Source organism: Dendrobium catenatum, unplaced genomic scaffold (genome assembly GCF_001605985.2).
Source record: "Dendrobium catenatum unplaced genomic scaffold, ASM160598v2 fragScaff_scaffold_1400, whole genome shotgun sequence".
In the NCBI taxonomy this organism is placed as follows: Eukaryota; Viridiplantae; Streptophyta; class Magnoliopsida; order Asparagales; family Orchidaceae; genus Dendrobium; species Dendrobium catenatum.
In genome coordinates this window covers 1,361,018-1,426,671 of record NW_021319862.1, presented here as the reverse complement: position 1 = coordinate 1,426,671, position 65,654 = coordinate 1,361,018, and the positions used below count along the sequence as shown (strand labels likewise).

Sequence of the window (65,654 nt, the reverse complement as noted above, 5' to 3'; positions counted from 1 at the left end):
ACTGGATCTGGCCGAAATAACACGTGAAATGGAGGGAGTTACCTTCACAGCAAGCAAAGCTCCTGTGTTGCTTCCAATTAAAAATGTCGTAACTCCCGATCCTTACAAGAAGGGGGTCGGTCGGAGGAGCTAAGCCGAAGCGGCGACAAGGAGAGCGGAGAAGGGCTCGGGTTCGGTCGGAGCAGAGGAGGAGATCGGCGTGGTCTCGGCTTTGGCTGGAAATCGGGTAAGAGGGAGGTTGGGCTACAGGTAAGAGCTCTCGGTCCCTCTCTCTCTCTCTCTCTGTGGATCAAGTGGCTCGACGGGTTGAGGGAAGCAGCTGGATTCGTGGATACGATGGTTTTACCGGTATTATTTACGGGATTTTTCCTTTGTTTCTTCTGGATTTTATACAAAGGTCAACAGAGAGGACACGAGCAGCGCCGATCTACAGGATTTCAGCGGGATTTTCGAACTGAGACGCGCGGGATTTGCTGGATTCGACGGCTTCTCGATGGATACGAGGTTAGAGTTTTTTTTTTGTTTGTTTCTTTTGTGCTTTACACAGAGGTCAACAAGAACCTATCTCTCTGTATCTTGAGATATTTCAAGTGGTGAAGCCCATGTGAAGGAAGCGGACCTCCGACGAGGTTGTTATGGGCACCGAACTTCCAGTTGCACAGCTCCAAGTGTGGGAGCGGCGTCATTTGGTATCAGAGAAGTCAAGATGCCACCAAGAAGTAACCACCAACGTCCCGTCCGTGACATGGTGATTGAAGATCTGCAGCGAGAAATTCAACGATTACAATAAGAACTAACAAGAAGAGATCAAAGAGATATGGAAAGCTGTCAAGAAGAAGAAGAGGTAAATTTGTTTTACCATAAAACCTCCATCGGAGAAGAAGATACTCGTAGGAGACCTATGGAAGACCGTCCCCCTATTCGAGCTGATTGTGGAATCATGATCGATTTTCCAAAATTTGAGGGAAGAATGGTTCCTGATGAGTTCTTGAATTGGTTGCATACAGTCGACCGAATTCTTGACTTCAAAGAAATTATGGTGGAGAGAATTGTTAAGTTGATAGCCATTAAATTCAAGAAGAGTGCTTCCCTCTAGTGGGAAAATTTGAAGCATAACCGGGAAAGAGAAGAAGTAAGATCATTAGTTGGGAGAAAATGAAAAAAGAATTGCAATGCAAATATCTGACCGATTAGTATCATCAAGATCTATTCTTGAGACTACATCGCCTCCAATAACATCAACTCTCTGTAGAAGAATATGTGGAGGAATTTAAATAACTTGCACCAGAATGTGATCTTAATGAGCCAATTGAAAATACAATCTTAAGATTTTTAGATGATCTTCAATCTTCTATCGCGCATCTGGTCCAGCTTTAGTCTTATTGGACACTTCAAGATGTTATCAATTTGGCCATTAAGGTTGAGAGACAACAACAAGCCCGTAAGCATATACAATCCAAAACCAGAGAAATCTGGAAGGAAAAAAAAAAAATCTGTTTAGCCAAATTGGAGTGTGGCCTCCACATCTCAAGAAAGAACCTCTGGTCTACCAGAAAATCCTACAGGATAAACTTGGATGAATCCTTCAACTCCGACTGGTGTAAACATGGCTTGCAAATGCTTCAAATGCCAAGGGTTCAGGTATATTGCATCAAGTTATCCCACACGAAGAGTGATCATTATAATCGAAGAAGAGGAGATAGTTGTTGATGACTCTCTGCCAGATGAATTCAAACAAAAAGAAGCCAGGTCTCTGATAGAACCAACAATTATTGGTGCAGATGAGGGAACTCTCTTAGTTCTTAGAAGAGTGCTTGATAGTCAAAAGGAAGAACTTGATCAGCGACACAATCTGTTCCGAACAAGGTGTACCATAAGAGATCATGTGTGGCAAATGATTGTGGACGGTGGCAGTTGTGAGAACATTACTTCTTGTACCTTGGTGGAGGAATTACAGCTCCCTACTGAAGTTCATCCTCGACCATATAAACTATCATGGATTCGAGGCAATGAGGTGGAAGTTTCTGAACGTTGCCTCGTCCAGTTTTCTATAGAAAAGTTCAAAGACCAAGTGTGGTGTCACGTATTGCCCATAGACGCTTGTCATCTCTTATTGGGACGATAGTGACAATATGACAGAAATACTCTTCATAATGGAGCTATTAATACATACACTTTAACTCAAGGCAGAGAACCATTGTGTTAAAACCATTAGCCACTAATTCAAAAGAATCAACTAGAGACCAACTCATGATTACTAAAGCTGATTGTCAACTAGCCATTCAAAAAGCTGCTGGAGGGTACTTATTAGTGTTGAAAGAAACTATTATGCCAAAACACCAACTTCCACCTGAGATTCAATAGATCCCCAGAGAATTTAGTGACGTTTGTGCTAAGGAGCTTCCTGCCGGCTAAACACCATTATGAGACGTACAACATGAAATAAACCTAATGCTAGGGGGCTACCTTACCCAATCGGCAACCATATTGGGTCCGACCTGACGAGCACCTTGAATTGAGATGCTAGGTAGAAGAATTGCTAGCAAAAGGGTTCATTAGACCTAGTGTCAGCCTATGTGGGGTTCCCGCCCTGTTAATACCCAAGAAAAACGGTAACTACAGAATGTGCATTGATAGTCGAACAATCAAAATATTATTATACTTTATCACTTTCCTATCCCGCATATAGATGATTTGTTCGATCAAATGCAAGGAGCTTCCATCTTTTCCAAAATAGATTTGAGAAGCGGGTACCATCAGATTCGTGTGCGAGAAGGCGATGAATGGAAGACTGCTTTCAAAATGCGAGATGAGTTGTATGAATAGTTGTTAATGCCCTTCGGATTATCTAACACACCAAGTGCATTCATGCGCCTTATGAATCAAATCTTCCAACCATTCTTGAGTAAGTTTGTGATTGTTTATTTTGATGAGGATCTCGCATCTGCTCTATGCAGATGATGTTATTAGTTTTTTTGAAGCCAATAAGAAGATTGTGAAAGAAATTAAGGGTATTTTGCTGGACTTTTGCAGTTGGTCGGGGCAGAGGATCAATTTCAAGAAATCTGCTATTCTTTTTGGTAAATATGTGAAGAGAAGTAAAAAAAAATCCATTACCTAAATTATGGGGTTTAATCCGATTAAGGAGTTCAATTATCATGGTGTCAAAATTGCTTTGAGGAGGTTAGTGAGAGCTGATTTTCAGTTTATTATTGATAAATATATGACAAAGATGAATGTTTGAGGAAGTAAATTCATATCCTTAGCTGGGAAGTTTATTCTTATTAAAGTTGTAATACTCTCTTTTCCAATTTTTCATTGTACACATTCCCTTGTTCCTAAAGGTGTTATGGATGAAATTGATAAGTTGTGTAGGAGCTTTATATGGAATAAGCAGAAGGGTAGATTTGGTCTTCATTACATAAACTAGAATGTTTTGTGCATGCCGGTTATGTAGGGAGGGCGTGGGCTTCATTCATGTGCAATCAAAGTTGGTCCATTGAGACTGAAGTTAGCTTGGAAATTTTTACAGGAGAAAGATTCGTTGCTGCATAAAATTCTTGAAGCGAAGTATGGGTCTCAGATCGGTGATGATGGTTCAAAGAAGGGAGGTTCGACTACAAGGAAGATCATTTCTGTTGGGTCCAAATTTCATAATCCTATTGTAAGATGGAAGATTTCAGTAGGTAATTCTATTAATATTTATAATGATGTTTGGGTATTGGTCAAATGTATTAATAAGTGGCCAACTTTTATTGCGAATCAAATAATCGATGATCTTACGGTTCATAAGTTGGATAAGTTCATTGTTGATGGAAGTTGGGATTTTGCTGAACTATGGATTTTTTTTGGAGAAGAATTGGTTCTTTTGATAAGTCGAATTCAGATATATTCGGATTGTTCGAAAGATCAGTTGGAACTCATTCATCAAAATTCTGGAAAGTCTATTACTGCTTTTGCTTTTGAAGCTTCGATGTAGCAGTAGATCGAGTGTTTCTATTGGAAATGGATTAAGAAGGCAAAACTAAACCCAAGGGTGGAGGTATTTTTGTGGCGGATGTTCCACAAGGCTATTCTGACCTTTCAGTTTTTGACGTATAGAAGGATGCAAGATGTTACTTCATGTCCAAGAGGATGCAATGAGATAGATGATCAAGAACATGTGGCTATCAAGTGTGTGAAGTTGCTTGAGGTATTTAATTGCTTGAATAAATGGGGCTTTGGTATTCCTTCTTTTGGTGCATTTGAAGATTATTGTTCTTGGCTGAATTGTTCTATTCTTAATAATGGTTTTTTTGGTTAATTTGTATTGTTCTTCGAATTACTTATCTTGGAAGGAGAGGAATAAGTGTGTACATGGCAGTAATGAACATAGTTCGGTGGTGATTGTTGTTAATACAGTAAGTTATGCTTCGATTTCCTTTTCTGATGGAAGATTGAGCTTGGGCCACTAGGGTGTTAATCAGCCTTGTAGGCTGTTGGTGAATCATTGGCACCCTCCTCGCGATTGGATTAAAGTGAATGTTGATGCTTCTTTATTATCATCATACAAGTCTGAAGTTGGTGGTGTATTTCATGATTGCAAAGGGAGATTTTTGCTAGCATTTGGACAAACCTGTGTTCATTGCTATTCAAGCTATTAGGAATGTTATGCAAGATTGGATGTTTAAATGTAAGTGGATCATCATTGAAGGTGATAATAACAATATTATCATAATTTTTCAAGTTTTTTTGAGGAAAACGGATGCTTTAAAGGATGGACATTGGAAGGATGATCTCTCATTTCATAAAGATTTTCATAATGTTATTTTCAATTGTATTGATAGGAGTTGTAATAGATTAGCGAATTTTTGTGCTAGTTTTGCTCTTTTTAGTAGTTTTCTTTGGGATGATATTAGTTGAAAAATATTCCTCCTTCCTTTCTCTATTTGTTAAAGGAGGAATATGATTTTATTGTTTAATAGGTTATAATAAGGTTTTGGGTTAATGCAATAGTTTTGCATCTTTCAAAAAAAAAAAAAAAAAAAGATATACAATCTCACCTACATCATATACAACAAGTTTTGTTGGTATTAAAAGAACAAAAATTATATTGTCATCCACATAAATGCCAATTCATGGATTCGAAAATCTAGTTTTTGAGATTTCTACTTTTTTCCCTTTGAATTGAGGTGGATCCTGATAAAGTTGAGGCCATTGTGGGCTGGCCAACACCTAGTTCTTTCATATATATATGCCGGTTTAACGGTTTGGCTTCTTTTTATCGCCGGTTCATTGCCAACTTTAGCACTATAGCTTCCCCACTTACTGAACTACTTAAAGATGATAAGTTCCATTGGACAGAGGAAGCACAGTCCAGTTTTGATGAACATAAAAAAGAAAATGTCATATGTTCCGGTCTTACGGCTTCCTGACTTCACCAAGGTGTTTCAGGTAGATTGTGATGCCTCCAATGTGGGAATATGTGCTGTTCTGAGTCAAGAAGGAAAACCTATAGCCTACTTCAATAAAAAACTAAATGAGACTAGGCGGAAATACTCCACCTACAATAAGGAGTTCTATGCCATCATTCACGCCTTACATCATTGGAGCCATTATTTGTTATGTAAAGAATTTATTTTGTTTACTAACAATACTGCTCTAAAGTTTTTAGATAGCTAGAAGAAGTTAAGAGGGCGCCATGCCTACCTAGTTTAAGTATATTGCAGCATTTCAATTCCTACTCAAGCATAAGTCCGAAAAACTTAATCAAGTCGTCGACGCCCTGAGTAGGAGAACTACTCTTCTGCTAACGTTACACTCAAATGTGGTTAGATTTGACAGTATAAAGGAGCTTTATTCTACTGATCGTGATTTCCAAATGGATTGGAAATTATGTCAAAATAGTGGCCATCAGTTGTTCCATATTCAAAATGGATTCCTATTCCGCCGTTCTTGCATTTGTATTCCAAATTGCTATATACAGCTGGCTCTTATTTTTGAATGCCATGATGGAAGACTATCTGGTCACTTTGGACGCGATAAAACATTAGCACTTCTCGAAGATAAATTTTACTGGCTAGCCATGCATAAGGACGTACATCGCTATGTAAGGAGCTACAGAATCTGTAAGATGGCCAAAACCGGTCATTAATGCAGGATTCTACTTACCGCTACCTGTTCCGCTTGGTGACGTTAACATGGATTTCATTTTGGGATTGCCACGAACTCAACAAAATAAAGATTCTATCATGGTTATCATTGATCAATTCTCGAAGATGGCCCATTTTGTAGCATGTAGTAAAACACTAGATGCTACTCATATTGACGACCTCTATTTTAGAGAAATTGTAAGACTCCATGGCATCCCAAAGATGATCGTGTCCGATAGGGATGCCAAGTTCCTTAGTCACTTATGGAAAACCTTATGGGGAAAGCAAGGAACTCACCTCCAATTTAGTTCCGTAGCTCACCTGCAAACAGATGGACAAACAAAAACAATCAATCGGAGTCTGGGCAACTTGCTTCCATGTTTTGTTGGGAAGCATATTAAGCAATGCATCTGATCCTACCATAAATTGAATTTGCTTTCAACAGATCCACAAACCAATCTACCGGGTATAGCCCCTTCGAAATTGCTTATGGTAACAATCCCCTAACACCTTGTGATTTGGTTCCAGTATCATCAGCTCCGACCTACAATAAAGAAGAAGAGCAATTCTATAAGGAAAGAAGGAAACTACACAAACAAGTGCAAACCAAGGTCGCAAAGCAGAATGCCAAATATCAAACCTAAGTTAATAAGCGCCGAAGACCTGTTCACTTCCAAGTGGGCGATCTCGTATGGATAAATCTAAGGAAGGAGTGATTTCCCCCAGGAGCTTGTGGGAAGTTTAAACCAAAGGCGGATGGCCCTTTTAAGGTTGTCAAAAAAATCAACGACAATGCTTACCAAATAGATCTCCCCGTCGACTATAATGTTTCGGCTGTATTCAATGCGTCTGATTTAACTCCCCACTATGATGTAGTTCGTCCTTATCTCGGTAGAATGACGCATGAGCTCTTAGATATGTTATATGTTAAACATTTCTTGTTTTGCCAAATAAGTGTCGGGCCTGTGGCCTATTGCTTCTGTATATATATCTTGTCTTGAACTTGAATAAAGGAAACTAGAAGCGGACCTCTAGGGATCGAGGCTGTTCTGGGCATCGAACTTTCAGTCGCGCAACTACAAGTGTGGGAGTGGGGTCACTACATTGGCCACCTACAGTCTCTCCTCATCCCCCTCTGGGAGCACACTAACATTCTTCTCATCGTCTACGCCAACTAGCCATACATCGGAGGAATATAGATAATAAATGTTGCAAGCGATGACTCAAATGCCATTTTGTAGGAATAAATAGTGAGTATTTAACAAAACAGTTTAGACTATGTGGCATAATTTCAATAATAAATTTTGATAAAACTATGACTTAGGTTATCTCAGATTTAATCTTGGTGCTTCTAAATTTTAGGGGTTGTTTGATAGCAGGATTTATGCCGGATTTGAGGCAGATTTGAGCGAAATCCAGCCAAACGTCCTAAAATGCAAAACCAAATCTACGATAAATGAAAGCAGCAGTAGAAGGAAAATTACCCCTTTTTTGGTAAATATATCCTGGTTTTCTGAAATCCTCTTATTCGGTAGATTTACACGATTTGGCCAAAGAAGAACGTGAAAGGGAGAAAGTTACCTTCACAGCGAACAAGCTCCCGTTGTTGCTTCCGATAAAAATTTCGTAACTTTCGAACCAACAGGAAGGGAACGTCTTCGAGGAGCAAAGTCAAATAGCAACAAAGGAGCCGAAGAAGAACAACAACGAAAAAAGCAAACAGTAAGGCGTAGGCTATGTAACAAGAAAGGACCAAATCGTAGAAATTTTTTTTAAAAAGATTAAACTAATCTTAATAATTAATATTCATCAATTAATTAGACATTAATTCATGTAAATAATTATTATTTATAACTTATTTAATAAAAACTCATTATATTTAATTAATTAACTAATTAATAATTAATAAAGATATTAGATTATGCTAATTATAATTTTATTTCACTTTGATAAAATATTTAATTAGCTATAACTAATACTATTTTTATTTAATTTATCTAAACATAAATGAAGAGTTAATTAACTTAATAAATTATTAATTAATAAAGAATCCATTTGTTGAATTTTCTATTTTGGGGACTTAAGGTTTTACAACTATTTTGCAATTACTTTATTACAAATTTAGATAATTTTAAATACTATTAATATTAATTAAATAGATGATTATTTAAAATGAGTAAACTAATCTTAAATCTATGTTATTGTTGTATTTTTATCGAAACTTTGTTGTATTTTATTTGAACTTTTGTTGTTGTACTTTAATTATCTAAGAAATGAATGTCAAATCTCTTAACCACTTTAAATTCTGAATTGAATAGCAATGAGTCACACATGATTTATCATAAATTTACCAAACAGTTTTCAGGATTTAACCCCCCCGCCCCCGAGATTTCAGAAATCCGAATTTAGAGTATTTACAAAATCCTACTTAAATGAAATCCTAGATGCTATCATATAGCCCCTTAATCTTGTTTGTTGCGTGAATTTGTTTTTTTAGATGACACCTCTCACAATAATGCCGTTGATGAATCTAAAAAGCTTCACATCTCAACAATTCAAACGAAGGCTTTTTCATCACGTAAATTGAAATGAAAAACCAAATGCTGTGTGGAGAAATTGGGAAAGGCTTGTAGGGCAACACTTGGAGTGGTTCTTGAGAATTATTCTTATACATGGAAGCATAATTGTTATATTCCCATATAGGTGAAATCTAGCTGAAACTTACATGATGCTTTATTTAATTTTTTTTAATGCCATTTAGATTGCGCATGTCTTCTAACCATGGCACAATTTGTCAAGCTGCTGACGGGGAAGTTGAAAATATTGAGTTAGATTTGACTTTTTCTATTACCGCATTCACAATCCTATTATTTACTTTTTGTAGGTTGCAAGTTGGGGTGGTGATTTATTGGACCGAGGAATTTTGACCCTTTCGCTTGCGCCCAGAGACAATCATGAAGCTCAAGTGCAATTTGCCCTTGAACGAGGCATTCCAGCTATTTTAGGGATTATATCTACTCAACGACTCCCTTTTCCGTCAAATTCTTTTGATATGGCTCACTGCTCCAGATGTCTCATCCCATGGACAGAATTTGGTAAATTCTTGGTGCATTTTTCTACTAAGTTGAAGTTGACCATCTGCTGGCTATTTTAGATGTTGGGAAGTGAGTTTTGTTGTTATCAATCAAGTATAATCTTAAGCCTTCTTGTTTTTTTAAAGATTTTTTTGGAATTATAGAAAGAAATATTTTTTCAAATAATTTTGTTGGTCATAATCTGAACCTAATGATCAATCATATGTTTTGAATTGAGAGTTTGCCATGTCTTTTGATGTTTTTTTTATTTACAAACTTAATGTTGTCATTCTTCTCAATTGTTTAAGTACTTCACAAAGTGTTTAGTATCATTTATGTTTTGTTAATGGATGCTTGCATTGAGTTAAAAATATTAATTTCATGCAGAGTCATATCATTTCATACTCTATTCGGCTTCTTTATTATTTTTTTCTGTTGTTCTCATCCTTCCCAATTATTTTTGTAGTCAGGGGCATTTTGTTACTTAGATATATTTTTTATCATGTGGTAATAGGCATCTTAAGTAGTATATATAAGCATGCTAGGGAATAACATGCTAGACAATATTAGCATTATATGTTTTTTTTTTACTTTAAAATTTGTAGAGGGGAAGGATTGTAATTTCATTTGGCAAAGGAGATAATCTTTTTCAAGAAAAAAATAGTATAATTGTTTTGAAAGCAGCTTTTTTCATTTATTCAATATTTTAAACGTGATAATTTTCGTTGCAGATGGGCTTTATCTTTTAGAAATACACAGAATTCTCAGGCCTGGGGGATTCTGGGTGCTCTCCGGTCCACCTGTTAATTATGAGAATCGATGGCGAGGATGGGACACAACAGTAGAGGCGCAGAAAGCAGATTTTGATAGTTTAAAAAAGTTACTGACAAGCATGTGCTTCAAATTGTATAATATGAAGGATGATATTGCTGTCTGGAAAAAGTCTACAGATGATAGCTGCTACAACAATCTAACTCCATCTTCCTATCCTCCTAAATGTGATGACAGTAGGGATCCTGATTCAGCGTGGTACATTCCACTCCGGCCCTGCATAACTATCACAAATCCAGATTTGAAGAAATTGAACCTGAAAACTACTCCAAAATGGCCCGAGCGTTTAAATGTGGCTACTGATCGTGTTTCCTTGGTATCAGGTGGAAATAATATATTTAAGCACGATCAATCAAAATGGAAGGTTAGAATGAAGCACTACCAAAATTTGCTTCCAGCTCTTGGTAGTGATAAAGTTAGAAATGTTATGGATATGAATACACTTTTTGGAGGATTTGCTGCTGCGCTCATTAAGTCACCTTTATGGGTAATGAATGTTGTGTCATCCTATGGTGCAAATTCCCTTGGTGTTATCTACGACAGGGGATTGATTGGTACATACCATGATTGGTGAGTGAATTTTAAGCACTCAGGATTCATCCTATACATTTTCCAGTTTTCCTTGGGCAAATTCTTTTCTTAAATAGACGTATACGGGAATGCATTCTTAAACTGCGGGATTTGTAGCTTTGTAATGTGGATGCTGAGAAAGCACCAAAGGCAATCACTAAGTATAATGAAAAAGAAAAATCCATACTCTACTAAAATTTGTACTTTCTACAATACGAAATGCTACGTTTGAAATGCTTCATGGATATGGATGCATTTCAATTTCCTTTAACTTGCTTTATAAGAATCTAATTATTGGAAATTTTCGTTACTGTCTTATTGCAGGTGTGAGCCTTTCTCAACATACCCTCGAACATATGATCTTTTGCATCTCGATGGCTTATTTACTGCTGAAAGCCATAGGTGAGAGATAATTCTCATTTATTTCGCTTTATCTGCGTCACAGCTTGTAGATGAATATTTGTGACACGTGGAAATAGTTTTGGCCTACTTACGTAATGTTGCAATTAGACTTTCTTTGACATGCTGCATTTCTATTAGTTTTCACGAGGGGACTGGCATAAAGTGTTATTGGGATTTCTAGCAAGCCCAAAGACCATCATGTTTTCTGAGAGAATCCGAGAAGTTCATTTTTATTGTTATTTTGGAAACAGCATTGGTAGGTTTGGGTGGACACTATCCGTGGTTTCATTCAGAAGTGTGGCCTTGTTTTTATAAAGTGACATTTCAAATGCTAAGGTGATTATTAATGTAGGATGTTTAAAGATCTAGAGTTTACTAATACAACCTAGTATGAGATGCATGCTGAAACACACAAAAATAACAATCCACAAATTGCCTCAACATTGGTCACTCTTATCCCAAAAACAACAGGCATGATTATTTCATTCCCCAAAAAAATATAATTGTCATTAAAATCTGAAATCATTACAAGAAGATTGAGAGCATATAAAATTTCAACAACATCAAGCCTTTATCCCACTATGTGGGGTCGATTGCATGAATCCTTTTTCTCCATTGTATCTTGTTAAGAGTTAAATTCTCGTTTAAATATAATGAAGAAAGGTTATTTCTAATATTTTATAACCAAATCTTTTTAGGCCTATCTCTATCTTTCTTAACATAAGTCAAATCTAATACGTCTACTTTCCAAACCGGGTCATCGGAAGGCTGCCGTTTTATGTGACCAAACCATCTAAGGAGACTACTCTAATCTTTAATTATCTTCCACTTGAGGTAGCTACTCCAACCTTTTCACGTATATGCTCATTTTGCATCCTGTATCTAAGAGTAAAGCCACTCATCCACCTTAGTATCCTCATCTCTACAACACTTAACTTAATATTATGCTTCTCTTTCAATGGCCAACATTTTGCACCATACAACATTGCAGGTCTAACCACCTTCTTATATAATTTTCCCTTAAGTTTGAGGGTGACTTTTCTATCACACAACAAATCTGATGCATTCCTCCACTTAAACCATCCAACTTGAATTCTACTAATAAATATCCCCATCTATTTCACCATCACACTGAAAGCATATAAAATTTCAACAATGATCAAATACAAAAATAATTAGGCACATATCATACTTGACAAAGTTAAATAACTCACACAACCTATTCGCTAATAAGTTAGTAGCAAGAAAAAGGATAGAAATCACCCAATTGAATACCTCAATTTTACGCAGATGCAAAAGACTTTTTGTTGAAAGTAGTCATCAAAACTTATGAAGCTTTCAAAAAATCTACTTATAATAGCACATAATAAAAAATGAGGATAATTAAAATTTTAGTTACACTATTCGATATTCATGAAATTTTACGTGCCATAAATAGCCCACGGATGACCCAATGCTAAGAAAATCGTTGGAATCATCTTAAGTTCAAATTAAAAACAAGTTCCAATTCTCATTGGGTCAAAAAATAGGAGTCAGTTTCTGTTTTACTTAATATCCATTCCATTTAGCCTTAAAAAACCCAAACAAGGTGATGATGGCTTGCACGAGAAGTTCCCTGTATCATGTTAGGAAGGCAACAAGTATTAAATCCTGCAAGTAACATTTATAAGAAACCGTAGATAGAGAAATATATAAACTTCTCAACTTTAGCGTACATTAGTCATCTTTAATATCAAAATAACAAATATGCTTATAATAATCCAAATAAAATGTAATAGTTTCCATAATCTAAAATAGGCTCACGAAGGCTGAGAGAAAGTAAAAACTTTCAGCAATTATCAAGATTTAAAAAAAAAAATTGACAAATTTTACATTTAATAAAACTTAAGTAATATAGACACACTTCATCAAATAAGCTAATAAAAAAAAAACGATAGAAATCACATATTTGAAGGTCCATGCCTTATGTAGATACAATAAGACTCATTCCCCCTTTTTAGTAGTCATAAAGATTTGAGCAATGCTCAAAGGATCAAAACCCAATATCAAACAATGAAGATTGAGGAAAACAAAAATTAATTATACAATTCAATGTTCAATGAATTTTATATTCCTTAAGGGTCTTTCATATAGCCCACAAAATGATCCAATATTAAGAAATTTCATAGAATCCTCTTGGTTCCTATAAAATATTATAATTTTCAAATCTCTCCGCATCAAAGAGTAGGAATCAACTTTTGCTTTCCTTAATGTTCATCCTATGTAATCGTAATGAAACCCAAAAGAGGAGGTAAGGGTTTTACACTAGAAGTTCCCTTCGCATGTTTGGAAGATCACAAATATTAACTCCTTAAGTAGCATTTAATGTAAATACAGGAAATCCTATAAGTGTTGTTTATAAGGAAATGAATGTGAGCTATTCCTTCTCTAACCTATATTTTCCCAGGACTGTAGCATGTGTTGAAGAACGCGACATAGAAGGAAAATCACAGGAGGCAAATGAAATTTTTATGTAGCATTAGCAGTAATAATATATAAAAATATTACATAAAAATACTAATAACACTTGAAACAATAGCCGAAAAGGGACCAAACTTGGAAATTTTTACTTGACAAGTGCACAGTTTAGCTTCCCAGCAAATGTGCCCAACATAGAAAAATTTGGCTTCGGTGAATTTGTCAAGTTTGGGCATGTAATTGTTGTGTTTATTGCAAACTAATCATGAGTAATCATATTTTTGTTTATCATACCAGTGTATAAGATAATTTTGATATCTACCATTAGAAGTTGACAATCTCATCATATATAATTGCTTAGGATAAGCTATTTAGACTTCTATGGTAAGATGCTACATGCGAATTTGTTGAGGGATTAAAAGAGAGAAACCATGGGGCTGACTGTTGGTTTATGATACAATGTCAAATTAAATAAATTGAAGATCATGCTGATACTAGTGCTTCTCAAGAATTTTAATTTGTAAGACTTTGTCCCAATGCATTATAAAAGCTTTATGTAACATCATCTTTCTTGCAGTTAATTTCTTGAAGCTCCCTATAAAAAATAAAAGCCATTCAAGATTTACACATGCAATTACCTTGTAACCTGCTTTGAATTTCATAAATTTCTTTTTCATACTAGTAAAAGCTTTGCATATTTGCCATAATTAATAGCTACCTTATTCTGAATTTTTTCATGCAAATGACTATCAAATTCACTAGGTTTATATTTAATCAAAAGTTCAACAACATTTATAGGTTTCTAGGTTTGTGACATGTGATAATTTATATGAACTCATGCTTATTTGTCTATTAAAAGAGGAATATATGCAAACTTAACCATAGGTAATATTAAGTCTCAACAAGATGTATGAATATTGACAGGTGTTAGCTAATCTACAATCTCTTATCTTATGAAGATTAATAGATAGCCCGCCCATCCAAAAATGTTACGAATTCTAAAAATGTGATAGCTGGTGAAACAAAATAGTACTTATTGTGGGCTCCGAAAATTCAGACCCGGCCTCCCCACCGCGCACTGATTGATTGTGCTTTTATTTGAGCTAGAGAGTTTTAACGAAGTAAGTTCCGGTGTAAATTTTGGAAGGCAGATGGGTTTGTAGATAAGACACTACCCAGAGATTTCGCCCTCATTTTGTGCGGACTTTATGATCTGAGTTCTGGTTTCCTATAGGCGCAAGCCCCTATAGTTAATTACCCCTCCCGATCACGAGAGTGAACTTTCAATCAAGGCTAGTCATCGATCAGATACGTAGAGATACGTGTTATCTGGCATATAGTAGGAGCATGGGTTTGATTTGGACATTTGGGTTTGCATTTGGAGATTGATGTTTAAAATAGAAATTTTCACCATCTTGCACTTAAAGAGGATGTTGGGGGAATGGATGATGGGCCCGATCAAGATCCCATGGTTCCGTCATCCCTGGCCATCGTGGTCCCTGGTCTACTTAGTCAGAGGAGGTAGTCGACCCAACCTGACAGAAGGATCCTTGTCGGCAGCCATGGGTTGCTTCGTCCAAGGGGACCTTGTAGACCTGGGTTGAATGTTTGTCTAAGGGGACAAATTTGAATCCACCTTAGCTAACAGAGGGCTTTGTGCCCTATTGATCATATCCTATTGATTCATATCTTAAGGATTTGATGCCACTAAGGAGCGTATTGGCTCTGGCCATAACCGGTATTTTGTGGTGCCATTTGGCGGCAAAATCACTCGGTTCAGAGGGCCCCGGGTCGTCATAACCGTTTATCTTGCGATGCCATTTGGCGGCAGACCGCCGGTTAGAGGACACGTACCACGTCCTTATTGACAGGAGATTGTTTGAGAATGGATCCTAGTGATATTTTCGACTAGGCATTTGGCTCTTTGTGAGAAGAAGTAGATTTTAATTTGTCCACCCCAGCAAACTATTGCGGAGGGTGGATGGATTTTGCTTTGAGTGATTGATGGATGGTTTCGAATTTAAATATCTTGGAATTTAGGATTTTTGGATTTTTTTTGGATTTTGAGTGGAGCTTGGATGACATTTGAAAATATTTGTAAACCCCTCCGGTTGAGATTAGCATTCAACACGGCCATCATCGGGGTGTTTGGGGTCATTTCCCTTTATTTGATTGAACCTTGTCGACCCTATCGACTTACCAATAGGGGATCGAGTTTCTCGTAGGGTTTATGCCTTTGTTCATAAATTTTCTTTGTTGAAGGTCTTGACGGCCGAATATGAATGTATAAGATAAATATTCCGGTCAACTTCGTGACCGCATATTTATCCGATGGTTTGAACCTTGTCTACTCCTATTTACATGCTTAGGAGGATTTTGTTTCGTAGGCTTTGTGCCGTTTGTTTAGTTAATTCTTTTGATTGTAGGCTTTGAAGGCCTAATATGAATGTATTAAAACAAATACACTGGTCGCCACAACCATGTATTTGTTTGAGAGTTCGAACATTGTCGACTTCTATTGATCCGTATAGAAGGATCAGGTTCGAATTTGAATTCACTTATTGACCCGCGCAACATCCCTAGGCGTCACCTGTGTACCAATAACACACTCGCTGGGGCCCATGCGGGTGATTTTTATATACCCCTTTAGTGTACCTATATGTATACAGTTTATAGTGCACGTGCAGTGGTATTTTGAAAGTATTTATAGACGCCTTCTGTCCGCTAGTACGAGTGTTGTGGATCCGGTGGCATTGTTATTTGGATGTCATGAGGTATTTCCTCATCTTGACATTGACTCCCCTTTCTCAATCACTGGGGAAATTCTTCTTGAATCTGCGGCTGCTGCCTTGAAAGGGACTCTTTTCAGGATCATTAATATAGTAGACTTGTTATTTCTGGTGTTTGTGGACACCAGAACTATTTTCTTCTTAAGTATAGAACTAAGAAGAGACTTTAGAACACCAGGAAGTTTAGTCCTAATTTGTTCAAACATTTCTTCCATTCTGCCAGGAGGTGTCCTCTTTCGTACATCGAAATGCCCTTGTACCCGACGTACTTGGATATCTTAACCACCGTTGTCGTACGTGATGACTGTACTTGTGCCCACAGTGGTTCATTGTACTTACAACACATTGTTGTTATCCACAAGTGTTCATTTACAGGGAATCGTTGTATTCACTATGACCTCCTGGAGCGTTTGTAGAAGATCCATTGTCCTTGCACCATATCCACCTTTTCACCAATCTCAGGTGGTTGGTTGATGTATTTGCACTTATTTGTGGGGACAGATCTTTGATTGCAACATACGGGTAGGACTCGTACACCTTACAACTGTCCGACGCTTCTTATAAGTATAGTGCATTGAATTTCTGGGGACTATTGTATATACTATGACCTCTTGGACATATTCGTAGGAGAATCTTTATCCTTGCATCACATCCACCTTTCACCAATCTCAGGTGGTTTTTTGTGTTTGTACTTGTTTGTAGGGACGGATCTTCCACTATCAAATGCCAGTTTTGCCATCTCAATCTACAGGCATTTTTAGGGACCGTCGTAGGAGTCTGTCACAACATGCCCATACATATTTATGATGTATTGCAAATATTTCACGCTTGCTTATAAACATGTGTCAAATATATAGCAGACCTCCTACAAAGGGTCGTAGGTACTTGCATTCGTTGTATATCAAATCTGCCTTCCTTGTAGAAGATAGGTGCATCTACTCGCCACTGCCTTATTGTATGTTGTATAAGCATCTTAACACTTGTGGTAGACTCCTTGCATATCAACCAATGAGTCATCCCATTTTTCGCACATCTTTACTTGTAGGAGAGTAGGGTACTCACTTACAATCAAGTGACATTGTATGTAGACTGCATTTTACTCCAAACTTTTCAAATATCCCTTTGTTGTTAACTCGTTGTAGGCTGAATTATTTTGTCGCTCGTAGATAAGTCACGTTGAATGTGACAAGTCCTTGTGGTCTTCTTGTTGTTCAGGCTTTGTGCACTTCAATTAAAATTTCGGCAGCACCCCGGCATATCCCCCGTTTGGGGGAAATTAGGGGAGCTGGGCCTTCCCACCACGCTACTCGAGCGTGTATGGTAGGTGTCATTAGACATCGCGGCCGTACAAATTTTCATCCCACCACGCTACAAGAGCGTGTACGAGGCCTTCAGTAGTACCCGTACTAGAACACCAGTGGCTCTCCCCACCACGCTACAAGAGCGTGTATAGGGCTTACCCATCTCGTCGTATGCGTCGCACTGGGCTCCCTCCTACCGTGCTACAAGAGCGCGTATAGGTGGTTCTCCGGTCCGCCGCAAACGTCGAGATTGAGATTTGGAACATCATACATTTGCGTAGCAGTCGTTGGCACCGATGTCGAGGTTGAGGACTGTCCCCACCACGCTATACGAGCGTGTATAGGGCTTAGCCGCCTCATCGCGCCTATCGCACCGAATTCTCCCCCACCGTGCTACAAGAGCGCGTATAGGGGATCCACCGGCGCATCGAGCGCGTCGAGGGCGAGGTTTAAGTTAGAAATCTATACCTTGGGGCCTGAAGAGCTGGACCGACGGTGGAGGCTCGTGAATCGAGGCGGGGAGGAACATTTATCATGAATTAATTCAATATTTAATATTAATTAATTATAATTAATTAAAATTATTAAGTAAAATTATTATAATTAACTAATATGATTAATTATAATTAACTTTTAATTAATTATAATTAATCAATATCAATTAAATTTAAATAATTATAATTAATAAATAATAATTAACTATAATTAAAAGAGTATTAATTAAAAATAAAACTAATTATAATTATTTATAATTATTTAATTAAAATTAATTATTAATTAATTATAATAAATATGACTAATTAAAATGATTATAATTAAAACTAATTATAACTAATTAAGATTAACCATAATTAAATTTAATCAAATCACTAAACTTCCTTCTCCCTCTCTATCTCTCGGGTTTGGCAATGGACAGGCCGAATAAACGCATAAAGGGAGAAAGTTACCTTCACGGTCGGGCGAGCTCCTATCGTGGCTTCAGATCGGACGAAGGAACGAAATCGAACAACGTCGGAGGAATCGGAGAGGCGGCACGAAGGAGAGAAGGGAAACTTTACTGCGAGCGAGCTCCCGATCTTGCGTTGCTACTTCCGATCGGAAGTGTCGTGACTTCCGAACCAGTGGGAAGGGAAAGTCGTGGAAGAGCGAAGTCGAACGGCGTCGGAGGGGCTGCAGAGGAAGGACGAAGGGGAGCGAGGAATCTTCACCACACGCGAGCTACCATTTCTGCTTCCGATCAAACTGCGTAACCTCCGATCCGACTAAAAGAGAGAGCGAGAGCGATAGAGGCAGAGAGAGCAATCGGGAGTCAGAGCCGAACGAGAGAGCGAGCGGTCTCGTTCCTTCGACCCTTTAACAACGCGATCGAGTCGTGCAGACGACGTGCGAGATGCGACTTCGGTCGTGGCCACGACGTGCGAAGGTATGGCGCACGATAGGTATGTGATTTCTCTCTTTTTTTCTTTTTTTTTATTCAGTTACGGGTCAACACTTATTAAATTTATATATAATTTACTCAAATTTTAATTTTTTAGGACTTTCTTAAGCTGCATTAAATAATCCTCCCTAAATTTTGTTATAAATCAAAATTTCATCAAGCATACAACTAAATTATTTTCTAGAAAATGTTAAGGGACTTAGTTCATAATTATCATAAAAATATTTAGGAAATTAGTTAATTTGGAATGCATTACTGACCATTCATACAAAAATCCCTTCATTTTAAAACCATTCCTCCATTCATCCTTTTTTGTTATCCTTACTTGATGGTAACCACTCTTTAGATCAAGTATTTATAAAATGTTAGCCTCAAGTATAATGGCCATTATATCATCTAATCTCGTTATGAGGACTCACCATTTGATAGCAATTTTATTGATTATCCAACTATCCACACACATTCTCCACCTCTTCTCCTTCTTAGGTGTTAGTAATCCAAGCACAACTCATGCACTCAAACTCTTCCTAATAACTAATTTCCTAAGAAACATTTTTACCTTTCTTTTAAATTCAACATTCAAGTTAGTTTCATTACATAATATGGTAAATTATGTAAACATGGTCTATGAATCTAAGTAATAACATATTATCATCATTAAGTAGTAATTCATTAATATTCAATTCATAAAATTTAGATAGTGATTGGTTAAAATCATTGGACAATGATATATTTCCAGTCATATCTTGATTCAATCCGAAAAATTTCTTTAGCATAATTACTACTTTAGCTATAGTCTTGTTTTCAAAGGCAAGTTGGTTCTGGATATGTAAATATTTCTTTAGTTTATTAGGCACATCCTATGAAGCATGGACACATTAAAATGGCTTTGTGTCTCCATTGGAGTTGGACACAAAAAAATTTCTCCAGACATTACACCTTGCTTAAAATCTTGTTTGAAATATTTTTCTCAGAACTTGAATTGAACATAGCCGGAAAATGCATCGACATAACATCTGTGCATGGATATATTACAAGAAATTTCACATTAATTCAATCATTTTCACTCCAGTTCAATGCGACATCTTAAAATCCAATTTTGGCTACCTTACTATTCGTTATCCACTCATTATTCTCATCACTTTTCTTTAAGCCTTGATGAGCTTAGTTCATATGTCACTTTATCTTCAATTCTGTTTGCATGTGATCTTCATCACATCAAACTAACCATATTGCTGCTCCTTTACCAAGCATTCGTTTGTTGATCCTACTACTCTTTAATTATTTCTCACACTAAAAATGCATTCCTACTTAGTTTTGATGGCTTTGTATACCTTTTGATCTACTTAACTACGTCTCTCGTTTTTGCTCAGGTGTGGCTTTAACTTTTTTCTTCCCAACCATAGTTTCCTATCTATGGTTCTATCATGATTTTTTTCTTCTCCATTTCTCCTCTAAGGAAACATACATTATTAGATTTTGAAAGAGGGGTACTCAAGTATATAATGTTGATCCCAAATGATGTCTTTATTTAAAGTATGCATGAAGGAGCAATTTAAATAGTTATTATCATCAGGCATGTATATCCCATCTTTTTTTCTTGATTGTTCAATCGTCTTCCTTGGTGAGGTCGCAAAATATACAATGATTAGAAATAAAAATATTACCTTGTAGTTATGAACTTTTGTTAATTTATGAATAGAAAGTAGATTAATTGCTAAGTTAGTGGTATGTAATATATTATTAAGGCTAAATGCAAATGAAATATGGTTATTCCCTTGACCTACAATAATGGTTATTCCCTTGACCTACAATAATGGTTAAGGAGCTACAACTACCTTTATTTATATTGTTGGGACAAGATTTATAGGTTTGAAAAGCATTAACATGGGTTTTCATATGAACAATGACTCCTTAATTTATTTTCTAAGTTTTAAGAAAACTATTTGAGGTATTAAAAGTGCAAGGATTAGAATTTATATTATTTGAGCTAGGAGTATGAATCTAAAGGTTGTTCTAGAGAATTGAGAAATTTTATTAGTTTGTACATTTCTTTTGAGTTGTGCCCTTCTACTTCAATGACATTGGCTTGCCCTTTGGATTGATTGGTTTTCTTTGTTCCCACCATATCCTTAGAGCTTTTCGTGGAGTTTTTAAGATTTTTCTTAATACGCTTTTTTTTTGGTAGTGATTCCACCACATGTTTCTTTTGAAAAAAAGCTTTTTAGTCTTTTTAGAAATATTCAATGATAATTAGTATCTTATCTTGAATTTGTATGGTTGTCGTAGTCAAAATTTTAGAGTTGAGTGTTTCTAACATTACTATCATTCTTCCTTTTTCATTTCCTATTATTTGAGAAGTGCAACATCATCAATATATTTCAGATTGAGATCTTTGTATTAATCTAGTTCTAACATTATAGATTGTCATTGCATTGAAATATTCAATGGCATGGAGGTTATCTTATTTTGTTGTTGAGTGCTTCATCTTGATTTTATTGATGAGAGCGACATATTTAACTTTTGAGTAGGTCTGCTTGACAGCTTAATGAATGTATTTTGTGGTTATTTAGAATATTAATATTCCAATTATTTAAAGCATCAAGGAATTCTATATCCATGACATTATCATAAAATCTACGCCGTCCTAATGTACAAGCTTGGAGTCATTTTAGGTTCAGAGGAGAATTGAAAACTCATAAAGTAAATAAAATTTGCAAACAGCATGAGCGGTAATGGCAACATTGATAGAAAATTGCACACAAAAACCACTAACAGGTTAACTGTAATATCCCAAATTCTTAACTATCAGGATATTGTTTGCTTTAACCTAAGAACCTCATGGTTTTGTCCTGCTGGTATAACTTCCTAGAAGGTCACCCATCCTAGGATGTCTCCAGGATGAGCACGTTTAACTGTGAAGTTTTTAATGAAATTCTAATCATTATACCAAAAGGCGCCACAATATTTAAGAGTTTAGCTTCTTTTACTTAAAGGGCTTTATAATCTACCCCACTTAAGTAACTTATGTTCTCGTCAGCATCTTTATCCTAGAATCGTCCAACAGGCATATATGATTCTTTGTATTAATCTAGTTCTAACCTAATAGATCGTCATTGCATTGAAATATTCAATGGCATGGAGGTTATCTTATTTTGTAGTTGACTGCTTCGTCATGATCTGATTGATGAGATCGACAACTTCATGAATGTCTTTTGTGTTTGTTTGGAATATTAATATTCCAATTATTTAAAGCATCAAGGTATTTGATAGCCATGAAAATCTTAAAATCTACATCCTAATGTACAAGCTTGGAGTCATTTTATATTCTGAGGAGAATTAGAAACTCATAATGCAAAGGAAATCTACAAGCAACATGAGCCTTAATGGCAACATTGATATAAAACTACATACAAAAATCACTAACAGACTAACTTTAACGGCCTAAACTCTTAGCTATCGAGATATTTTCTGCTTTGGCCTAAGGACCTCACGGTTTTGTCCTGTTTGTGTAACTTTCTATAAGGTCATCCATCCTAGGATTCTCCGGAATGAGCACGCTTAACTGTGAAGTTTCTTAATGAAATTCCAACAATTAAACCAAAAGGCGTCTCGATGTTTAAGAGTTTAGCTTATTTTACTTAAGGGGTTTTATAATCTCTCTCAATTAAGTAACTGATATTCTCGTCAGCATATTTATCGTAGAATCATTCACTAGGAAGATAGGATTTTAGAGGTGGCCCCTACAAATTCAATTAGTGACTCTCGCCACATAGCACTTTGTCCCATATAGGGCTTAAGAGGTGGCTCCCATGGCGTAGCACTTTGTCTTGTATGATACTTAGTTCCCATCTTTCGGCTAGTGTATTACTCTGTTACAATTTGTAACAATTTAAACGCTTAACTATCGAGATATTATTCGCTTTGGGCTAAGGGCCTCACAATTTTGTCTTGTTGGTATAACTTTCCAGAAGGTAATTCATCCCAGGATTTCTCCGGAATGAACACGCTTAACTATGAAGTTTATTAATGAAATTCTAACAATTACATCAGAAAGGCGCCTCGATGTTTAAGAATTTAGCTTCTTTTACTTAAGGAATTTCACACTAACAACACGTGAAGCAACAGCCAAAAAGGAAGCAAATGCAACATAAACCAACAACTAGCAAGGCAAGTTGTGAAAGGAAAACTCATAAAGCCTGAAACCTAAACTGTTCTTGATATTGATTTAATTGGGACCCTAGCAATAGTTAACTAGATTAAAGAATTTTATATGCTTGGCGCTGAGGAATTATGAAGCGCCATTACAAGTTCATTGTTAGGAATCATTTGACATAAGGCCTTATTATTGCACATTGAAATCTTTATAAATATTACACAAGTAAATGATCAATATGGTACATGGCAGATTTTTAGTCTTTCATTAGGCCATGTTTGTATGCTTCTAGAAATGGGCTTTCATATTTTAGTATTTATTTATCATGATTTGGGCATGTCGAGAACCTAATAAATCTTGAATTAATTTGACTTATTTTGAATTTATTTTAATTTAATATTGTAAGCCAAGAGTTCTAATTGTTAGGACTCGAAAAGTTGTAATTATTGCAATATCTATGTATCTGTTGAAACCATATTTTGTGAACAAGATTCAAACACTCGATGCATCTATTATCTTACGACCCTATGTGTTGTATATTATGTTTGCTCACGAAATTTCTACCTTATAATTTGCTATCGGATTCTGCTTTGTTGTATCCTGGAGTGAATTTTTAGGTATTATTTATTTAGAGGGTCAATGTTTTTCAAATTCACTGGAGCTTAACGGAGTGCAAATACTGACAGATTGGCTACTGTTTCTTGTAGGTGTGAAATGAAGTATGTGCTTCTTGAGATGGATAGGATACTTCGTCCTAGTGGTTATGTTATTATTAGGGAATCAGACTACTTTATAGATGCAATTTCCACAATTGCAAGAGGAATGAAATGGCGTTGTGAGACAAAAGACACCGAGTATGGTGTGGAGAAAGAGAAGCTTTTGATTTGCCAGAAGAAGCTCTGGTACTCAAAAATTAGCCAGGAGTGATATATAGGAATAAGATTTTGTGGTTTTACAGTTGCATCTACAGAGAAGAAGCAATAATTAGAAATTAGATTTTATTTTTTCAGCGAAGACGTTAAAATTCAGGATTTCTGATTGTTTGCTTGGACTTGTTTCTTGAATTTCAGCCAGAAAAGTCTGCTGCATCTTTCAGGAAGCCGAGAGCAGGTAAACAGAATAAGAAGATCATTAATTATGATGTCTGGTTATTCTTTAGTATTGTCCATGATTATAAACATTTAGATTTATGAGACTGTTTAGCTCTACCAAATTTATACTGGATATAATTATTTTGGTCGAGTGGTTAAAATCAGAACAAGGGAGATATTTGTACCGAAGCAAAGTATAACATTTATACGTATTGATATATTAATGCACTGAGATTGATGAATTTGTGAAAACACTGTTCCTTGAATTCAAGCGAATTGTGTATGTAAATCGTTTGTACAATCACTGGTTCAATACGAAATTATTACTTTTCCCCCCTTCTTGTTTCTTGGCAGTACAGATTGGTGAATAACGTGGTTGTTGTTTGATACCCTTGATATTTATATTTCTTTTAAGAGAAATGTTAAGTTTGTCTAATTTAACAAGTATTCATATTCTTAAGCATGTTTTTTATTTTAAATCCTTGTGTGATGAGGGAATTATAATTTTAAGTTGAAAGGGATTACCCCAAATTTATGAAGGGTAAAATTCTTATAAGATGTATAGTTGCAAGAGAATTTAAATGCAAGAGTTTCATATTAAATATTGTTGCATGGGGCTTTTCTCAAATATTGGGTTGTGAAAGCCAATGCCAGCTATCTTTTATTTCATCATTGCTTATTAGAATATTTATGATGATAGAAAAAAGTTTATCATCTTAGCATTTTGTGAGATGTTCATGCACAGGGATGAGTAATTTGCATTGCAAATGAGAAATATATTTTTTTTGTAGAATGCTCCAAAATAAATCGGGCATTTTGTATGCGGAAATCCTGAAAAATAGAAAAAATTGAAAAATGAATTTTGGTCATTAATGTCGGAAAACAATAGTTATCATTAGATGGGTGGCAACCACCATTAGAATTAGGCAAGCACTAACATTGGTTGTTGAGGAAAATGGTTGTCAACTTCGATTGTTAATGATGGCAATTGCCAACGTTGGCCTTTAACGATTGCTGATGTGAGTATTAGTCATTAGCAGTTACAGACGTTTGCATCTGAAATGAGATATTAGTGTAAGATTCAATTTCTCTTACTTCTTACAAGAACTTTATTCATGTAAGATTAAAGGTCTCACTTTCTTACAAGAACTCACAACATGCATTATGAGTTCTCTAACTCTTATAAGAACTCACAACATAAATTATGATTTCTCTAACTATTGCAGAACTCGCATTCCAAATTATGTAAAAGAAATCAAAACTAAAACATGAATTTACATAAATCTTAAGTCTCAAGTTCTTGAGCAAGATGATTTTCACAAGCTTTTTAATCGGAAGAAAACATGCCTTGATTCATGTTGAATACGTTGAATTCCGAACTACGGTTTCTCTCCCTTTTCCCTTTCACTTTCTTCTTTCATAAGTTAATTCTTTATAGAACAAATTAAATCACATAATGAGAGAGAGAGAGAGAGGACCAGTAGTTATTTCCTACGGATTAATTATAATAACTGCTCATAGGAGTTATTTGATCAAACGGTCCATAAACTATTGATCAAATTATCTCTTCTTGACCAATAGGATATCATATTAATAATTAAATTTTAATAATTCAAATATATATATATATATATATATATATAAATTCAAATATATGGGTCACTTAATAGTTTATATAATTAAATCTATATACTTAAATAATTATTATGACGTCTTGCATAATTATTATATTTAATTATTCTAGCATTCTCCCACTTGACCCATATATAATTATTCAATTAATAATTTAATTATTATAAACATAAAATGCAATATGTAAATCCTCTTTCTTAAATTGGTCAAATCATGAATTCATTGTTAAGTACAAAATTAATATAGATCATGACGGTCATACAACATTAGTTCGAAATATTTCCTTCCATGTATCATGATACTAATCTTAGACTTAATATGAAGCATAATAAGATATACTCATAAAAGTCCAACAATAATGTCTTTATAAAAGACAAATCCTGTCAATATTCACATAAACATTCATGTATACAAAACATAATAAACAAGAAATACTAGTTATTAGAAACTAAATAAAAGAGATCAAAGTATTAAAAGACATAAAGATCAAACAAACATAAACTTAATAAGAATTTTCTATAATGCCCATCTTAACAATATGTTTATAAAATATCTTTGGTGGCAACCCTTTAGTTAATGGATCTGCAATCATAAGGTTGGTGCTAATATTTTCAAGTGATACTCTTTGTTTATGAACTTCTTCCTTAATGGAAAAGTATTTCAACTCCATATGTTTAACCCCTTTTGAATAATTATCGTCCTTAAAAAAGAAGACTGCTATGATATTATCACAATAAATCTTCAATGGCTAGGCAATACTATCAATAGCTCCAAGTCCTGAAATAAGATTCTGCAACCATAATCCTTGAATTATAGCCTCAAAACATGCCACAAATTCAGCTTCCATTGTGGATGTAGTAATGACGGACTGCTTCACACTCTTCTAAGATATTGCTCATCTACTTAAAAGAAACACATAGCCAAATGTGGATTTTCTGGAATCCAGATATCCAACAAAATCTGAATATGAATATCCTACTACCTCAAGGTGATCAGATCTTCTAAAATTGAGCATGTATTCTTTTGTTCCTTGTAGATATCATAAAACCTTATTTGTAGTTTTCCAATGATCAAGTCTTGGATTACTTTGATATCTACCCAACATTCCAACAACAACACTAATATATGGTCTAATACAAGTCTAAACATACAATAAACTCCCAATAATAGATCTATAAGGAATTTGTTCGATTTCTTTATGTTCCAATTCATTCTTTGGGCATTTCATATGCTCAATTTATCTCCTTTCTGAATTTGAATAATGCTTGCTGAACATTTTTTCATCTTAAATCTCTTAAAAACTTTATTAATATATGATTTCTAAGACAATCTTAATAATCCTTATGATCTATCATGGAATATTTCAATTCATATCATATATGATGCCTCACCAATATCTTTCATTTCAAAGTTTCTTGAGAGAATTTTTTTTTATTTCATATAATAAATCAAGATCATTAGTAGCAAACAAAATATCATCAACATACAAAATTAAAAATATGAACTTGCTCACACTAACCTTTAGATATATATACCAATCAATAATGATTTCTTTAAATCCAAAGGAAGTTATAGTATTATTAAATTTAATATACCATTGTTGGGAAACTTGTTTAAGTTTGTATATTAATTTCTTATGTTTACAAACCATATTTTCCTTTCCTTCAACTGAAAAACCCTTAGGCTAATCTATATAAACTTCTTCCTCTAAATCCCCATTTAGAAAGGTTATTTTCACATCCATTTGATGTAAATCTAAATCATAATGAGCTACTATCACTATAATAATTCTTAATCTTAGAAATTAGAAAAAATGACTCTTTTTAGTCAACACCATCTTTCAGAGCAAAACCTTTGGCAACAAGTCTAGCCTTATATCATTCAATATTACCTTTAGAGTCACTTACACCTAAATCTTTTGGAACCTTCAGGTAATTCAATAATATCCCAAACTTTATTATGATCCATTGATTTTAACTCTTCTTTCATGACAGCTAACCACTTATTAGAATTCATACTTTTTATGGCTTATGAAAATGAAACTGGATCATCATCAATTCTTAAGTCAAAATTATTGCGGATCTGTTTTCATGGTTTATAATTTTGATGATAGCAAACACTCTTATTTCTCTACGACGGCCTTATTTACTAACATTTCAGGTCCACACGATCAGACTGCAATTTGGAATCAGCTCAAGATTGAGTAGACTAGGTCTGAGTCAGTTTGTACACTTTTTCCTTTCTTGAGTCTATTGTATTTGGTGTGGCTCCTGATATTTTATAACTTGGAAGATTTTCTGTTGCTCCCTAAAGATTTCTATTTTTGGTAACATCGTTCAGGACGATCTGTCCAAAAGCAGAAAGAATCTGCCGCCAGATCTAATTAGAAATAACCTATTTTTGGACATCGTCCAGGTGGATCGTCCAGGACTATAAAATATCGTCCAGGACGATTCAGGTCAATTTTTTCAAAATTTCTTTGGAATTTAATGAAAGAAATTATGACTTGATTTCACGATCAAATCATCCTGGATGATCGACAAATCGTCCTGGCTGATGTGCTAGACGATTGGACACCGGATAGCTATTTTTCAGGACGATGTTCAGGATGATATTCCACGACTTGTTCTGATCGTCCAGGATGATATATTATCGTCCTGAACGATATGAACAAACTTCTTCTGATCGTCTCAAATTGTCCCGGCTGATTGGGCTTAAATTGCACTGATCGTACAGGACGATATTAGTATCTTTCTGGACGATAATGTTGGCATCTTGCATTAATGAGCTCATTTTGAGATCTTCTATTTAAGCTATGACATGATACTTTGTAAGTGTCTTTGGCAGCCATTGTAGCTTTGTTCTTGTGGGGAAAACTTGAAGAGAAAGCTTGAAAGGGAGTGAGGAACAAGTGAAGTCTGAGAGAGGGAGAAGATCCTGTGAGGGGACACTCAAGGGAGTGTAGAGGGTGATTCCACACGATTGCTCCGACAGGCTTGCATCTTAATACCGTCGGATTCAAGGCTTGTCTCGAGGGAAGTTCACCAAAGAAGAAGTTCACTTTGGTGTCAAAGGACCCGGAGACTCCGCCGCACCGGGGAAGGTGGAAGTGATTTTGTAAGGGCTTCTCCGCCTAGTTGTGGGGGCTAAATGAGAGATACTTGTTTTAGTGCAATACTTGGAGGGTGCCTCCAAGGAGTGGACGTAGGTCAAGGTTTGACCGAACCGCTATAAATTCGGTGTGTTCTTTCTTTATTACTTCCGCACTTTTAATTTCCGCATCGTTGGTTTTGATTGTGGTGAATCTTGTTTTTTGGATTTAAGATTGTGTTTGTTTTAAATACTGATTCACCTCTCTATCTCATTATTAGCCTTGGGCCAGTTCATAAGAGCTTAACATCCCTAACGAACTTTCAAGTGGTATCAGAGCACTTTCTAGTGCCATCGGAGCACTTTCAAAAATCTGACTCTTGTAGATAAACTAAAAGTCTATATAGAATGTTAGACCTAAAGTAATTATCCCAATACTAACCAAGAGGGGGGGGGGTGAATTGGTAATTAAAAAAACAACTCTTAGAAATTATATAGAAAACTATTTTATAATTTTAGCATAATGAAAATTTTTATCAAACTAAAAACTTTTCAACTACAAAAATAAAATGTATAGAAAAATAAGAATACATTAAAATTAAAAAACAAAAATTTATAATGGTTCGGCTCAACTAGACCTACATCCACTTCATGAAGACTCCCTCTTCAGTTATTGCAATATTACCAAAGTAACTCTCCTTTTGCTCTCACAGCAAGGCAGAGAAGCCTTTACAAATCACCTATCTTCTATCAATCTCTGGTGTGGTAGAGTACCATCGTCCTTTCTCACTCTCCAAGTGTCGGTAGAGAACCATTATTCTTTTACACCCTCATGGTGTCGGTAGAGAACCATCGTCCTTTCACACCCTTTTAGTGTCGACAAATATTCGTCTTCCTTTTATACCCTCCTGGTGTGGGTAGAGAACCATCGTCCTTTTACAACCTTCTGGTATTTATAGAGAATTGGATCTTCTCCAATGATCTTCTCTTAAGCAACTTCAAAAAAATAAGGAAGAGATTCGACAAAACTTACAAAGAGATCCTCACCTTTGGGCAACCTTGTAACTCTTCATAAATTCTACTTGCAAGATCTCTTTTCACACTCTCAAACACTCTTCCAAAGCACTCTCACACTTTCTCTCAAAGAAAAAAATGAAGAAGTATTCATTTATATCCAGTTTTTAGGACATTATATATAAAAGTCATGAAAAACCATCTAGAAAATAAAAAAATTTCAATTTGACCATCCATGATCGTACAACATGTTCGTACATCATACATACGATCAACACAAAATTCATTTGTACAATCTTGTATGAATCAATTTTATACTATGATTGACATGTGTACAAATTTACATCATATGATATGGTCAGTTCAATTTTGAATATATTCATATGGTATGATTTTGTATGAACTGATTTCATACATTAGAATCCATCTATATGAACCCAATATTATCTAATATGATCTATTTTAATTAAATCATGCTTCATTCAGTATAAAAATGATCGAGTCTATTTCACACTCTAGAAGTTATCTGTAAGAACACAAGTTCATACAGTACAAACGGTTAAAAAAATTTACCTATTCGTATGGACGAAATGATGCACACCAATTTCATACTATGGATGTCGTCTATACAAACCAAACTTAGTACAATATGAAAAATTCAAAAAATTCACCTATTAGTATGGATGAAAAGATATGAACCCATTTCATACTCTGGATGTCGTCTGTATGAAGGCAACTTTGTACATTATGAGTAGTACTTAGAAAATGTTTCTTGGCAAGATTAGATTAATTGCTTTATGGTGGAACGCTCAAACAAAATCATCTCGTATGATCTAAAATAGTACAGTACGATTAGTTTAAGAAAATTTTCTTACACTCCCCCAGTGTGTGTGCACAGTTACCCAATTATAATCACTCTCTCTCAAACTCAAAAAAAAAAAATATAAAAAGTATAGACATCAAAAGCAATAAATCCTAATCTAATCTAAATTGAAGTCTTCAGCATTCTGGAGTATGATTTCCCTGAAACGTTAGTATACACAAACAATAAATGCAATATTTCCAATATACATTATGAGAAAAAGTAATCAATACAATAATATTTTTGGAATCATCAAAACACATGATACAAAAACTTAGTTATATAAACTAAGTTGCAACAATCTCTCTCTTTTTGATGATGACAAAAAAATTATTCTTTGAGTTAACATTTAAAACCAAATTTCTTCTTAGCTCCTCTAAATGAATGACCAACTAAATAATAAGGGGATCCCATGAAGATAAAAAATAACAACCCTAAAATCAAAAAGAAACAATCACGAAGAAAAACTCGAACAAAAACACAAATACTAACATTCAAACATTCAAAAAATATTATACACACATCACATCTCATTATACATACATTCGAACAATTACACACATTATACAACAAACAATATTATGACTCCCCCTTTTGGCAACAATAAAAAGGGAAGAAACCTTGAAATGAAAATTTTCTATAGATAAATTAAAAGAGTTAAGGATAAAAAGGATTATAAACCAATTGCAAATACAATATTAAATTCATCATACTAAAAGAAAATTTTCAAAATTTTACATGCTAGAAAAATTAAATAAAAATGATTATTATAAAAATGATGAAATGAAGATTAGTTAAGTTTGAATTCATTATTGAATATGATTGCTAATTAGATGGATTTGGATTAGAGATTAGATGATAAAGTAAAGAACACTATAAATGCTTTCAATTGGTGACATTACACATCTTTTCAAATATTAGTGGCACACTTTGTACATCTTTTCTATTTGGGCGAATTTTGTTCCTCTTTTCACTTTGTGAATCATTGCTTGTGTTTTTTATTTTTGCATGATTTGTGCATTTTTTTTACTTTCTGGAACTTTCCAATATCAACAAATTCCAATAATAACAAAAATAAATATATTGAAAAAGAAAATAAATAATAAGACATCAATCTTACAACAATTATAATTTAGATATATTTGTAAGAAAATTAATTTGTAGAGTAATGTAATTGAGAATCCATTCCATTGATAAACTGCAAAAGATTTTTCCATTAAAAATATAAACATTTCAAGAGATGTAATTCAATACAAGTGAACAAAATATTCCAACATTTTATTGATACAAAGGAACACATACAAACATATAAAAGTGCTACACTCATAAAAGAAACATCAAAATAGTAAATACAAAAACTTATAAGCAACAACAATAAGGAAGTACATCTAGAAATCTGAGGGTCCTTGATCTGGAGGAGGTGGCTGGTTAAATATTAAAAAATTACTATTCATCATATTTACATTCATGTTGACTGTGTCAAATTGACCATGGATCCAACATATATCTTCCTAATATCTTGCATCCTGCTGATTTAAGTGATTCTCAATTTGATCAAAGTATTGATCAAAATGCTCTGTAATCTATCGAAGTGTTGGATCATTTCTTGGTAGAAATTCTAGTCAAGTGCAGGAGCAAGTGCTGTAGCAGGAGCTCCCCTTTCCTCCTCTGAATCATCACTCTTAGAACTCTGATCCCGCCCAAAAAGAGCCAAAAAAGAGGCATTAGTAAAGTAAATAGGACGTTTTGTGGGAGGATCAGGATGGATCAGATTGTACTTCTTTTCTAGGATGTAGGCAACTAAATGTCCTAAAGCCACATTTTTCTTTCTCTTATAATATGGAAGTCCAATTTAGAAAGATTGTAGATATAATCCATGATGGTTGGGCTTCATCAAAAGGCTTTTCAGTCATTATCAAGTAAGTGTCTGTGGATAAAAAAGGAGTTATGTTAATGCGATCACCAACTTTAGGAATAATTAAAGTTCTCAAAATATGCTGGATGACCCAAGCATTTTGATTTAGAGTGTAAGCCCTAGACAAATGACTCACTGGGGAGACACCTCTAAGAGTTTGATTAATTTCAGACCAATCAAAATTGGCTCTTCGGATCAAAGTATGGGATCAAATCCCTTGGGTTCTCAGATGGAGAAAGTTGCCTAAATCTTCCTTTATAATTTATACTCATTATTTTTTATCATAGGAAGTAATCCTAGAGTTGTCCTGATTAACTCTCATGTTGGCCAGAAATAGTTAGAAAGTCTCTTTATTGTAGGCATATATGAGAGTTAGGATGAAAGAAAGTTGAGTTGAAGAGAATAAGGACATGATAAAGAAATGAAGATTATCCTGAATGAGAAGTCGATAAGGAGTGATTTTAGCGACATAATACCTAAAGTAGGAATCCTCACTCACCATAGATAGAAAGTTATCATCCCTACAAGTTTTAGAAGAAGATCCCTTAGAGAGAAATGGATGCTTGCTGGAACTTGCCATTCCTAAGATGTGGACTCTAAAGGGTTTTGAAATGGATATGAAAGTGAATGAAAACAATTTCAAATACCCTTCTATTTAAAGAAAAATTACATATCATACAGTACAAAACTTGAATTGTTCGTACAATTTTAAAATCATACGGGACGAAAATATTTTTGTACGTATAAACGAAAACAACCAAAAATGAAATGACTGTTCATAAATTGCCATTTTTGAGGCATCCTTTCATATAGGCTTTTTGACCATAAGATCGTATAGATGAACATGTGTTCATCCAGGATGATCAGAGTATTAAAGATTATTTTAAAGATGGTTAGGTTAGTCCACCATTGAAACTAACAACTAGATCATGTAGATAAAATATAATTTTGTACGTACGATCGACAATTAATAATTGACTCAAACTAGTAAACCGTCCATAAGCGTACAACATATCATACAGTATGATGGCATTACTGTACAATACAAACCTTATAAGAAACTAAGTTATTTGTGCTCCACTCGAAAACCTATCATGATTAAGCTATAGAATATGTGCATAATAAAAAAAATTCGTACAGTACAAAAAGAACACTTAGAAAACAATAAATGACAATAAGAAAATATTTTAAAAAACCAATCACCTTACATCAAATGACATGCTTCCAGTCTAATCATAAAATAAATCTAAAAAACAAGACTAAACACAAAAAATGAATAAAGTAGATAAACATAAACAAGTTAAACAAACACATATTCACAACACATCAAGTTTGTAAAATTTTCAATTTAAGCATTAAAATCAATCACACCTAACCTGGTTCTTATGATGTTAAATGTGTCAAAGACTAGTGGTTTTGTAAAAATATATACAAGTTGATTTTTCGTACTAACATGATTCAATTCAATCTCTCCCTTAGCTACATGATCTCTAATGAAGTGATGCCTTATGCTATATGCTTGGTTCTAAAATATTAAATAGTATTATTTAAAATGCAAATCACTAGCATTATTATAGTAAATCAAAATTATGCCAATAAAACATTCTAAATCAATTAATTATTATTTTAACCAAAGTGCTTATGCCGTACAATTACCTAAGGCAATATATTCTGTTTTAATAGTAGATAGGGCTATTGAATTTTATTTCCTACTGGACCAAAAAACTAAAGAGTTTTGTATGAATAGGTAAGTTCTAGATGTATTTTTTTATCAACCCTACAACCTATAAAATCTAAAACAGAATATCTAATTATTTCAAATGAAGATCTATACTTAGGATACCAAATTTTTAAGTTTCCAAAAGATATCTTAGAATTCTTTTTACTACTGTAAAATGTGATTTCTTTGGATAAGATTGAAATCTAACACACAGTCAAATACTAAACAATATATCTAGTATGCTAATAGTTAAGTAAATTAATGATCTAATAATTCCTCTAAATTTTGTTTGATCAATAGATTTTTCTTTATAATCCTTATCCAACTATACTAAGGAACTCATTAGTGTAGTAACTGGTTTAGCATTATCTATTTCATATTTCTTGAGGATATCCTTAATATACTTTGATTGGCTAAGAAAAGTTCCTTTCTTATTTTGTTTTATGCTAAAATAAAAAAATAACTCAAATCTTCCATTAAATTCATTTCAAATTCATTATTTATTATTTTTAAAAAATCATCATAAATATTTTTATTTGAAGATCCAAATAATATATCATAAACATATATTAGAATAATGAGTATGCCATATCCTATCATTTTCAAAAAAAGAGTGGTGTCCACACTTCCTTTCACAAAATATTTCTCTAATAGGAAAGTTCTTAACCTCATATACCAAGCCCTAGGTTTCTTTTTCAGTCCATACAATGCCTTCTTCAATTTAAACACATGATTATGAAATTTAGAATTTTAAAATCCTAGAGGTTGCTCAACATAAACAACCTCTTATATCACCCCATTAAAAAAAAAGAAAATTTTAACAACAATTTGTTATAATTTAAAACCTTTTAAATAGACAAAGGCTAATAAGATCTTAATTACTTCAAGTCTAGCTACAAGGGCAAAAGTCTCTTTAAAATCAATCCATTCTATTTGATTATATCCCTTAGCCATCAATCTTGCCTTATTTCTAATCACAATTCCTGAATCATTCATTTTATTTTTGAACATCTACTTAGTTCCAACAACACTTTGATCCTTTTGCCTTTTAATCAATTCTCAAATATCATTCTTTTCAAATTGATTCAACTCTTATTGCATGACCAAAATCCAAAATTTATCCAAAAGTACTTGATTTATGTTTGTGGGTTCAACCATTGATATAAAAATAGAATGGTTCACCACTTTGCTAAGTCCATGTCTAGTCCTAACACCCTCACTAGGTTCACCTAAAATCAATTCCTTAGGGTGATTCTTAGAAAATTTCTATTCTTTAGGCAAAGGATTTTATTTTTCCACAACATTATCTTCCAAATTTATCTTTTCAATTTCTTGGGAGTTATTTTCAATATGATCCTCTTCCAACATTGGCTCTTCCAAAATGATAGATTTATTAAACACAACATGTGTAGTCTCCTCAACTATCGAAGTTCTCTTGTTAAAAACTTTATAAGATTTTCTAACACTAGAGTGTTCAAGAAAAATTCCTTCAATAGATTTTAGATCAAATTTTCTTAAAAGAGTTTTCCCATTATTATGAATGAATATCATACAACCAAAAACATGCAAATGTGACAAATTTAGTATTCTCCCCTTAAGATGTTCATAGGGCATCTTATTCAATTTGGATCTAATATTCATCCTATTTAGAACATAAGAAGCTGTACTAACCCTTTTGGCCCAAAAATATTTTGGAAGTAAATATTTTGTCAATATGGCTCTAATGGCTTCAATTAATATTATGTTCTTTCTTTCTATTATCCTATTATGTTGAGGGGTCTTAAGTGATGAAAAAATACGATCAATTCCTTTCTCTTTATAGAAATTTTAAAATTTTTTATTTTCAAATTCACCTCCATGATCACTTTGAATTGATAAAATCTCACACCCTATTTTTTTCTAAATCCAAGTCAAACTTTCAAACAACTATAGGAATAATAACTTTATTAGAAGTGACATGCAAATGAATTTTTACCCTAGCTTCTTTAACCTCTACATTATGAGATTCTATACTCCTACTAATTTCATCATTCTCAATGAACCTAGCATTTTCAGTTTCAATAATTTTTTATACTATGATTAGGATAATAAAATTTATACTCTTTAGATTTTTTTGGATAACCAATGAAAAAACCACTAGCTATTTTAGAATCCAAATTCCTTTCATATTGATTATAAATTTTTATTTTTACTGGGCAACCCCAAACAGACAGCTGCCTTAAATTGGGTTTAATGATTTTTGATAAAGAAACTAAATTTTTAGAAATAAAAGGTACATAAAGAGTTTGAAAAAGATCTAAATGATGTTTAGTGTCCAAAATTAAATGATATGTTCCAATGGATTCAACTTAAGCTTTGACTATATTTCCCATTAAGACAAACTTTTCATTTGGCTTTATAATTTGGGTCGTAATAAATTCCTACATCACATCAGAAACGTGTGTGGTAAAATTAAAATCAATCCACAATGTATTATAAAGAATCTCAGCCAAATTTGATTCTAAATATACAAAAGCATAGGCTTACCTTTCTTTTCAAACAAAGCCTTATGTTTCAGGTAATCTTTTTGATAGTATCCATGCTTGTGACAAAAATGACATATGTCATTCTTTTGTCTTTTCTTTTGGATTTGGATAGATGACACATTAGGCTTTAGGTGTCCTTTATTATCCTTTGGATTCTTATTTCCTAATTTTCTTTTAAAATCTAATTGATCCGTGAGACTAATTGAGTGAATTTCTTATTTTCAAGCCTTGGTTCCTCCTGAATAAGCATACTCTATAATTTGATCACATTCCATTTATCCTTAATAGTATTATAATTAATTTGGAATGGACCATATTAAGGAGGTAATATGTTTATAATAAACTGTATAAGGAAGCTTTCTCTCACTTTTATTCCCATGGTATTCAATCTTGCTACTATATTAGTCATTTCAATAATGTGCTCATAAATAGTACAAAAACCATTAAACTTCATGGTGGTTAGCATACCTATTAATGTCCTAGCACGTGACTTATTAGCAGACTCAGATTAAGATATATTTTTTTATAGAATTCATAAATTATTTAGCACTATCAGTTATTGGAATGGTTAGTTTAATAATGTCCGCTACAGTTATTTGCATAAATATTAGGCTTAGTATATTTGAACTTTTCCAAACTTCATGAAAAGACTTTTGGTCAACACTACTAATATCAGTAAAAGCAGTAGGCTTATCATTAAGTAGTGCAAAATCTATATCCAAAACTCTTAAATAAATCTGGATTTGTTCACTCCATTTAGAATAATTAAGCCCATTAAACTTTATAATAGACAAAACTTACGAATGAAGAACTATAGAATTAGATACTACAAAACAAATACAAGACTCTCATATATCAATTATTTGAATATTAAATTCAAAAGCATAAAACATATTCAAATAACATTTAGTTAATTAATGAAATATATATTGAAGTTCTCCTTTGGGTGATACTATTTATTTTTTATTTTTTATTTTTTTATAAAAACCCAAAAAGGGGGATATGAGTTAAAGCCAAAAAGGATTACAAAGATCAAAAGGGGGTCTATCGGAGTAGAGAAGCTCAAAGAGCTACACAACAAATCAAAAGAAAGAAAAGTAACTGATAAACTCCCCAAACAAAGAAAGTAAAAGCAACCTAATAACAAGCTAATTATGCTATAGACTAGCATCCAAAAAAGAAAGATAAGAATATAGCAATAGTCCCCAGTTTTTCTACAAAAATCCTTGAGTTGATCCAGCATGCGCTCCTCCTGAAAAAAGAGAGTAAAACAAAGAAAAATCCTACACCACCACATTAGAATTATCAAATAATCACAAGGGGTTAAAGGGATATAATAAGTACTGTGAAAGAAATAAAAATTGGGAGCAGTAAAGCCTAACGTGGAATTAAGAACTGAAGAGCTCAAAAATAAAATATTAGCCTCATTTGGAAACTCCCCACGCCACTCAATTTCCCCTTCAAACCAGCCAAGAATCAACTGAAAGGAAACCCAACAGCCCCAGGCAACCCTCCAGAACCAAAACAAGTTAAAATAATACCCCCAAAACAAACCAGTCAGGAGCATCTCCCAAGTAACAACCCAGCCACCGAACCAAAACAACCCCCAACTTCTTTCAAACAAAAGCAGCGCCCAGCTCAACCTAAGCCAAAAAAGAAAATAATAGAAAGCAAGATCCCCCAGCGAACTGGCCAACCACCAATCAAATACCAATACAGGATCCTCCAAAAATGTAACCATAAAACAATCATTGTCACCCATAACGCTCCCAGGAATGAAGGTAAAAGAGCAACAATAAGGAGGACCATCAACCATGAATCCATAAAAATCATCGCTCAAGCCAAAATTCATAACGATTAAGGCTAAACCACGAACCCCAAAAAACTGCAGCTCCATAAAAATAGAATCAGAATTAAAAACCATCGCTGCAGAAAAACTGAACAAGAAGATAGAGCAGAATAACAAAGCAGTTCATAAAGCAGAGAAACCGATAAATGACCCATAAATGCAAACTAACACCAATCGTTAACATAAGGAACCTCATTCTCCTCAAGTTTAAGATACCTCCTAAGCTGATTAGGACAGTTGCTCCAGAAAAAATCATTATTCCCATTGAGATCACAACCCAATTGAGCAAGCCAAGATGCACAGATATTACCCCCTTTCATAATATGAAGAAAAGAATAATTTAAACCCAAAAGGTGCTGCTTAAGCTCACGAATAAGATAGAAACTATTAGCATTATAACAAGAATCCAACTCATCAACGATAGGGATAAAATTAAAGGAAGAATTGACTTCAATAAGAAAATTAACAACATTAAGAGTGGTGCAAAGTTGACAACCATAAAGAATCGCCTTAGTCATAGCATGATTATAATCACCAATATTCAACGGCCCCGCAAAACCAGCAACGAGCAAACCGTTGCTATCCCTAATCACCCCACCAAAACCAGCAAATTTATCAAAAATACTAACATCAATATTTAATTTATAAAAATTATTAGGTGGTTTAATCCACTGAATCGTACGCACAACAGGACTAGAAAGATCCAAAGAACCACCTAAAGCTTCAATTACAAATAAATAATCTTTACAATGTTTAAAAGAGATTAACTTGACAGCCATAAGCGCCGCCACCTTATCTTTAACTTTCTGAATGACATTAAGATGCCCCATCCTCACACCATTAAAAATGGAGTTATTCCTTTCCAACCAAAGAAACCACAAAATAAGGTAAGGAATAACATTACGAATATGACCTTTAAAGTTAACCAACCAACATTTCAGAAAAGATTTAAGAGAAAGGTGATAATTAAAGCAATTTAATTTGAATAAATCATCAGAGTAAACCCACGTCCTCACTGCAACAAGACCAGAAATCAAAACATGATGCATGTTCTCGTTGTGAAAACAACATTGGCACTTGGAAGTAAGAATGAAACCCTTATTAATAAGATTATCATCCGTTGGAAGATATCTATGTAAAGCTCTCCAAACAAAAATAGAAATCGTGCTAGGAATGTTCTTGTGCCAAATTTGAGTATAAATAGTCTCATAATCACCTTTAGATCTAAAGGCATTCCAAGCATTTTTAAGAGAAAATTGACCATCTTTAGATAAATTAAACATAAGAATATCCTTTGAATGAATATTAATAGGAACCTTAACAATACGATCAAGGATGCAGTCCGGAACCACATTAGATAATTTATCAGTATCCCAACAATTATTAATGTAAAAATAGTTCACTTTAAGCGTAAACATAGAAGATGTATTAATAATGGTGTCAATAGATTCATTGCTTAGCCATTTATCTTGCAAAAAAAAAGATATCACCAACACCAAGCCCCCAAGCAAAAAAGGGGTCCACCTCCCACTTAACCTTGTACATCCTTCTCCAAACTCTAAAGATACCATACTTACTACAGATATTAGAAGGGTGCGTACCATCACCATATTTGGCATTCATAAATTGAGCCCAGAGGTTATCTTTAGACCGAAAATTAAATCAAAGCTTATAGGAGAAAGCCTTAGCAAGATCCCAAAGCTTGCAACCAAGACCACCTTCTTTTCTAACACCGCAACAATTATCCCACTTGGCCCAATTGATTTTAGAAGAAGAAGTAGTGCCACGCCAAAAAAAATTATTAATCAGCTTATGAATCTTACTACAAACAGTTTTAGTCGGTGAAATTGTTTGAAAATAAGAAACAGGTAAAGCACAAAGGACACTTTTAATAAGAGCGAGTCTGCCACCAAAACTAAGAAAATTCGACTCCCAAGACTGCAGTTTGTTCTAAAGAGAGGCAATAAGATCATTAAATAAAAAAGAACTCTTTCTACCTTTAAAAAGGGGAACAGCAAGATACTTTAAAGGTAAAGTAGAATGCATAAAACCCGTAACATTGTTTATGGCCAAGATACGATCATTAGTAATCCTCTTAGAAGCAATAAAACAACTTTTATTCTTACTAAAGGAGAGACCACTAATCTTCTCAAATTGGTTCAAAAAGTCCATAATCCTATGAACTCTGTTAATGGAAGCATTAGTAAACACAATAAAATCATCCGCAAAACATAAATGAGAAATAGGCAAACGACCTAAAGTTTTAAAATAGAGATCAGGGTGATTCTGAAACAAGTAAGAAAAACCCCTAGACAAAAGATCAGCAGCAATAATAAAAAGGGCTGGTGAAATAGGATCACCTTGCCTCAAACCATTAGAAGACTTAAAGAAACCATGATTAGAACCATTAATAATAACAGAAAAGTAGACATTGTTAATGCAGTTCTTAATAAGATTAATGAAAGCTGAATTAAAACCAAAAAACTCAAGAGCTAAATAAATGAAATTCCAATCAATGTTATCATAAGCTTTAGCTATATCCAACTTCAAAATCAAGTTGCCCCCTCTAACTTTAACATCCAAATCATGAACAAACTCCTGAGCCAACAAAATGTTATCAGTAATGGCTCTCCCTTTCACAAAACCCATATGAGAAGGAGAAATAATTTTAGGTAATAGCACAGAAAGACAAAGTTACAAAGGCTAATAGGATGAAAATCATTCCAATTTTTGGTAGAGTTATTCTTGGGGATAAGAACTATAGAAGTAGAAGAAAAAAATTTAGGCTTAGGGGAGCCCTCGAAAAAATCTAAAACCGCATTATAAATGTCAAAAGAAATAATCTGCCAAGTTTTTTGAAAGAAAAGGGTGGTAAAACCATCCAGTCCAACCACAAAATCACAGTTCATATCCATAATAGTCTTCTTAACCTCCTCCAAAGTCGGGTTTCTAGAAAGGATAATATTATCCTCCATAGAAACAATACTAGGAATAAAAGAAAGATAAATATCATGATTAGAAGAGAAACCTCTATTAATCTCCATATTATTATCAGTAAAAGTACAATCCTCCTTTTGAATTTTATTAATAGTATTCTTCACACGTTTCCTCTTAACAAGCGCATGAAAATACTTGGTATTCTTATCACCATCAACCAATGTTTAGTAGCCACTTTTTGTTTCAAAAAAACCTCTTCCTGATTTTGAAAATTAATCAGATCCACTTTATACTTCTTTAAAAGCTCATAGTTAACCTCAGATGTGTCATTACTATATAAGATCTCAGTCGAGTTAACAAGTTGCTCAGCTTGAATAATATTAGAAAAAAAGTCCCTGAAAACATGCCGATTCCACCAGTTCAAAACATGTTTTAATCTTTTAAGCTTAAGCCAACGCCTCCTCATACCAATAATATCATTATTAGGATGAAGAGGAGCATTCCAATTGTTTTGAACAACATCCAAAAAGGAATTATTAAGAAACCACATATTTTGAAATCTGAATTGAGAGGGGGCAATACACTGCCTAAGGTTAATATTAATAAGTAAAGGCGAATGATCTGAAAGAGTTCTACTAAGGTGTTGGACATTAGTAGAATTAAAAAAATTGATCCAAGAATTATTGAAGAGAACACGGTCAAGCCTTTGCCATAAGTGCCCCTATTCCAAGTGTAGTTACCACCAACAAAGCTAATATCAATCAAATTACAAGATAAAACCATGTTATTAAAATCTTCCATAGAACGGAAAGAGGGATTAGAGCCACCCATCCTTTCAGAAGTACAAGTAATAGCATTAAAATCTCCACCCACAAGCCAAGGCAAGTTACAAAAACTATGAAAATTAATGAGAGACTCCCATAAAAATTTTCTATTGTAAAGAGAAGATGCAGTTAAATAAAAGAGGCAAAGAATTGAACATTGTAAACCTCAATCTTACAATGAAGGACTTGCGAGAGATCACCAATTACAGCAAGAATAATTGGATTTTTCCAAAAAAAACCAAATTTTGTTAGAAACATTCAAAATAGCGTAGTGAAAACCCAAAAACCGAGACGTATTTAATAACCTAGAAGATGCAATGAGAGGCTCAAGAGGAATAAGAACAGAAATATTATGCACACGGCATAAGTTTTTAACACGGATGCGAGACGAAGGGCAACCAATACCCCTAACATTCCAAATAAGTGTATTAAACATAAAAGATAACTTAATGCGATGTATTAGACCTAGTGTTTCTAGGTGGTTGCAAGGTAATATGCTTAGGCTTCCTGCCTTATTTACTATGAACTTTAATATAACTATTATCATTATCATCCCTAGCATGACATTTAGCATTAATATCCAATTCCTCATTATCAGTAAAAGCATCACTATTATAATTAGAATCGTTAGGAGTTTTACCCTCATTAGCAAGTTCCATGTGTAATCTAGAACCATCATACTCCATAAACTTACCATCCTCGCTCCAGTTGTCATTAACCTTAAAGGTAGAATCCTTCAAGGTAGCAGAAGTTGTTTTAGGCAAAATAGTAGGGCTAATTTCTCCTTCCTTCAAAGTCAAGTTAGTGTTTTCATTTTCTTCCCCAATCAGATGCACATATAGAGAAATATTTTCTTTCTCAACAATCGGATTCATAACATCATTAGCATTAGGTAAAGATAGGACTATATTGCTAGCAAGAGAATTACCCATATTATTTAAATCATTAACAAATTGTCCTCATTCTCATTAGCAACAACCTTAAGAGAATTAGTAGTAACACTATTAACTTTAGATACTTCCTGTTCTTGACATTGATGTAATATAACCGGAGTAGCCATAATAGGAATAGATCCAGGATTCACTTCCAAAGGAGAAGAACGATCACCAATATGCTTAATCGAATCGTCCTTGTCCTTTTCATCACAACGAACCTCATCAGACTGTTTAACAGATTTCTTATCAACTCGCAAATTGGAATATTTTTTAAAGCATTCATTCACCGCATGACCATACATTTTGCAAAAAGAACAAATGATAGGTAAATTTTCCAACTCAACTTTTTCAAAATAGCCTTTAACTTCAGAACCTATCAAAATTTCATTAGGGTATTTTTTAGAAACATCAAGTTCTACTAAAACCCTAGCAACGGATGGCCGAGAAACCGAAGAAGTAACTTGGTGATTTTGTAGGGGGCGGCCAAAGATCGAAGCCAAACCAAATAAAATTTGCTGGTTAAAAAGTGAAGTCTCAAATTAGGAAAAGCCAACAAATCGGAGCTATGGGGGATTCCTCCCTAACATCAAATTCCGGAGTCCACTTCAATAACCTCATTTGACAAGCTTGAATATAATACGATCTACGAGCAAAAATCTGGCTATAGTCTAGATCATTAGCAAGTTGAATAGCAATATGCCTTTGATCAAGTAATCCAACATGAAAGGAACCATTAAGTTTTAGATTCACAAAAAACTTATGAATCACATCGAGATTAAGCATCCTTAAAATAAATTTGCCAACTAAAGTAAAAGCAAAAGGGGCAGCGAGCTGTTCAACAATGTTATCCTCAAAAAGCAGAGCCAGAACACCCTTATATGAAGAATGAACGAAGCTTAGTTTTGGAGAGGAAGGAGAGCCACCAGCGAGGGCCTCCTTAAAAGACCGAGTTTTCCCTTCCATAATCAAAGGTTTAGGGTGTGATGATGATGGAACCATCATCATCCCACACTAAAGTACTCAGAAACACCCCAAAATGAGATAAGAGAAGGATCTTTAAATGAATATCTAAAGATGTGAAAAAAAATCACCAAAAAAAACTAGCTAGAAGGGCCAGATGCGCGGAGATCAGCGAACCCTAGAAATCGCCTTGGAATCTCCTCGGGAGAGCTGAGAGCTATAGCCATTGATAGTTGATACACCAGGATGAATGATTTCAAAATTGACCTTTGGGTGATACTATAATATACAACAATAATCATAATTGATGCTCAAATTAAAATTCTCATAATTGATAATTATACATACTCAAATTAAATATATTTGTTAACTTTACATATACTAAATATATTTAAATAAGTATGATAATTTATCACATTTATATCCAATATTACAAAATGACTAATCAACCTTTGGGTGATCTTTAAATTTTTTTAGCTATTGAATTTTAATTACTTGTGATAACAAAAATTTATAAAATCATCATGTCATTCTGTTAATAACATTGCATACTTACGAGTAATTAAATATTATTTAAATTGATATTTATGAAAACTTTCTAGTTTGATCACTTTGGTGATTAACAAATTATGCTTGATATAAACATCAAATTAAATAATTACGATGATAATTATTTCAAATAAATGAAATATATAAAAAATCTCTTAATGTATATAATTGAATATAAGGACAAAATATCCTTAAAGATAAAACAGATTTACATAATTAACTTTCAGTCAATTCCATTTATAATAAAAACTAATAGCATAAAGTATTTTAAAAATAAAGTATAAATGTAATTAAACTGTCATGAATAAATTGTGATAAAATATGATTCAATAATAGTTGTGTTAATTGAAATTAATAACAAATCATATGAATTCGATTTCATTAGAAACAAACATAGAAAAAATTAAAGAAATCTTCAATGAAAAATCATAAATTTTTAACCATGCTTTGATACCATACATAAGATTCAATTTCTCTTATTTCTTACAAGAACTTTATTCAGATAAGATTAAGGTTCTCACTTTCTTACAAGAACTTGCAACATGCATTATGTGTCCTCTAACTCTTACAAGAACTCACAATATAAATTATGAGTTCTCTAACTCTTGCAAGAACTCGTATTCCAAATTAAGTAAAAAAAAACATGAATTTACTTAATTCTTAATCCATAATGAATTTCTAAAGTTTTTAATAAGAAGAAAATATAACTTGATTCATGTTGAATTCGTTGAATTTTAAACTACTGTTTCTCTCCCTTTTCCCTTTCACTTTCTTCTTTCATGAGCTAATTTACTATAAAACAAACTAACTCCCATAATGAGAGAGAGAGAGAGAGGGCTAATAGTTATTTCCTACAGAATATTTATAATAATCGCTCATAGGAGTTATTTGATCAAATAGTGCATAATCGAATGATCAAATTATTTGTTCTTAAATAATAGGATTTCATATAAATAAATAAATTTCAATAATTTAAATATATGGGCCACTTAAAGGTTTTTAAAATTAAATATGTATAGTTAAATAATTAATGCGACGTCTCACATAATTATTATATTTAATTATTCTAATAATTAGTAGGTTGTTAACTTGGTTATCCTCCTAATTAGAGGGCAAGATGATGAATGTGAAAGTTGGAATATAAGTTTGAACAATCCAATTATCAAAGATATCCATTTGGGCTTTCATAAAACTAGAAGAACTCCATAATTCTCAAGTTCCTCCACCCAAAATCCTCTTTCAGGTGTGTAATACCATTAACTATTTATAAATATTTTTAAGGGTTGTTTTGTTTATAAGTGGAGAATGTTTAACCCATAAGGTAATATAGAGAATTTTTTATTATGCTTTAAGATGCCTAATTTTGGCTTATTTGGACATGGAACAAAATATTTTTTGCATGGTTAGGTTTGTCTTGTGGAACAACATTATATTGACTATTAGTTTGTTAAATTTTGAGTTCGAACGATCATAGAGTCAAATTTTTAGGTTTTTAGCCACTTTTGTTATTTGAGATGTAAAATTTGCATCAAAATCATGCTTAATTAGATTAAATTTTGGGTACCGATGAAGTTTCCTCTAACTTTTGGATGCCCAAATCTTAGGGTTTGAAAATATCATAGGTTTCAAAGATTTGGATATTAAATCACAATTTCAAAGATATCCTCATGATATAAGATGAAAGGGGGGGTGTGTGGAGGGGGTTTCAAACTAAAATGAATAGAAAATATGCTTTCTTTGTCGTATATAAACTTTTATGTCTCGGGGGAGGGGGTTTCAAACTAAAATGAAAAGAAAATATAATTTTTTTGTTGTATATAAACTTTTATGTCTAGGGGGAGGGGGTTTCAAACTAAAATGAAAAGAAAATATACTTTTTTTGTTGTATATAAACTTTTATGTCTGAAATTTTTGTTTTTGTTTTTTAATTTTAACATATATATATATTTCCACCCATTCCATGGATCCGACACAACCGTCAAACCATGATCACCCACGTTCACAAGTAATCACACACTAATGACACAAAAATGATGCCTCTCACATTCGCACTCTCATATGAATAGATATGGGAACTCAAAGGAATTGAAGAAAAGACCGCAAGCAAGGACATCTCTCTCTCCCTCTCTCTCTCTCTCTCTCTCTCTCTCTCTCTCTCTCTCTCTCTCTCTCTCTCTCTCTCTCTCTTTCTCTATCATCTTCTTAGCCTAGATTCCATCAAGTCTACAAGCTGAAGAAAAACTCTAAGCCCCCAATCTCCACCTTCTACTCACTAGCCCGACCTCCAACTGCCGATCTTGGCTCTCTTCTCCGTGCCCCAGCCCGACTTGTGCCCATCCCTCCCCATTCGCACATGCACTGACTGCCTAATTTCTTCTGTCTCCTGCACACATCAACTTTGTTTGTGTTAGCCAGACCTATCGCCACTGCCACTGACTGGCTTTTCACCTCCGTCGATGACTAGGCCAACCTGATTGCTTCCACCTCTTCCATGTGTGACCTAGTTTGATCAGGCTTCCTCTGATTCTTCTCCCCGTCTTAGTTATACTATTATTACACATATAATATAATATATCTCAATTATATATGAAAGAGGTAGATTCTTCTTTCCCATCATATACATATTTACCTCTAGATTTCCACTTGAGGTAAATAATAGTGCAGTAAATTTTGGCAACAAAATCCCAGCGTTCACTTCCATCCAAGTACAACAACTATGTAATGATTGAAAAACTGGAATATAGAATCCCCATTCATTAACAATTTGAATTATATTTCTCAGTTTAGGACAAACATCCATCAAATGATTAATGTCTTCAGTCTCTGAACATCCCCTTGGACTGATATCAATATTTGTCAATCTTCTTTTAGATAAAACTTCAAAGATTGGATCTGCTCCATGGTAAATTCTCCACCATTAATTTTCAATTTTCGGGATGAGCTTTAACTTCTTAACCCACTACCAATATATTCTATTTATTAATGAGTTTTATGATAAATTGACATACATAATCATAGAAGAAATACTCTTTCCTCTATGCATTTTAATAAACTCCACCTGATCTCTCAGAAGGTTTGGAAAAATCTGAATATGAGTGATAATCTTTACCAGTTCTTCACCAAAACAAATATTTTAAATCTGTTCATTCCAGCAACCATTAGTAATCAGCTTCTCCACATACATATCTTCCATCACCTGAACTGAAATATAAGTAGGCCATTTGTTGATGCTTTTATCTGGTCTCCATACATCATTAAGAATATTGATGCTTTTTCCATCTTTCACTTTCCACTTGACCACCGAAGCAATTGATTTAGCTCCACTACATAGGATTTTCCAAACCACAGAAGAACCTTTCTTAGTTTGAGCATTCCAATTACAAAATCCATACTTTGCTTCCAGGATTTTGTAAAAAAAATAGGATGAACCACTAAGGAGTTTCCAAGCCAATTTAGCTCTTAAAGGACCCACCATATCTTCACAAGAGTGAAGACCTCTACCACCCAAATTATAAGGAAGATAAAGAACATCCCACTTTATATAGTGCAAGCCATTTTCCCATTATTTTTATGCTAAATAAAGTCTCTACACATTCTATTCAGCTATGAAAGGATTCTTTTTGGAACAACAGAATGAGTACAATAAAATTGGAAGTGATAAAATTGCAGCTTTAACCAAAACCAACTTTCCTTGCAATGAAATATACTTATTCACACAAACATTAAGTTTATCCATTGGCTTTTGAATAATGAAAGTAAAGTCATCTACTCGAAGTCTTCTTAAAGCCATCTTCACTCCCAAATATTTCATCTACTGTATTGTAATTATTTTGGATGGATTTTTGTGAGGAAGGAAAAATCAAAATAAAATATTTTTTTGGGTTCATTTTTATAAAATAAAAAAAAAGTTATTTGGTTCATTCATTTGTGCTTTTTCTTGTGTTTTATTTGACGCCATTCATAAAACAAAAGAGGTTTTGAAAAAAAAAATAATCAACCCCATCTTTTATGAGTGCGTAGGGTAGTTCAACAAGATTTAACTGTCTCTTTTAAACTTTCAGGTTGTATCAGAGTAGGTCTATTAATCAGAGATTTAAAAACCCCTGAGAAAATGATCCATGGCATAATTTGGATATAAAAATGCTATGGAGGATTATTAAATAATATGTCCACCGTTATTTGATAACATTCCCTTTAAAGTTTTTTATAAAATTTACATATTTTCATTTCTACAATCTATTGACTATCACATGGGGCATATGATTAAAGAAGGATATGCACCACCTTTTATTGTTAAATTTATGTTTAATTCAATCTATTTTATGTTAAATGAGTAAAGATGAGTCTAGAAATGAAGTGCAAAAGAAATTTCTATTATAGGAAAATCTTTCTAGGAGCATTGCAGCATTATGTTTGTGAGTGTTATGAAATTTCCCTCCCAATATGAGGGGAGAAATTTTGGGAGTGCAGTGGCATTAAAAACTTAAGTATCTATTTGGTGGAGAGTTTTGGGAGTATATTGGAGTTTTAATGTGGACTACATTTCAATACTTTCTATCTGCAAGGATCTGAAATAATTGAGGGAGTGTTATGGCGCTTGATGAAAAAAAAAAATAATATATATATATATATATATATATATCATAACCTCACCATACCATGACCTCACTCTATAATATTTGTTTCTTCAGAACCTAGTTAATTTAACTAATATGGTATGAATCCTCATTTATTTCGATTTAATTATTGATTTTAAGTCCTAGAATGGCTAATTAACCATAAATAAGTTTAAGAATTGAAACAAATGATATAAAATTATAAAGGAAAATGATCATTTGAGTATTTTAGCTCTGAGAGTAGTGATGTTGCAATAACGTCCACTTTGTTTTGGGAACAAAGTTTAAGGGAGTATTATGAAACTTAGCTCTAAGTTTATATGGGTCTGTTGTGGGCACTGAGGAAGTGAGCATTGTAATACAAAGCCAAAAATGATATCTAAAAAAATTAAATATCTAAATACATTTATCTCAAATCACTTATCCGCCACCCCTTCAGTTGTTGCTAGATAAGAGAGAAGAAAAGGAGAGAGGAGTAGGAGAGAGAAAGGAGAGAAATATTCGTCCGTTAGGCAAGTTGAGGGTTTCATAGAGCATAAGGTAAACTTCTGTACACCATTTTCTGATTTCAATTCTATTAAGTTTATAACTAGATATAGATAAAACATGTTTTTCTTAATTTTATAATATTTTCAATGTATAACTTTTTATATATTATACTATGCCTTATTCTAGATATTTTGACTATAAGAATTGAAATTTACATGTTTTTCCATAATGACCTTTTTGTATATTGAACTAATGTGGCATTTTTAGTATTCATAATATTCTTCTTAAAGTTTTAAAATGCTATTCTTAATATTCTTCTAAAATTATAAGTGGTAGGTCTTTACACATGCAATGTTACCCCACTATGGTAATTTTATTAATTCATGCATCATCATACTTATATTTAAAGTCATAATTATCAACTGTTACATTCATATTGCAAAATTCATGGCATGACATTAGTGAAATTTTGATTTTTAAGATTATATATGTATAATTCATGAACTGATACAAGAGCCTTTTTTGTTCTATTTTAACCCTATATATCTTATGTTGATGTGGGAGGTATCGACTCTATTTTGACCCCATCTAGCCTTTGTGGATTTGGGAGACTTCTATTTTATTCTAACCACACTTACCTTGTGCAGGTATGGGGGGTTTAAAAGGAGTCATAAGTTAAAGTTGAATTATAAGTAGGGATCAAGACATGTGCACAATGTATTCATGCATTGCACATTTGGACATTTAAATAAATTTAAGTTTAAGAAATTTTCTGATAGCAAGTACATTTAGATATGCTTGATACCTTTATGAAGTAATCGATCTATAGAAGTGTAAGTAATGGGTTTGATGATAAGTACTCTAATAGCCATATGAAGGTATTTCTCTGAAAGTGACAATGATAAACATTTTGTGTAAAGTAAAGTAGTCATTATTATATTAAGATTTCTGGATCACAAGAATGTTAAAGTTCATATAAGTTATTACTGTTAGCTCCTAGTGTATACTCTAATGCTTATCATACTATTTAAACCATTTAGTGTTTATATTAAAATGGATATTGATATCTTTGATGGGAATATAGAAAAAGTCTGCTAAGCTTATTTTGCTCACCCAATGAAATTTCCCTAATCTTTTAAGAAAAGAAAATAGCCCCACAAAATTGAATTGGTAAGGGTAGGATTGTCAATTATCAGACATAAGAAGGTATAAACATTATATGAAGTGTATTATTATACATGATTTTTGGGAAGTAAATTTTGAATAATTTTACAAATCTTAATATTATTTTAATTTACTTAGCTGGCTTTGGTTTATCTACATTTTGATTGGAAAAAATAAATAATAAAATTTAGGTTTAGAGATATAATCATTCTCTTAGATCCCGTGGCATGATAGAGTGGTAGTAAAGCAAAAGTTTAGAAAGATAGGATTATAACCAGAGCTATAAGAAATGATTTATACTATTAAGATAAAGTAGCTAGGGATTAATTTAAATAATTTTCTAATAATAAGTTATAAATGTACGCATGTAGTTGAACTCCCTCCTTAGCTTAGATAAAGTGTTGATGTATCATGAACCCTAAAAGAAATAACTAGTTGATGAATAGAGTTCCAATTAAGCTATTATTATATATAGTACTATAACAATGACATCTAATTCAATGATATAGTTTGCAGGATTAGAAACCTAGTTTATTGGTATGGCCTAGATTAGGATGATGGAGTGAGAGGAAAAGAGATACATAAGCAATTTTAATTATTTCTTAGATTGATGCCTCCTTGATTTTTAGGAGAAGTAGAGCCTCAAGCAGCTAAAGATTGGTTGATATTATTAAAAAAATCATTTAAAGAATGTAGTATCCTGAAGGAAGAAAGGTGTAATTCACCATATTTTTGCTGGATGGAGAGGCAGAGCACTTATGGATAGGTCAACAGAGGGAGAGATGTTTGGAATGTTGAGTCTAGTAATTAGGTTGTTATACAAATAGCAACTATCTTAACATGGAAGACTAAATGAAGCAAACTATTAGGAGGCATTTATGTAAACCTTCAAGAGTTGGTTCATACGACCATCTACCAGTTAGTAGATATAGGAAATCATTTTTTTAGGCCAGTTCAAAGAGGAAAGATAGTGATGCAATACAATGTGGAGTTTATTGCTCTTTCTAGGTATGGTCCTTAGCTGGTCAGCACTCTTGATTATAAGTATTATTACTTTTTGAGCGTTTGATAGATAATCTGAGGCACCCATTAGTACCTTTTCACATACATGATTTTTTCTAATTAAGTTAAGAAGGCTAGGCTGTCAGATTTGATTTCCACCCAACAAAGTTTGGATGCTAATATGAAGAAGTTTAGAAGAGATCATCTAGAGGTAAAGTTAGCATAAAAATGTTTAGGATGAAGGATAGTTACCCTATGAGGGGAGAAATTTTAGTATTTGAGATAATAGGAGGATTTATTAGTAATTCTCCTGTCTTTTGATTTTGTAGAATCATGTACCTGATTAGATAATACCTATTAATGGGAAAACACTTTAAGTGTGGCCAGCCAAGTCATAAGGTGGCTTAGTACCATAAAGGGTAGAAGTGGGATTATTTAAAGTTTGAAGAAGTCAGGCTAGTAGTGGCGTTATCTAGGATAGTTAATGATGGATTCTTAATTTGTGGTGGTGGTAGATTTATGAGTATACAATCAGGTGGATTACTAGGAAGACTTCTAAGGGATTTTATTACAGTGTACAATGCATCCCAACATGTATATTATAACTCAATAGAAGGTAAAGTGATGTAGCACATCAGGTGGAGAAAGTTAATCATGCTAAAATTCAATTATAAGAGCTATAAAAAAAGCCCAATAAAAGGATCAAAGAAAGTCCCAATTATAAGATCCTAATCAAGAGCCCAATAAGAATCTTATAGTTTGAAATATTTTAACTATAGTTTATATTTTATTTACCATCTAGAAGCTTGCATGATGAGTCATAAAATGCTTAGATAGGGACGAGGCTAACAAAATTGGGTAGGTGAAATGGGTGTGTGGAACTCCTCTTTAATGCCCACTAACCCCCTCCATTTCCACCAGCCTCCTCCCTTTTTTCCATATTTTTTCTAATAGTTATCTTGTAGTTCAATAAAATATTGGTTGATATGCATTATAGTCTTTATATTTGGGAAGAATTAATTTTTTTGAGAAGTTCTCATCATTTGTTCGGTTCTTGGTGACTTCAAGTGTGTGCATTTTCTTTGGTGAGATTATGTTGTTATCTGTATTTCTTTTATGTTACAGAAAAATCATCTTAAACACCTACTTTAATTTATTCAAAACTTTTCCCCAAATTCATAAGTATTATCTAAGACCAATAAACTAGAAATCAACCTAATAGAACCCTTCTAAATATTTTTATATATCCATTAGCTAAAATAGGGAATACTTAGACCTAGTCTTATTCTATACACTTCAACATCATCTTAAAGTCCACCAAAATACACAATCAACTCCTTGTCAAAATTTCACATCATAATATAAACTTCCACCATATTTAATAGTCATTTATATCACATAAAGATCAATATCTTAAGTGATCTTCCAAATCAACCCAAATTAGACTAGTATTAGCATTTCTACTATTATACCCCTTTGAACCCCACATCATTTTACCTTAAACTTTAGAATAATTCTTTAAATATGAAATTAAATATCCATGTCCTTTTTATATCCATTAATCTCACCAAAATACTACCCACCGCATTTATATTTTGTATTAGAGCAAATATGAGAAGAAGTCTGTTGTCTAGAATGTTTGGACAACTGAGAAGAATTTTCTTATAGTTAGACTTACATCCAAAACATTGAGAGATACTCCAGAAAATTTAAGATATGTAAATATTTTTTATTATATATTTATTTTTATTAATATATTTGATATATAGTTTATTATTTTTCAAGTCTATAGTGTATGCATGAGACCTAATTAATGACTCTCTATACAACCTAGCAAATATCTCTATGAAAGTACACATTAAAATTTTCTTAAGTTAAAATATTTCTAAGAGTGCGCTCCATCTCAAGTAAACTATAACATTACTTTGATGCGTTCAAAACTTTATATACCCTTTTTTAGTTTTTGTGTTAGTTGCTTATGGCAAAACTTGTTGTTTTTTATAAAAAAATTGATTAGTTTGTCAACTTAAGAGATTAGGATTATAGATCTAGACATTTTTTTTCTTGAATTCTAAGTTACATAAATATGAATATATTTGAATAAAATTTTGTGTTTAAAGTTTAAAATAATTATATACAAAAGACGTAAACTACCTAAGAAGAGCTTGGGACATAAAATGTCTTTATACCACCCTCTTCACTTAGAAAATTCTTAAACTTAGAATACATTTTATTTTACATTTATATGTTAAATTTAAGTTTTTTGAATCTATATAACTTTCATCTTTAGACTATATAGGAAGTATTTCATTATGCTTTATTAGTAGAAAATCAAAAGAATTCTACTTCTCTTTCATGGTCAAAAGGATAAGCCCCCTTTATATCATCCCATAAGTTCACTATTACAACCATGCCACCTATTGCCTTGAATAATTTTCCTAGAGCTTCTATTAATGAGAGTTCTAAAAATAAGGAAATCATTTGCTTTAAATGTCACAAAATGGTTATGTACAAAATCAATGTAAAGTTCAAATTATTTTATTGGAAGAAATTGAGGCTCTTGTAGATGATGACCTAGAAGAAGTTTATGATGATACACCTCTTTTTAATAAGGAGTTAGAGTTAATAGGTGATCCCCAAATCAATGTGATGAAATGTCTAATTGTAACAAAAAGTAAAATAGTTGATTGGAGAAGAAAAAAAAAATATTTTTAGTGTGTATGTTGTGTGTAATGAGATAAGGAGTAGGTTAATTATAAATGGAAGAAGTGAAATGAATGTCATCTCAGCCCATACCATCACTAGAGATAATCTCAAGACTAAACCACACCATGAGCATTTTCATGTTATTTGGGTCAATCGTACATCATTTACCATAACAAGTAGGTTTCTGGTTCCCATTAGAATTAGTAGTTATGAATATAAAGTTTTGTGTGATATCCTCCCCATGGACATTGCTCATATTTTGCTAGGTTGGCCCTAGTTGTATGACTTAAATTGGACTCATTATGATATGAAAATACATATATTTTAAAGCATAATAATAAAATCATCAAACTCCTACCAATTTAATATATGGAGAATACATCCATCATAACACTTGATAAAAGAAACACTAATTTATCTCCCAAACCCAATCATAACAAACTTTAACTCAACATCATAGGCAAGGGATAACATTCTCATTCCTAATCCTAGTTCTAGAATAACCATTCAACTTATTTTTTAACCTTAATAATAAAAATTTTGTGATTTAGAACAAATCAAAAGGAATTTATTAATTTAACATCCCTATAATTACTATATGTGAAAGAAGTAACACCTTATCATAAAGAAAATCACATACCTGCTATGGTTACTCCTCTTCTTTTAGGGTTTAGTGATGTTACACCTGATGCTTTTCATGTTCCCTTATACCCTCTAAAGTTTATTTAGCATGCCATTGACCTAAAGACCTTTGGGATGTGGACATAGGTTGATTAAATCGAACCACTTTAAATATGGTTTGCATTTTCTTTACTTTATAACATGTACTTTATTGAATTTAATTTCCTATAGTTTGGTTTAATTGTTTAATCATATGAAAAGTTATGGCTAAGAATTTTTGATTGAAATCATGGTTCAAAGAGAAAAATAAAAAAAATGGAATATTTCTAATGGTTTGAAACAAAAAGTGTTTCTTATTTTTTGTTTAAATTTTTTTCTTAAAGCTTCATTAAAACTCGTTGATTTGATTTCAAGAAAAAGAATTTAAGTGTGAAAAGTTATTAAAATACCAATTCACCCCCCTCTTGGTGTACCATAGCACTTTCAGGTGGTATGAGGGTGGTGTTCTTGCTTTGTTTGGTTTACACAGCTTGAGCAGATCCACATGACACACATTGGAAATTGTAGCACCTCAAAAGAGAATTTTATTACTCACATGATTTTATTTGATAATATTTCTTTTAAAATCTAGAAGATTTGTATGTCCTCTTTTCTATAATCTATCAATTTTCATATGTGTCACATGATTCAAATTGGTTATATTTTTCCTTTTAGAATTGTTAATGATGTTATGCTATTAAAAGATTGTTATCTTGCTGAACTAAATGAAAAATGCCTTGACTATTTTTTTGTTCTTTAAAATTCAAAGAATATATGTAGGTTTCAACTTATAATAGTGGTACAGATATTTCGGATAGGCTTTGCATAATGTATGAAGGAACTAGTCAAGCAAGCAATTTCAAGGGAATTTTCTTTTGCATGAATACAAACTATTAAGCATACAACCTACTAAATCTATTTAGTATATGTACACTAGATTTGCAGAAATCATTACATCACTACATGCCTTATGTAGACACATATCAAATGATAAAAAAGCAAGTAAGATTTTATGTTGTTTACCTAAATTGGGAGTTATTGATATAACAACTTAGGAAAGTAAGGTAGTTTATGGTGTGGGTTGTTACTATGTATTTATTCCTTTATTGTTATTTATGTGTTTGTGTGTTTGTATTATTGTACTCCTTATTTTCTTTTAGTGTGTTGTACTTTCTACTCTCACTTTTTATGACCACAAAGTTGTTGGTTGTATTGTTTTTTTTTAATAGTTAAGTTTTTTATTTTAAGTTTTAAGTGTTTGCATTGTTATATGTTGCCTAAAAATTTTTGATTAAAAAAGAAAAATAATAAAAATGGGATATTTTTAAAATTTGGGAGCCCAGCCTTATGTTTTGATAATTATAAATATTATTGAATGATCATTTACTTATTCCTACTTTATGCATTACATATTATTTTATGTGTAACTAATCATTTCGAGTACAACATGCACTGAGTAGAATTAAAGAATCAAGACATAGGATAGTGTATTATTAGGGTCTAAAGTCAGTTTGTAATCATATAGTATATACTTTTCATTTTTATGATTATCATGTTGTATGATCCTAATAATTCTATATGATATGTTAAATAAAAATTAATACAAATGTTTAATTAATTCAAATTAATTAAATTAAATTATAAATAATCATATTGTATAATATCCAATTATGCAGGATGATCAGCTATTTTTCTTAAACCTCATCATTGAATCTACATTACCAAAATAAAATAAATTTAAAATTTGAATGGATTGTACAATACAAAATTGATGAATGTTGGCTAATTTTGACTCATATATTAAGGAATCAAATTATGGTCACATGCTAATTAATGATCATACTATACAATCTGAAGTATATAGTTTAATCAGCTCAAGAGCTTAGCGAATGAACTTTATTTCATTCAGAATAAATCTTGATTTGATATAACTAATCATATTATATAACTTCATATCATATATGATGATTAAAAATAGAATTGAACTAGTCAGAAAGAATAATATGAGTATCATATTATATGATCAGTGTAATTAAAATTGAAATTATGATTTTAATTTAAATATCACACTTTAATTCTTTTAACAAAGGCTTGAGGGTCTAAAGTTGAGTACCAAAGGACATTTTCCAAAGAAATAGTTTAAGAGAAGGAGAGGGAGACTCCTTGCTTGTTTGAGAGTTTATATGACTTGGGGAAAAGAAATGGCGAGGTTGAGGTAAATTTTCCTTAAGGGTGTTAAGGGGTGTGAGAGAGTCACACGATTCTTCTAGTTAGACTGTGCTATGGATCCTCTATGTTGTGGTGATGGAGCTCTTGGAAAAGAGCTCTAGGAAAACTCTTTTGGCAAAATACTTATCAGTCAAGGAGGCTAAAAGATGGAATCTCTTCCATAACAAGGAACTTGAAGGTGGGATGACATTTTAACTTCAGTGCGGAGCTAAAGAAGGGATCGAATCTTTGATATAACGAGGACTAAAAAATGGATGACTCCATCACTACAAGGAGCTAAGGAAGAGAGTCACATCTCTACTATGTGAGGAGCTGAAGGAGGGAGTGGCATCTCTGCTAGGCATGGAGGTTGAAGGAGTGAGATTCAAGCTCATAAGAGTTTGTAATGGTTATTCTCCACATATTTGAGTGCCAAAGGAGAGTGATTTAGTGCAATTCCAAAAAAGTAGAACCTTTGGGGAGTGAACATAAGTCAATTTGATCAAACCATTACAAATCTAGTTTGTGTTTTCCTTACTTTCCAGCACCTGCATTCTTTTCTTTACTCTCCTGCACTTTGGTTTACTTGGTTGATCTTAAGAAAAATTAAGGTTGAAAATTTTCATATTGAAATCTTGGTTAAAAGGTAAAAATAAAAATAGAATATTTTCTAAAAGTTTAAAAAATAAATATTTTTAAAATACCAATTCACCCCCCCATTTCCCCCCCCCCCCCCCCCCACCTCACCTTTTGGTGCACCATAGGTATTTCAGTCCTAAACTCTCTAAACACTTCCATGAAATGACTTAAGCCTATTAGAACCCTTAGACCATCATGGTTTGACATGGTTGACCAATCTGACCATATATGGTACACTTGAACTTGACCCATATTCTATATGGTTAAACCCAAAATCCAATGAACCATGACCTCAATCTTAGCCAATAGAATGCACTTGTCCTAAAGAATTGTACCTAGCTAACCCAAGCCTTAGGCTAGCTTGGATCACTCAATTAGAGTAACTCAAGTTAGCCCAACTGTATCAAAACCAAATAGAAATTAAATTATCTTGCATCAAGTTGATAGTAAAATATCATTTCAATCTTTTAAGATAGCATTTTTGTTCTCTATATGCTATTTGATTGTAAAAATATAATTTTCAATTTGCATGGTAGTTTATTTTCCCACAAATTCCATATTTTCCAAAGCAAATGCCTCAGGATATAGGCTTAGATGTATCAGTAAAAAATTAGAAATTTTCCCAAGCATCTAAATGAACCAAAATTTTCATGAGATTCTCTTAAGGTCCTAAATAAATTCTTATTTGTGAGAATTTAATTTTATTAGGTCATCTAAATAGCAAACCCTATAAATCATCCTACAAATGACCTAGGAATTCAAAAAATATTTAAATAAATATAACAAAAATTTTAAGATTCAAATTGAATCACATAAGATTCCTCTATTTTTTTTAACATCGCTGTAAAATATCTTCATAGCCTCTTGAAATAATATGTTATTCTCTTTATTACGCTTGTGATGTGTGGTGTGGCTAACTTAATGCATGTATGAAGTAGAGTATGCTTTGGGGTCAATTAATGCTTATATTTTCTTTGATATAGATCTCCAACTAGATACGTAAGTAAACTAATTAACAATTAACAATTAAATTTATAATAGTAGTAATACATATGATAAATTTATAAATTTTTAAACATACATTACAAAATACAAAACTCACAAGTAAACTAATTAACAATTAAAACACATGATAGAATTGGGTTGCTTCCCAAACAATGTTAAATTTAAAGTCTTCAAGCACTAGATTTATCATTTTGGTTGGGATACATTACTACGACCCCTCAAGTGGTACACATTAAGAGAATTCCATTTTTCCTTGGGGTTATTTTTTGTATTACTAGACAATATTTTAAGGTGTCTATGACTAAAAGAAATTGCAAGTTTTCCTAATTAATTTTCCAAGTTTTTAACTTAAATTAGCTTGTCTTTCCAATTGAGTTCCCAATTGAATCACTACCTATTCCAAAGATATCCTCCTATCTCTGAAATGACTATTTGATTAAAACCATGGGGAAAAGAAGGTCTAGGGTTTATTGCAGGTTATTGAGGAATATTATAATTTTCTCCTTAATTTAATTAACATGCATTCCAATGATTGTTACAAAACATTATTATTAGACCAACTAAAATGAGGGTGATTTTTTTAGCTTAAATTGTGCGTATTGGAATATAAATTATTTTTTCTTTCAATCAAATTCACATTTTGAATGCCTTGAATATTACTTTCTCCTATAAATTTCAAATCATGCTCTTCTAATTGCATAGGTGATCCTTATTCTAAACTAACTCCAATAATATCCATCATTTTAGAGATAATAAAAACCTGGGTAAACAAAATAAATAATAGATCGAACTCATACACTCTAGACACTCTCTTAGGATTTACCCTATCAGAAGGCCACCAAAAATTATTTGTGTCCATTTTCTCAATTAATTCATAGACATCCTTAAGTGGCTTGGACATTAAAGATCATCTAACTGCATCATCAATAAGCAACCTAAGATATCTTACTAGTACATTATATAAAGTCCAAATAACCAACCAATCTAGAAAATCATGATGAGGGAATTTCCTAAGCAATTTTTATAAATCTCTACCAACTTTTATAAATTTACTCTCCTTCAAAGTGGCGAAATATTTGATATCATACCTAAGGTTGGTTATTTTGGATGGTGGGAAATACATAGCTCAAAATTTATGTTCTAACTCATTGCAAGTGGTGATAAAACCTAGGGGCAAAGAATTCAATCACATATTATCTTTGTCCTTTGGCAAAAATGAAAACAAATGAAGCCTAATAACATCATTACTAACACCATTATACTTGAATGTTGTATAGATTTCTAAGAATCTTTCTAAGTGTAGGTTGGAATCCTCAACAGTAGTTCACCAAACTGAGAATTTTGAACTATATAAATTATCACAAGTTTTAGTTCATAGCTGTTAACATGTATAATAGTTCAATTGACACTCTGGTGGATTCCATCTAATATAGGATTGGCATACTTCCTAAGAGATCTAAGATAATCCAAATCTTGTACTGGTTCAGCCATCTCTAAAATTAAAATCTTTTTGAAATTTAGATATTTGTAAAAGTCCTTTCAATTTTTAAGTCAAACTGCAAGGGCTCATTACTAGATCTTCTACACATAAAACAAAAATGCAATAAAACGTAAAGAACAAAAAACTAACAAACAACATTTTTTCTTTTCAAAATATTATAAAAAATTACCAAATAAAGATATAGGATACCCGCATGATTAAATATCAACTAGTTTAACAATATAGTTTAAAATTGTAATATTTATGCTACTTTCCCAACAACGATGACATATATGTGATGTAGGGTGTAGCTAGCTGAATGCGAGAATGAAATAGAATATGCTTTGGTGTTAATTAATGCTTAGTTTTTTTTTATTTCTATTAACCACTAGATACAAAAGTATACAAGTTGATCAAGCACTAATGTGATTGAGAGACTATCGATCAAATGAGGAAGATGTATGCTAGATTATAATTAAACTACTACTATCTACTATAGATATAAGATTTATCCTAATGAATAAAAATCAGTGATTTTGGATTCTACCTCATATGGAGAAAAACAAAAAAGATAAATAAAAAACTAGAAATTAAAAATATTTTGGACTAATATATGTAAAATAATAAAATTTCCGATTAAAACTCATAAATATTGATGTGGATGTGGGCTTCGAAAATTCAGCCCATGCCTCCCCGCCACGTTGATTTGATTTTATCTTTCGGCGAGGGAGTTTTAAAGGAATAAGTTTTGGGGTAAATTTTAGAAGGTAGATGGGTTTGTAGATAAGAAATTACCCAGAGATTTTGCCCTCATTTTGTGAAGACTTTATGATCTGAGTTTTGGTTTCCTATAGGTGCAAGCCCATATAGTTAATTACCCCTCCCGATAATGAGAGAGAACTTTCAATTAAGGCTAGTCATCGATCAGATACGTAGAATATACGTGTTATCTGGCATATAGTAGTAGCATGGATTTGGATTTGGAAATTGTGCTTGAATTTGGGATTTGATATTTAAAATAGAAATTTTCACCATCTTTCACTTAAAGCGGATGGTGGGGGAATGGATGATAGACCCGATCAAAATCCCATGGTTCTGTCATCCTGAGCCATCGTGGTCCCTGTTCTACATAGTCAGAGGAGGTAGTCGACCCAACCTGACAGAAGAATCCTTGTCGGTAGCCCTGGGTTGCTTCGTCCAAGGGGACCTTGTAGACCTGGGTTGGATGTTTGTCTAAGGGGATAAATTTGAATCCATCTTAGCTAACAGAGGGCTTTGTTCCCTATCAATTATATCTTATTGATTCATATCTCAAGGATTTGATGCCAATAAGGAACGTAATGCCGCTGGCCATAACCGATACTTTTTTGTGCCATTTAGCGATAAAACCACTCGGTTCAGCGGGCCTCGGGTCATAACCGTTTATCCTGATTAGTAAATTCTCTTGATCATAAGCCTTGAAGGCCTAATATGAATGTATTAAAACAAATACACCAGTTGCCACAACCGTGTATTTGTTTGAAGGGTCAAAACCTATCGACTCCTATTGATCCGTATAGAAGGATCAGGTTCGAATCTGAAATCACTTGTTGACCCGCGCAGCATCCCTAGACATCACATGTATACTAGTTACATGCTCGCCGAGGCCCATGCTAGTTTTGTAATTACTTTTACCCCTTTTAGTGTACCTATATGTATATAAACTACGGTGCATGTATGGGGGCACTTTGAAAGTACTTGTAGACGCCTTCTATCCGCTTTCATAGAAGTTGCAGATTCGGTGGCGTGGCGTAGTAGCTTCTGAATAGAGTTGTTCGCTGCTTCGTATAGGTAGACTGTCATGCACTACCCATTGTTTTATGCAGATAGATTATAGTTCACTAACTAATCTCCTGCTTTTGGATTGTAGAAGCTCGTAGGAACTTGTATTCTTAATGTATTATGCTATAATTTAGGTCTTTACAATACATCCACTACTGCCGGAGATAGATGTATTCATCTTTAGACTGAAGTTGACTACAGGATACTGTATTTACTTTAGTCTTTATATATCTACATAGGGGTGGCACGTTGTACATACATCTATGTCAGTAGAGAGATTGTATGCACTGCAGATCTTTGTTGCACATATTATATATTCATTTGTGAACATTGTGTTGTACTCATGATTGAAATTTGATGTAGCTTGTAGGAGGAAAATGAACTTGTTTGAATGATCGATAAATATGTAAAAATCCTTCATTATTATCTCCATATGGTTTGCAACATTAATCTATATTATCATCAAACTATACATGCCCATCTTGATCATTACTTGGAAATAAATTAATGTTGCAAATCTGTTATCAAGCTACAAAGAATTCAAACCATGGCTTTATGACCAAATTATATCCTCCACAATCTTTTCATTATTTTCAAATAAGTTTCATTTGCAAGTTCTTGTCCTTCAAAGGTGATTTGTAATAAGTGTAAGGAATTTGATATTATCATCAATATTTTTATTCCAATCCACATGACTATTAAAAGTCAAGTAATGTTATCCAAAAGTTCCATGCCAAGGTTTATAATCAACCTATAAATGAATCATTATTTGCTCAAATAAAATTCACACCACAGCTTGTTGTGAATTTGTGCACAAGTCCTTTGCTTAAATGAGATTTGGGTAGGTCTTCCACCATCTTGAGCTTGTTTCTTATAATTCACTCAAGTCGGATCCTTTATGACTCATTCAAGTCCACATTAAGTTCTTTGCATTTTTTCACTTGGATTCAAATTATGATATGTTCCTTTGCATTTGCTTGAATATGATTCTAAGTGATCCAAGTTCCAGTTGTTCAAATCTTATTCAAACCAAGTCCAGGATTTGTCATTAAAATTTGTTGATGCTCAAGTTCAACATGAGTTCAAGTTTATGTAGTCTTGCTCATTTTAAATCCAAGTTCCTTATTATTTACTCATATTAATTAAATTCATTTATTTTATTAAAGTCCATTTGAGTCTAGGATGAGTACAAGTACAGTCCAAGCTTTAAAATGAGCCTCTTCCCTTCATTCGAGTCCCCTGTGGTTTGAATTGTAAGTTCGTATTCAAGCTCTCTTGCGTATGAGTCATGTTTGAGTTTATATTTATTTAGATCAATTGAATCAAGTCCACAAGTCCCAAATTATTCCAAGCCCTTGGATCTTCAATCCAAATTTCAGCAGACTCCCGGCGTCTCCCCCGTTTAGGGGAAAACAATCAAGAGGCCACCTACCCGCCACATCAACAAAGACATGCACGATTGGTGTTTGTGAGACACCGCGGCCATAGTATTTTTATTTTTTCATCCACCACGCCAATAAAGGCGTGCATGGGGTTTTAAAAGCATTTTTTAGAAAAAAGAAAGTAGTTTTACTTTCCTCCCGTTCTGGGGTGCTTATGAGTGACCCCGTCGCGCCGTAGGTGCCGCACCGGGGTCCCATCCTACCACGTGAAACAAAGGCGTGCATGGGAAGTTTTCTGGTCTTCCATAAACCTTGAAGTAGGGTTTTGAGTTGATTACCCGCCTCATCGTAGGCGCCGCAATGGAGTCCCATCCCACCACACGTAACAAAGGCGTGCATGGACGGTTTTCAGCTCCGCCACGACTTCGTGAGTGGGAATCTGAGTTTAGAAGAATTCATACCTTCTTGGGGTTATAGATGTAGAGGGCTCGTGGATCGAGGCGAGCATGAGGAAAGAGAGGTATTCTTCCTTTCTTTCTTTATTTTTTTAATAAATAATCATAATTAATTATAGTTAATCATAAGTAATAATAATTAATTAATTATAATTAATAAATTTAAATTATAAATAGTAGTAATTAATTTTAGGTAATTAATTAACTAATTATAATTAATTAATAATAATTAGTTATAATCAAAATTATATAGTTATAAATAATTACTCATAATTATTTAAACAATTATAATTAAAAATTTATTATAATTATAATTAATAATTATAACTAATTAAAAATAAATTATAATTAATAATTAACTCTCTCTCTCTCTCTCTCTCTCTCTCTCTCTCTCTCTCTCTCTCTCTCTCTAGATCAAAGAAAGCCTAAGAGCATAGCTTGATGAGCTCGGGAGTAGGAGGCCGGTGCTTAGTTTGGAGCTTAAGGATAAAGACGGGTAGAGTGGAGATGACGAATGTGGAGGCTATGGCTTTTAGAGAGGTTGGGATTTGGTTAGAGGGGAAGAATGGGAAGCTACGATGGGAGCTCAGTTTTGTGGAGTCTGTCAAGAAGAAGCATGGAGAGCGAGAGTCGAGCGTGGAGAACCAGCGCAGGAAGAGTTCCTTCGATTGGGTTTTAACGATGAGAGCTAGAGTGAGATCGATGCAATCACAAGATTTATGGGATTTGATAAAATTGACACTGATTTCAGCTATATTTACGACAAAATTCTTGGATCCGTCGAGCATAAGGTATGTATGCTAGATTTCTACTTTGCTTTAATCTCCTTTTGTTTCCTTTGGGTATAACATGAGGGTCAACAAATGCCCCCCAATAAATATGATACGCGTCTAGAGTGAATCACGTTTGTTGTATGCTGATTGACCCTGTGGATCTTTAGATATTTATTCTAGATGTCACGCTATGGCTTTCATT

The 65,654-nt window shown here is 33.2% G+C and overlaps 1 protein-coding gene across 1 annotated transcript; it reads left to right on the top strand.

The window, feature by feature from the left end:
• Positions 1 to 9,016: 9,016 nt before the first annotated feature.
• Positions 9,017 to 24,576, top strand: LOC110103624 (probable methyltransferase PMT21; the record flags this gene model as incomplete). Its single annotated transcript, XM_028699869.1, is given in 4 exon segments — positions 9,017 to 9,226; positions 9,937 to 10,606; positions 10,931 to 11,008; positions 23,857 to 24,576. Coding segments are annotated over 4 exon segments (1,178 nt in total), but the record flags the coding sequence as incomplete, so codon positions are not given.
• Between the last annotated feature and the right edge of the window lie 41,078 nt (positions 24,577 to 65,654).